This window comes from Oncorhynchus clarkii, chromosome 13, assembly GCF_045791955.1.
Source record: "Oncorhynchus clarkii lewisi isolate Uvic-CL-2024 chromosome 13, UVic_Ocla_1.0, whole genome shotgun sequence".
Taxonomy (NCBI): domain Eukaryota; kingdom Metazoa; phylum Chordata; class Actinopteri; order Salmoniformes; family Salmonidae; genus Oncorhynchus; species Oncorhynchus clarkii.
The window spans coordinates 1,493,981-1,566,069 of record NC_092159.1 but is presented as its reverse complement, the minus strand read 5'-3'; the positions used below and the strand labels follow the sequence as shown (position 1 = coordinate 1,566,069).

At 43.8% G+C, this 72,089-nt stretch overlaps 2 protein-coding genes across 2 annotated transcripts in view; one reads left to right on the top strand and one right to left on the bottom strand.

The window, feature by feature from the left end:
* Nucleotides 1-14,034, top strand: part of LOC139423706 (ras-associating and dilute domain-containing protein-like) — a 98,350-nt gene extending 84,316 nt beyond the window's left edge. The window contains exons 19-20 of the mRNA XM_071175316.1: nt 12,804-12,943; nt 13,789-14,034. Coding sequence (XP_071031417.1) covers nt 12,804-12,943; nt 13,789-13,888 — 240 coding nt within the window. The 3' untranslated portion in view covers nt 13,889-14,034. The remainder of the gene's footprint in view (nt 1-12,803; nt 12,944-13,788) is intronic.
* A 7,866-nt stretch (nt 14,035-21,900) lies between these two features.
* Nucleotides 21,901-56,731, bottom strand: LOC139424256 (forkhead box protein K1-like). The gene is made up of 9 exons (XM_071175941.1): nt 56,288-56,731; nt 53,450-53,662; nt 37,608-37,785; nt 37,290-37,436; nt 27,615-27,808; nt 25,950-26,116; nt 24,606-24,890; nt 22,912-23,091; nt 21,901-22,747 (listed from the first exon to the last, which is right to left on the bottom strand). Exons 1-9 carry the CDS (start codon nt 56,716-56,718, stop codon nt 22,527-22,529), a joined length of 2,016 nt encoding a protein of 671 aa, XP_071032042.1. The 5' UTR covers nt 56,719-56,731; the 3' UTR covers nt 21,901-22,526.
* Between the last annotated feature and the right edge of the window lie 15,358 nt (nt 56,732-72,089).

Below are 72,089 nucleotides of genomic sequence, written 5' to 3'. Positions count from 1 at the left end.
ACACATGTAAACAAGGAATAGATACACAGTGAATAACGAACAACAATAACTGTTATATACAGGAAGTACCAGGTAATAACATGGCTATATACAGGAAGTACCAGGTAATAACATGGCTATATACAGGAAGTACCAGGTAATAACATGGCTATATACAGGAAGTACCAGGTAATAACATGGCTATATACAGGAAGTACCAGGTAATAACATGGCTATATACAGGGAGTACCAGGTAATAACATGGCTATATACAGGGAGGTAATAACATGGCTATATACAGGAAGTACCAGGTAATAACATGGCTATATACAGGAAGTACCAGGTAATAACTGCTATATACAGGAAGTACCAGGTAATAACATGGCTATATACAGGAAGTACCAGGTAATAACATGGCTATATACAGATACTAGGCAATAACATGGCTATATACAGGGAGTACCAGGTAATAACATGGCTATATACAGGAAGTACCAGGCAATAACATTAGAGATCACTCACAACGTTTTTTAACATTAGAAATCACTCACAACATGTCTTAACATTAGAGATCACTCACAACGTTTCTTAACATTAGAAATCACTCACAACATTTCTTAACATTAGAGACCACTCACAACGTTTCTTAACATTAGAGATCACTCACAACGTTTCTTAACATTAGAAATCACTCACAACATGTCTTAACATTAGAGATCACTCACAACGTTTCTTAACATTAGAAATCACTCACAACATGTCTTAACATTAGAGATCACTCACAACGTTTCTTAACATTAGAAATCACTCACAACATTTCTTAACATTAGAAACCACTCACAACGTTTCTTAACATTAGAGATCACTCACAACATGTCTTAACATTAGAAATCACTCACAACATGTCTTAACATTAGAAATCACTCACAACATGTCTTAACATTAGAGATCACTCACAACATTTCTTAACATTAGAAATCACTCACAACATTTCTTAACATTAGAGACCACTCACAACGTTTCTTAACATTAGAGATCACTCAAAACGTTTCTTAACATTAGAGACGACTCACAACATTTCTTAACATTATAGACCACTCACAACGTTTCTTAACATTAGAGATCACTCACAGCGTGTCTTAACATTAGAGATCACTCACAACGTTTCTTAACATTAGAGATCACTCACAACGTTTCTTAACATTAGAGATCACTCACAACGTTTCTTAACATTAGAGACCACTCACAACGTTTCTTAACATTAGAGATCACTCACAACGTTTCTTAACATTAGAGATCACTCACAACATTTCTTAACATTAGAGATCACTCACAACATTTCTTAACATTAGAGATCACTCACAACATGTCTTAACATACCTTAAGGGAACATTTCGGCATTTCGTGTATGATCAGTGAGAAAGTCCATATTGCAAATGTACGGTCCCTTACTAGACGTCCGAAATCGTTTGTAAAATTCGCGGTCGGCGTCGGGCCGTGCGGTAGGGCCAGACCTACCGGGAAGTCATCAAATGAACTTTGTCGGACATTCGGTTTCCGTTTTAAAAAATAAACAAGTTTTTGACCGTTTTTCCGCTGTCCCGGAATTTCCCACAAGAGGGCATACGGAATCATATGGCAATTTGGCAAAACATCACGAATCACGACGGGGCCTTATCTCGAAAACGGAAAATATTTCGAAGCCGAAACTCGGTGAGCGTAGGTTTGGCATAATGGGCAGTTGGCCCCGAACAAGATGGCGTCTAGGCCTCGACGGTTTTTGAGTTATGGCCGTTTTTCTGGGATTAAAGGTCCTAAATGGAAATAGAGAAATTATTTTTCCACTTCAGGTCAAAGTCAAGGAGCCTCCGGTGTCAATAAAAAAAAAAACAGCCATTTATCTATCGTCATTTAAGAGAAACGGAACAATGACATCTTGGTGATGGTCACAAATAGGCGTTTTTTTTTTTCAACGGTTACAGATCCAGTTGCAGGGTGTTCATACGAATCTTTTTAAAGTGTGCTGCGGAGCTCTGCGACATTTCTGTGATTTTCTATGATTTTCTGAAATAACACACACATACTAAACCCTCCGTAAATAACTCAGTTCTTAACGTAAAGACTTAAAACTCAGGATTCTGTAAAAGCATACCCCAATGAGGATATGTGGTTAATTATAGCTTCCTGTGCCAACCGGAAGTGCCTTAAATGGTGTCTCAGGGGCTGTTTCGAAGGGTTAAAAAAGTCAGATCTGTCCAAAACTTCATATATGTGATTAGGCAACCCCCATGAACTGTAAATCAGTCATTTTTCCCCAAAAAAATCAAAGGAAAAAAAAATCACACTAAAACACAACTTGAATGGAGGGACGTATTGGGGTGCGTAGAGACAGACAGTGGCTGCAATAGTTAGCTTTGTTGGAGCTAAAAAAGAACCGTCAGACCTAGAGTTCCGAAACTTTAGAAACCTGTTCTAGACCTCCGGTCGATGGTGCGTGGTGAGTTACGTGGCTCTAGACGGTTCTCGGACCGAGAAACAGCTTCGTACATTTGCAATACCTTCAATTCATTTTGACCATTACGAAAATGACGACGTTTAGAAAAGTCTCAGAGACGCAAGGCTAGGTGCATTGAAACCGGCTCGGCCCATAGAGACGGACCCCAACGTTTCTGTCCGATAGCTCGTTCAAGGACCCCGTAGGAAGGCATGGAAAATAGTGGATTTTCAGCACCAATTAGGGTTTTTCTCGGACGCCAAATGACCTATCGAGCCGAAACTCGGGATTCGGGGTCGCCTCACATAGGACTTCACATAATGTCCGAACTGGACCCGCAGCTAGAACGTAACTATGTGTTTTACCTTTTTATTATGTTTTAAACTAAAGGCGCTGTGAATTATGGGACTGCTCTGACATATGTGATAGTTGGCTTCTAAATGAGTAGGAAAAAGTGGGTTTGGTGTCATAATGACATCTAATTGACTGATGGACACTGACTTGCTAGTTGACTTTTGTGCATTTGCAATATGTTTAAACAGAGAGGGACCATCACCAAAATGGCATTCTGAAATCAACACAAAAAATGGCATCACCATAGTCTCCAGACTGTGCTAAGTTCAACGAGCTATCCGCCTTGACCGTAGCTCGCTCGGTGTAAGTGCAACGACCATTAGAAAAGTAGGCCCAAAATGAAGCCTGCCCCACAATGTCATTTGCTTTTGGGTGACAGTGAGAGAACCGTTTAGGTGAGAAGAAAAATTACACCACATGAATGTTCCTAAGGTCCTCCCGATCCGTGCAAGCCTAACCTTGACCGTGTGGCATTAACCCTTAACAGTAAAACAGTGTTTTTTGATCTCACAGAATGCAGTGTCATCTCTCCCCATAGGAATACATTGCCTGCACCCCTAATTTCAACCTGAAGTCTATATGGGTTATGAATGCCGTATGAACCTGTCTTCGGTACCAGTCCATCAGGCCACTATGAGGTCTACCTGTGTTGATTCTGAGCTTCCTGGACCAACCGGAAGTGGTTAAAATGCCCCTAAAAGTGTTTACCCATACCCTGCCTGCAGTTTGACAGACATAGTGCATTCAACCCTGTGTAAATCAGTCAGTTCTTAACGTAAGGACTTAAAACTCAGGATTCTGTAACAACATACCCCAATGAGGATATGTGTTGATTTATAGCTTCCTGTGCCAACCGGAAGTGCCATAATTGGTGTCTCAGGTGCTGTTTCGAAGGGTTAAAAAAGTCTGATCTCTCCAAAATTTCATATGTGTGATTAGGGAACCCCCATGAACTGTAAATCAGTCATTTTTCCCCAAAAAAATCAAAGGAAAAAAAAATCACACTAAACACAACTTGGATGGAGGGACGTATTGGGGTGCGTAGAGACAGACAGTGGCTGCAATAGTTAGCTTTGTTGGAGCTAAAAAAGAACGGTCGGACCTAGAGTTCCGAAACTTTACAATCCTGTTCTAGGCCTCATGTCGATAGTGCGTGGTGAGTTAGGTGGTTCTAGAAGGTTCTCGGACCGAGAAACAGCCTCGTACATTTGCAATACCTTCAATTCATTTTGACCATTACAAAAATGACGACGTTTAGAAAAGTCTCAGAGACGCAAGGCTAGGTGCATTGAAACCGGCTCGGCCCATAGAGACGGACTCCGACGTGTCTGTCCGATAGCTCGTTCAAGGACCCCGTAGCAAGGCATGGAAAAAAGTGGATTTTCAGCACCAATTAGGGTTTTTCTCGGACACCAAATGACCTATCGAGCCGAAACTCGGGATTCGGGGTCGCCTCACATAGGCCTTCACATAATGTCCGAACTGGACCCGCAGCTAGAACGTAACTATGTGTTTTACCTTTTTATTATGTTTTAAACCGAAGGCGCTGTGAATTATGGGACTGCTCTGACATATGTGATAGTTGGCTACTAAATGAGTAGGAAAAAGTGGGTTTGGTGTCAATTGATATCCATTTGGTGTCATAATGACATCTAATTGACTGATGGACACTGACTTGCTAGTTGACTTTTGTACATTTGCAATATGTTTAAACGGAGAGGGACCATCACCAAAATGGCATTCTGAAATCAACACAAAAAATGGCATCACCATAGTCTCCAGACTGTGCCGAGTTCAAGGAGACGCCCCGCTTGACCGTAGCTCGTTCTGAGTGCAGCAAACTTGAAAAAAAGAAGGCCCAAAATGAAGCCTGCACCACAATGTCATTTGATTTTGGGTGGCAGTGAGAGAACCGTTAGGGTGAGAAGCACAATTCCACCACATGAATGTTCCTAAGGTCCTCCCGATCTGAACAAGCCTAACCTTGACCGTGTGGCATTAACCCTTCACAGTAAAACAGGGTTTTTTGATCTCACAGATTACAGTGACATCTCTCCCCATAGGAATACATAGCCTGCACCACAAAATTCAACCTGAAGCCTATATGGGTTATGAATGCCGTATGAACCTGTCTTCGGTACCAGTCCATCAGGCCACTATGAGATCTACCTGTGTCGAATCTAAGCTTCCTGGAGCAACCGGAAGTGGTTAAAATGCCCCTAAAAGTGTTTACCCATACACTGCCTGCAGTTTGATAGACAGTGCATTCAACCCTGTGTAGATCAGTCAATTCTTAACGTAAAGACTTAAAACTCGGGATTCTGTAAGTGGCTATGTAAATCAAGACATGTGTTTACTTATAGCTTCCTGTGCCAACCGGAAGTGCCTTTAATTGGGTCACACTCTCTGTTTCGAAGGGTTAAAAAAGTCACATCTCTCCAAAACTTCATATGTGTGACTAGGTAACCCTTCTGAACTGTAAATCAGTCATTAATCCCAACAGATGTCAAAGAAAAGCTCCCTCACACACACACAGGAAGGATGGAGTGATAAAGTGCGGTGCTTAAAGACACAGAGAGCAGGAAATGGCATTACCATAATCCCTAGGCCGTACCGAGTTCAGCGAGATATCCCGCTTGACCGTAGCTCGCTCGGTCTAGGCGCAGCGAGCATTAGAATAGTAGGCCCAAAATGAAGCCTGCACCACAATGTCATTTGCTTTTGGGTGACAGTGAGAGAACCGTTAGAGTGAGAAGAAAAATTGCACCACATGAATGTTCCTAAGGTCCTCCCGATCTGAACAAGCCTAACCTTGACCGTGTGGCATTAACCCTTAACAGTAAAACAGTGTTTTTTGATCTCACAGATTACAGTGTCATCTCTCCCCATAGGAATACATTGCCTGCACCCCTAATTTCAACCTGAGGCCTATGTGGGTTATGAATGCCGTATGAACCTGTCTTCGGTACCAGTCCATCAGGCCACTATGAGGTCTACCTGTGTTGATTCTAAGCTTCCTGGACCAACCGGAAGTGGTTAAAATGCCCCTAAAAGTGTTTACCCATACACTGCATGCAGTTTGATAGACATAGTGCATTCAACCCTGTGTAGATCAGTCAATTCTTAACGTAAGGACTTAAAACTCAGGATTCTGTAACAGCATACCCCAATGAGGATATGTGTTGATTTATAACTTCCTGTGCCAACCGGAAGTGCCATAATTGGTGTCTTAGGGGCTGTTTCGAAGGGTTAAAAAAGTCTGATCTTTCCAAAACTTCATATGTGTGATTAGGCAACCCCCATGAACTGTAAATCAGTCATTTTTCCCAAAAAAATTCAAAGGAAAAAAAAATCACACTAAAACACAACTTGGAAGGAGGGACGTATTGGGGTGCGTAGAGACAGACACTGGCTCCAATAGTTAGCTTTGTTGGAGCTAAAAAAGAACCGTCGGACCTAGAGTTCCGAAACTTTAGAAACCTGTTCTAGACCTCCCGTAGATGGTGCGTGGTGAGTTACGTGGCTCTAGAAGGTTCTCGGACCGAGAAACAGCCTCGTACATTTGAAATAACTTCAATTCATTTTTGCATCACGAAAATGACGACATTTAGAAATGTCCCAGAGTCGCAAGACTAGGTGCATTGCAAACGTCTCGGCCCATATAGACAGACCCCAACGTTTCTGTCCAATAGCTCATTCAAGGACCCCGTAGCAAGTCATGGAAAATAGTGGATTTTCAGCACCAATTAGGGTTTTTCTCTGACACCAAATGACCTATCGAGCCGAAACTTGGGATTCGGGGTCGCCTCAGCTAGGCCAACACATAACATAAGAAATGGACCCGCAGCTAGAACGTAACTACGTGTTTTATGGTTTTTTTATGGTTTGAACCGAAGGGGTTGTGAATTTTGGGCCAGCTCTGAAGTATGTAATAGTTGGCTACTAAACGAGTTGGAAAAAGTGGGTTTGGTGTCAGTTTGTATCAGTTTGGTGGTCAGAATGATATCTAATTGACTGATGGACTCTTGTCCACTTGACTCTTGTACATTTGCAATATGATCCTATAGTGAAAAAACATCACCAAAAGCGACATTCTGAAATCAACCCAAACGAGCGATTGAGATGACCCAGAATCACTGCAAAGCCATCCCGAGTTCATCGGGCCAGTCAATTTCACATTCCTGCAAGATTTTTATAGCATGACAAATTCGTGATGGTACCTGCCCTTTAAAACATATTGCAAATGCACAGTGACTTTGAAAAAGTAAGAAACAAAAAAAAATACATCTAAAAAATTTTGAGCATGACAAATTCGTGATGGTACCTGCCCATTGAAACATATTGCAAATGCACAGTGACTTTGAAAAAGTAAGGAAACATAAACAAAAAAAATCCAAAATTTTTATTTTTGGGTGACCAGTTGCACGTGCATTTGCAATATGATTCTATAGTGAAAAAACATATTGCAAATGCACAGTGACTTTGAAAAAGTAAGGAAACATAAACAAAAAAAATCTAAAATTTTTGGGGGGGGATGACCAGTTGCATGTGCATTTGCAATATGATTCTATAGTGAAAAAACATATTGCAAATGCACAGTGACTTTGAAAAAGTAAGGAAAAATAAACAAAAAAAATCTAATTTTTTTTTGGGGGGATGACCAGTTGCACGTGCATTTGCAATATGATTCTATAGTGAAAAAACATATTGCAAATGCACAGTGACTTTGAAAAAGTAAGGAAACATAAACAAAAAAAATCTAAAATTTTTTGGGGGGGATGACCAGTTGCATGTGCATTTGCAATATGATTCTATAGTGAAAAAACATATTGCAAATGCACAGTGACTTTGAAAAAGTAAGGAAACATAAAAAAAATCTAAATTTTTTTGGGGGGGATGACCAGTTGCATGTGCATTTGCAATATGATTCTATAGTGAAAAAACATATTGCAAATGCACAGTGACTTTGAAAAAGTAAGGAAACATAAAAAAAATCTAAATTTTTTTGGGGGGGATGACCAGTTGCATGTGCATTTGCAATATGATTCTATAGTGAAAAAACATATTGCAAATGCACAGTGACTTTGAAAAAGTAAGGAAAAATAAACAAAAAAAATCTAAAATTTTTTTTGGGGGATGACCAGTTGCACGTGCATTTGCAATATGATTCTATAGTGAAAAAACATATTGCAAATGCACAGTGACTTTGAAAAAGTAAGGAAACATAAACAAAAAAAATCTAAATTTTTTTTGGGGGGATGACCAGTTGCATGTGCATTTGCAATATGATTCTATAGTGAAAAAACATATTGCAAATGCACAGTGACTTTGAAAAAGTAAGAAACAAAAAAAAATACATCTAAAAATTTTTGAGCATGACAAGTTCGTGATGGTACCTGCCCATTGAAACATATTGCAAATGCACAGTGACTTTGAAAAAGTAAGGAAACATAAACAAAAAAAATCCAAAATTTTTATTTTTGGGTGACCAGTTGCACGTGCATTTGCAATATGATTCTATAGTGAAAAAACATATTGCAAATGCACAGTGACTTTGAAAAAGTAAGGAAACATAAAAAAAATCTAAAATTTTTTTGGGGGGATGACCAGTTGCATGTGCATTTGCAATATGATTCTATAGTGAAAAAACATATTGCAAATGCACAGTGACTTTGAAAAAGTAAGGAAACATAAAAAAAATCTAATTTTTTTTGGGGGGGATGACCAGTTGCATGTGCATTTGCAATATGATTCTATAGTGAAAAAACATATTGCAAATGCACAGTGACTTTGAAAAAGTAAGGAAAAATAAACAAAAAAAATCTAAATTTTTTTTGGGGGGATGACCAGTTGCACGTGCATTTGCAATATGATTCTATAGTGAAAAAACATATTGCAAATGCACAGTGACTTTGAAAAAGTAAGGAAACATAAAAAAAAAAATCTAAATTTTTTTGGGGGGGATGACCAGTTGCATGTGCATTTGCAATATGATTCTATAGTGAAAAAACATATTGCAAATGCACAGTGACTTTGAAAAAGTAAGAAACAAAAAAAAATACATCTAAAAAATTTTGAGCATGACAAATTCGTGATGGTACCTGCCCATTGAAACATATTGCAAATGCACAGTGACTTTGAAAAAGTAAGGAAACATAAACAAAAAAACATCAACACATTTTTTGGGTAACCAGTTGCATATTTTAGATCACAAGATGACAAAGGTATAGTTTGAGCAAAGTAAAGCTTGAATTTTGAGCATGACAAATTCGTGATGGTACCTGCCCATTAAAACATATTGCAAATGCACAGTGACTTTGAAAAAGTAAGAAACAAAAAAAAATACATCTAAAATTTTTTGAGCATGACAAATTCGTGACGGTACCTGCCCATTGAAACATATTGCAAATGCACAGTGACTTTGAAAAAGTAAGGAAACATAAACAAAAAAACATCAACACATTTTTTGGGTAACCAGTTGCATATTTTAGATCACAAGATGACAAAGGTATAGTTTGAGCAAAGTAAAGCTTGAATTTTGAGCATGACAAATTCGTGATGGTACCTGCCCATTAAAACATATTGCAAATGCACAGTGACTTTGAAAAAGTAAGAAACAAAAAAAAATACATCTAAAAATTTTTGAGCATGACAAATTCGTGACGGTACCTGCCCATTGAAACATATTGCAAATGCACAGTGACTTTGAAAAAGTAAGGAAACATAAACAAAAAAACATCCAAAACATTTTTGGGTAACTTTGACTTTTGACTTCCTATGAAATCATATTGCAAATAGACAAATCATATTCCTTATGCACAAGTAAAAAAAAAAAATTATGATAATAACATTTTACAAAAGTATATTCATACACTTCTTACACATGATTAATTGTCTTAAAATCGAAACAATTTCGAAAAACGGTCCAGAAAGCACTTTTTTTAGTTTTTAAAGTTTAAAAAAAAAATCAAATTTTCGACTTTTGACTTCCTATGAAATCATATTCCAAATGGAGAAAACATATGCCTTATGCACAAGTAAAAAAAAATAAAAAATAGGATAATAAAGTATGACTAAAGTATGTTGATAAAGTTCTTATACATGTGTAATTGACATAAAAATTGAAAGAATTTTGAAAAACGGTCCAGAAAGCACTTTTTTAAGGATGTGTGAAGTTTTTTACCAAATTTTGACATTTTTGACTTTTGACTTTTGACTTCCTATGAAATCATATTGCAAATGTACAAAACATATGCCTTATGCGCATGTAATTAAAAAAATAAAAAAATATGATAAAAAAATTGGACAAAAGTATATTCATACAGCTCTTACACATGTGTAATTGACAAAAAAGTCGAAAGAATTTCGAAAAAAGGCCCAGAAAGCACTTTTTTAAGGGGTGAAAAGTTTTTGAAAAAAATATCCTTTTTTCAAAAATTTTCTTTTGGATGTTGACTTGGGTTACATTTCCAATATGAAAAACCCCGGTGGAGCGCACTCGCCCCCTGTTGGATTTTTGAGGTGTTACAATTGGCAATTGCCATATGGCATTTGCCATATACTTTACACGAATCAACGCCGCTTTGGGTGGTATTGGACATCGTGTATATGGTTTGTCCAATGCCAATATCTTGCCATTCATTTTTGTACAATTCAGGGGGGTATTCCCTTACATTAGAGATCACTCACAACATTTCTTAACATTAGAGATCACTCACCACATTGCTTAACATTAGAGACCACTCACAACGTTTCTTAACATTAGAGATCACTCACAACGTTTCTTAACATTAGAGATCACTCACAACGTTTCTTAACATTAGAGACCACTCACAACGTTTCTTAACATTAGAGACCACTCACAACGTTTCTTAACATTTGAGATCACTCACAACGTTTCTTAACATTAGAGATCACTCACAACGTTTCTTAACATTAGAAATCACTCACAACATGTCTTAACATTAGAGATCACTCACAACGTTTCTTAACATTAGAAATCACTCACAACATGTCTTAACATTAGAGATCACTCACAACGTTTCTTAACATTAGAAATCACTCACAACATTTCTTAACATTAGAGATCACTCACAACGTTTCTTAACATTAGAGATCACTCACAACGTTTCTTAACATTAGAGACCACTCACAACGTTTCTTAACATTAGAGATCACTCACAACGTTTCTTAACATTAGAGATCACTCACAACGTGTCTTAACATTAGAGATCACTCACAACGTTTCTTAACATTAGAGACCACTCACAACGTTTCTTAACATTAGAGATCACTCACAACGTTTCTTAACATTAGAGATCACTCACAACGTTTCTTAACATTAGAGATCACTCACAACATTTCTTAACATTAGAGATCACTCACAACATGTCTTAACATTAGAGATCACTCACAACATTTCTTAACATTAGAGATCAATCACAACATTTCTTAATATTAGAGACCACTCACAACTTTTCTTAACATTAGAGACCACTCACAACGTTTATTAACATTAGAGACCACTCACAACGTTTCTTAACATTAGAGATCACTCACAACGTTTCTTAACATTAGAGATCACTCACAACATGTCTTAACATTAGAGACCACTCACAACGTTTCTTAACATTAGAGATCACTCACAACGTTTCTTAACATTAGAGATCACTCACAACGTTTCTTAACATTAGAGATCACTCACAACATGTCTTAACATTAGAGACCACTCACAACGTTTCTTAACATTAGAGATCACTCACAACATGTCTTAACATTAGAGACAACTCACAACGTTTCTTAACATTAGAGATCACTCACAACATGTCTTAACATTAGAGACCACTCACAACGTTTCTTAACATTAGAGCCACTCACAACATGTCTTAACATTAGAGACCACTCACAACGTTTCTTAACATTAGAGATCACTCACAACGTTTCTTAACATTAGAGATCACTCACAACATGTCTTAACATTAGAGACCACTCACAACGTTTCTTAACATTAGAGATCACTCACAACGTTTCTTAACATTAGAGATCACTCACAACGTTTCTTAACATTAGAGATCACTCACAACATGTCTTAACATTAGAGACCACTCACAACGTTTCTTAACATTAGAGATCACTCACAACATGTCTTAACATTAGAGACCACTCACAACGTTTCTTAACATTAGAGATCACTCACAACATGTCTTAACATTAGAGACCACTCACAACGTTTCTTAACATTAGAGATCACTCACAACATGTCTTAACATTAGAGCCACTCACAACATGTCTTAACATTAGAGACCACTCACAACGTTTCTTAACATTAGAGCCACTCACATCATGTCTTAACATTAGAGATCACTCACAACGTGTCTTAACATTAGAGATCACTCACAACGTGTTTTAACATTAGAGCCACTCACAACATGTCTTAACATTAGAGATCACTCACAACATGTCTTAACATTAGAGATCACTCACAACATGTCTTAACATTAGAGACCACTCACAACATTTCTTAACATTAGAGATCACTCACAACATGTCTTAACATTAGAGCCACTCACAACATGTCTTAACATTAGAGATCACTCACAACATGTCTTAATATTAGAGATCACTCACAACGGAGGTGTATATACATTGAGGCCAGGATTCAATCTGATCTCACTCTGTAAATGAAGGTTAAATCAAATGTAAAAGTCTGCCACGCACTTTTTAAAGGTAATGTTCGGAGTTAAATCAGACCATATTCAAAGTAAATGCTGCGTATGTTGACACAGTGGGGAATTACCTTTAAATGCTGCGTATGTCTAAATCCACCATCCCATTGAATCCCGGCCTTATACACTCATTTACACACACACACACACAAACACACTTATTCAAAGACCAAATGTACACCCGGCGATAGTGTTTGGCTGAACATAGCTGGTGGTAACATTTAAACGGCTAAACTTCTCTCCTCCTCCAGCACACGCCTCTGAATGCTCCAGGGATCTATATCAGAACTCTGATACCAGACGGTCCGGCGGAGTCTGACGGGAGGCTGAGGATTGGAGACCGGATACTAGCGGTTAACGGGACCAGCCTGATAGGAGCAGACTACCAGAGGTGAGGATACTAGCGGTTAACGGGACCAGCCTGATAGGAGCAGACTACCAGAGGTGAGGATACTAGCGGTTAACGGGACCAGCCTGATAGGAGCAGACTACCAGAGGTGAGGATACTAGAGGGACGAGCCTGATGGGAGCAGACTACCAGAGGTGAGGATACTAGGGGGACCAGCCTGATAGGAGCAGACTACCAGAGGTGAGGATACTAGGGGGACCAGCCTGATAGGAGCAGACTACCAGAGGTGAGGATACTAGGGGAACCAGCCTGATAGGAGCAGACTACCAGAGGTGAGGATACTAGGGGGACCAGCCTGATAGGAGCAGACTACCAGAGGTGAGGATACTAGCGGTTAACGGGACCAGCCTGATAGGAGCAGACTACCAGAGGTAGTGACCAGCCTGATAGGAGCAGACTACCAGAGGTGAGGATACTAGGGGGACCAGCCTGATAGGAGCAGACTACCAGAGGTGAGGATACTAGCGGTTAACGGGACCAGCCTGATAGGAGCAGACTACCAGAGGTGAGGATACTAGCGGTTAACGGGACCAGCCTGATAGGAGCAGACTCCCATAGGTGAAGATACTAGCGGTTAACGGGACCAGCCTGATAGGAGCAGACTACTAGAGGTGAGGATACTAGATACTAGGGGTACCAGCCTGATAGGAGAGGACTACCAGAGGTGAGGATACTAGCGGTTAACGGGACCAGCCTGATAGGAGCAGACTACCTCTCTCCTGTCTATCGTTAATATTGAATCTGTGGTGATCACTATGTAATACAACTCTACCTCTCTCCTTCCACCTTTCCTGTCTCTCTTTCCTCCGCTCCTCCCCCTTCTCCAGTGCTGTGGATCTGATTCGTCTAGGCGGAGGACGTCTGCGTTTCCTGGTGGCCAAGTCAGACCTGGAGGTCTCAGAGAAGATCAGCGCTTCGTCCTGCTGACTGGAGGGAACGGCGGGAATCTCCACGGGAACCGCTGCCCCCACAGCTCCACCAGGAGAGACGAGGAAGAGAGGAGATGGATTCCAGAAAGATGGACAGATCCTGGAACGAGGAGATGGGATTCCAGGAAGATGGACAGATCCTGGAACGAGGAGACACTCTCCTGGGAGAGAGACGGAGCTTTCCTTCAGTCCCTAGTATCACATGCACAGACACACACACACATCGGCCTCCTCCTCAGAACTCAGACGGTGATGGTTGGAGGAAAAAAACAAACTGAAAATCCACAAATGAATCGATCAAAAGCACCAAAACACTCTGGGAAGACTCAGGAATTGATCAGGAGTTTCGCGACACGAGGAGTCAACAGACACCTTAAAAAAAACAGACAGACATTCTAACGTTCTTTACTGCGCTGTTACCACGGTAACACACGCCCTGCCTGGATTGGCGGAGGTACCGAGTCAACACCCCCCCCCCCCCCCCACACACACAACCCCCCTGACTCCCATTGTCTCTGAGTATGACTGCCAAGGCATTCCGACCAATCACCTGCGAATAGTCAGTGATTTGAAGCTAAGTCTAACCAATCAGTCTCGAGCGTTAACCCCTTCCAGCCGGGGTTCTTTTAAAGCACAGTGGAGTTAGTTAGGGGTCCGATGCTCCTCCCCTGAAGTCAACAATACAATGCATTCAATCCAACATGTTGTGGGGAATAGACTCAGGAGTTAGTTAGGGGTCCGATGCTCCTCCCCTGAAGTCAACAATACAATGCATTCAATCCAACATGTTGTGGGGAATAGACTCAGGAGTTAGTTTGGGGTCCGATGCTCCTCCCCTCCTCCCCTGAAGTCAACAATACAATGCATTCAATCAAACATGTTGTGGGGAATAGACTCAGAAGCAGGTTCACGTGTGTGTGAACACGTCTTTACTCATATTATAACCAAGAGATTGTATCTTTCTGATCTGTCCTTAAACCTGGGGCCACCGTTAAACAATCTGCTGACCGAACCATTGAGATTCAATGGGGAAATTGTCCCAAAATGATGATGTTGGCCTCTCATTGACAGTATATACATGGTATGTACTAACTGCTTGGTTATATGTACATATCAATGTGCCCTTCCACACTCTGTGTGGAGGACTGTTGGAGTGACATGCTCTATTGAAGAATGTTCTGGTGTTCTATTGAAGAATGTTGTGGTGTTCTATTGAAGAATGTTGTGATGTTCTATTGAAGAATGTTGTGATGTTCTGATGAAGAATGTTCTGGTGTTCTATTGAAGAATGTTCTGGTGTTCTATTGAAGAATGTTCTGGTGTTCTATTGAAGAATGTTCTGGTGTTCTATTGAAGAATGTTCTGATGCTCTATTGAAGAATATTGTGACGTTCTATTGTTCTGAAAGAATGTCATCATGAACCCTGTTTATAGCTGATGCTAACCTGTGTCCTGGTCTCGTCCACATTTCTAGACCATTAGAAGATTACTGATCAGCACTTTCTGACCGCTTCCGCAGGTTGTTCTGAGGGCAGCTCCGACCTCTAGGGAACTGGCAGAACAAAGCCATTGGTTGGATGAAAACTCAGTGACATGTCAGTGGGCGGGGTTTACAGGCGAGAGTCAAATAAGAAAAGGCCTTGGGTGGTAGGTTGCCACAAGTTCTCATTTACAACTGTGACCTGGCCAAGATAAAGCAAAGCAGTGCAACACAAACAACAACACAGAGTTACACATGGAATAAACAAACATACAGTCAATAACACAATAGAAAAAGTCTATGTAAATGAGGTAGGATAAGGGAGGTAAGGCAATAAATTCAGTTCGTTCCAGTCATTGGCACCAGAGAACTGTAAGGAAAGGCGGCCAAAGGAGGAATTGGCTTTGGGGGTGACCAGTGAGATATACCTGCTGGGACGCGTGCTACTATGGTGACCAGCGAGCTGAGATACGGCGGGGCTTTACCTAGCAAAGACTTAGATGACCTGGAGCCAGTGGGTTTGGCGTTGAATATGAAGCGAGGGCCAGCCAACGAGAGAATACAGGTCGCAGTGCTGGGTGGTATATGGGGCTTTGGTGACAAAACGGATGGCACTGTGATAGACTGCATCCAGTTTGCTGAGTAGAGAGTTGGAGGCTATTTTGTAAATTACATCACCGAAGTCAAGGATCGGTAGGATGGTCAGTTTTACGAGGGTATGTTTGGCAGCATGAGTGAAGGAGGCTTTGTTGCGAAATAGGAATGCCGATTCTAGATTTAATTTTGGATTGGAGATGCTTAATGTGAGTCTGGAAGGGGAGTTTACAGTCTAACCAGACACCCAGGTATTTGTAGTTGTCCACGTATTCTAAGTCAGAACCGTCCAGAGTAGTGATGCTGGAGCGGCGGGCAGGTATGGGCAATGCTGTCCACTGATGGCCTCTGATGGCCCAGTGGACAAGGCCTCTGATGGCCCAGTGGACAAGGCCTCTGATGGCCCAGTGGACAAGGCCTCTGATAGACCAGTGGACAAGGCCTCTGATAGACCAGTAGAATAGGGACTAGAAGGTCCCAGGTTCTAATCTTACCGATGGCCTTTGTTTATTTCAGCGTAAAGCTGATACCTAGAGTCAATAGTGCCCCCCCCCGGCAATGACTTTAAAGTTTAATAATCCAGATCTGTTTACACTCTTAACATAAAGATACGTCTCCATGACGACCTCGGCAGCTGGTCGGAAAGATCGGATCACAATCGCCCACACCTGGGGGGAAATAAATAACGTAGGTACAATCTCCCTGACTACCTCGGCAGCTGGTCGGAAAGATCAGATCACAATCGCCCACACCTGGGTTGGAAAATAAATAACGTAGGTACAAATCAGAATGTGGAGAAGATCAGGACACATGTGAGCGCCAGGTATAAAACAGGCCCTGGAGGAGTTAAAGCCAATATCCTCGTGTGCGTCGGTCGACACATAACAATGACATTATTATTTATTTCACCTTGTAATTTGTACTTCATAGTGTTAATGGTTTGTACCAGTCCTCGTTTCATACAAGCAGCATGTCTCCGATCTGATGACTTTTCAATATTTATACTCTTATTAAAGCACCACAGGGTCATTGACTATTTAATAAACTGTTGACAGGAAGTGACAACGTCTCTTTGTCCTCGTTCTTTGAGAGAGAAAAAAAAAAAAAGAAGAAGAAGTAAACTAGAAGGGTCGGGATTGAATGTAAGATGTGTTCTAGCCGCACGGCTCACGACGATGCAGTTTGAAGGGTCACTTGTACAGCTAGCTGCCTTGTACAGCGGCCTTGTACAGCTAGCTGCCTTGTACAGCTAGCTGCCTTGTACAGCTAGCTGCCTTGTACAGCTAGCTGCCTTGTACAGCTAGCTGCCTTGTACAGCTAGCTGCCTTGTACAGCTGCCTTGTACAGCGTTTAATGTGAATGTCGTCTCCCTGCAGACATCTTGGAACGCCTTTAAAAATGCCATGTTTTCAGCTGTGTAGTGATGTGCGCTATAGTTCATGTAAATAAAACACTTTTTTTTTTAAAAGACTGCTGGACACAGCAGATCAACGAGATAATTTTTATTTTATTTTACATTTATTTGTGCTACAAATTTTTAAAAACAGATCAAACATTTTAAAATACATTTTTACTTTTTCTTCTTTCTCAAAAAAAAAAAAGATTTTAATAGAATAGCAAAAAATAATTTCAGCCGAACACATAAGATCAGATGGTCTCCACCTTGAAACAGCTTTCCTTTAGCAGTGTTTTATTTATTTATTTGATGTTGGTTTTTTGTGCAACAATCATAGATTTTATATAAAGACTTGTGATCAGCAGATGAGAAAAACACCAAACGAGGGGTGGAAAAAAAACAAACATTGTGAAGTGTTACATATTGAAGTGTTACAAAATAAAAATGATGTCCTGATTTAGTTCTAAAAACAGACAGGCTAAAATCTGAGGAATAGAACCTACAGAACCTAGTACATTCCATCAGTAGAACCACCTCTGGACCAGCACTCTACTGCCGAGACGAGAACACTAGGGGCGGGACAACTACTAGGCTACAGCACAGACACTACAGACTAAAGAGTCAGAGAGAAACAGGAGGGGGAGGAGTCCAACAGGACAGAGTCAGAGAGAAAACAGGTAGAAACGGGAGGGGGAGGAGTCAAACAGGACAGAGTCAGAGAGAAAACAGGTAGAAACAGGAGGGTGAGGAGTCAAACAGGACAGAGTCAGAGAGAAACAGGAGGGTGAGGAGTCACAGGACAGAGTCAGAGAGAAAACAGGTAGAAACAGGAGGGTGAGGAGTCAAACAGGACAGAGTCAGAGAGAAACAGGAGGGTGAGGAGTCACAGGACAGAGTCAGAGAGAAACAGGAGGGTGAGGAGTCACAGGACAGAGTCAGAGAGAAACAGGAGGTTGAGGAGTCAAACAGGCCAGAGTCAGAGAGAAACAGGTAGAAACAGGAGGGTGAGGAGTCACAGGACAGAGTCAGAGAGAAACAGGAGGGTGAGGAGTCACAGGACAGAGTCAGAGAGAAACAGGAGGGGGAGGAGTCCAACAGGACAGAGTCAGAGAGAAACAGGAGGGGGAGGAGTCCAACAGGACAGAGTCAGAGAGAAACAGGAGGGTGAGGAGTCAAACAGGACAGAGTCAGAGAGAAACAGGAGGGTGAGGAGTCAAACAGGAGGGTGAGGAGTCAAACAGGAGGGTGAGGAGTCAAACAGGACAGAGTCAGAGAGAAACAGGAGGGTGAGGAGTCAAACAGGACAGAGTCAGAGAGAAACAGGAGGGTGAGGAGTCAAACAGGACAGAGTCAGAGAGAAACCGGAGGGTGAGGAGTCACAGGACAGAGTCAGAGAGAAACAGGAGGGTGAGGAGTCACAGGACAGAGTCAGAGAGAAACAGGAGGGGGAGGAGTCAAACAGGACAGAGTCAGAGAGAAACAGGAGGGTGAGGAGTCACAGGACAGAGTCAGAGAGAAACAGGAGGGGGAGGAGTCAAACAGGACAGAGTCAGAGAGAAACAGGAGGGTGAGGAGTCAAACAGGAGGGTGAGGAGTCAAACAGGACAGAGTCAGAGAGAAACAGGAGGGTGAGGAGTCACAGGACAGAGTCAGAGCGAAAGAAAAAGGGAGAGTTAGATTATTATGATTTATTTTTTGTAAGTTATAAATTGTAGCTGTGTAGTTAAGTCGAGTTGGTCCCACCTTTCAATTCCCCCCGACAGAAAGGTTCTTCCCTGCTTACAGAGTATCACAGTCTTGTTTATTCTGTAACGTTGCAGAGAGAGAAGCAGGTTTCAGATCAGGACATGGGGTTTGTTGACTTGTAGGGAAGGGAGATGGAAGTTAGAACCTTCTGGCGGTCTGCAGTAGTGCACTATGTAGGGTACAGGATGCCATTAGGGAAGCAGGCTTCCAGAAGGTTCTACCTCCCATCCCTGCAAGTCACAAACACCATGTACCCGATCTGAAACGCGCTTCTCTCTCTGCAACGTTACAGAATAAAAGTCCTGTTCTGAAGCAGTCTGCAACATTACAAAATAAAAGTCTTCCTCCTTAACATTAAAAAACATTCTTTAATGTTAAAAGTAAAGGTTCCCTAGATAAAACAACAACAACAACAACAAAATTAGAAATATTTAAGGCTTTTTAAAGGGATAAAATGATCAAGATAATGCTAAAATATTAAACTGTACACACAGCTGAGATCCACACCTGGGGTCACACAGCTGAGATCCACACCTGGGGTCACACAGCTGAGATCCACACCTGGGGTCACACAGCTGAGATCCACACAGCTGAGATCCACACCTGGGGTCACACAGCTGAGATCCACACAGCTGAGATCCACACCTGGGGTCACACAGCTGAGATCCACGCCTGGGGTCACACAGCTGAGATCCACACAGCTGAGATCCACACCTGGGGTCACACAGCTGAGATCCACACCTGGGGTCACACAGCTGAGATCCACACCTGGGGTCACACAGCTGAGATCCACACAGCTGAGATCCACACCTGGGGTCACACAGCTGAGATCCACACCTGGGGTCACACAGCTGAGATCCACACAGCTGAGATCCACACCTGGGGTCACACAGCTGAGATCCACACAGCTGAGATCCACACCTGGGGTCACACAGCTGAGATCCACGCCTGGGGTCACACAGCTGAGATCCACACAGCTGAGATCCACACCTGGGGTCACACAGCTGAGATCCACACCTGGGGTCACACAGCTGAGATCCACACCTGGGGTCACACAGCTGAGATCCACACCTGGGGTCACACAGGTGAGATCCACACCCGGGGTCACACAGGTGAGATCCACACCTGGGGTCACACAGGTGAGATCCACACCCGGGGTCACACAGGTGAGATCCACACCCGGGGTCACACAGCTGAGATCCACACAGCTGAGATCCACACCTGGGGTCACACAGCTGAGATCCACACAGCTGAGATCCACACCTGGGGTCACACACCTGGGGTCACACAGCTGAGATCCACACCCGGGGTCCCACAGGTGAGATCCACACCCGGGGTCCCACAGGTGAGATCCACACCCGGGGTCCCACAGGTGAGATCCACACCCGGGGTCCCACAGGTGAGATCCACACCCGGGGTCCCACAGGTGAGATCCACACCCGGGGTCCCACAGGTGAGATCCACACCCGGGGTCCCACAGGTGAGATCCACACCCGGGGTCCCACAGGTGAGATCCACACCCGGGGTCCCACAGGTGAGATCCACACCCGGGGTCACACAGCTGAGATCCACAGAGTAGTACAGAGTATTATAGTATCATATCAGTATCATATCACCTGTGTGACCCAGGTGTGGTATACAGTATTATAGTATAGTACATAGTATTATAGTACAGCGTATTATAGTATAGTACAGAGTATTATATTATAGTACAGAGTATTATATTATAGTACAGAGTATTATAGTACAGAGTATTATTGTATAGTACAGAGTATTATAGTACAGAGTATTATAGTATAGTACAGAGTATTGTAGTACAGTACCGAATATTATAGTATAGTACAGAGTATTATAGTACAGAGTATTATAGTAGAGTATTATAGTATAGTACAGAGTATTATAGTATAGTACAGAGTATTATAGTACAGAGTATTATAGTACAGAGTATTATAGTATAGTACAGAGTATTATAGTATAGTACAGAGTATTATAGTATAGTACAGAGTATTATAGTATAGTACAGAGTATTATAGTATAGTACAGAGTATTATAGTACAGAGTATTATAGTACAGAGTATTATAGTACAGAGTATTATAGTATAGTACAGAGTATTATAGTATAGTACAGAGTATTATAGTATAGTACAGAGTATTATAGTATAGTACAGAGTATTTGCAGTGTGTGTCGTTGACCCAGGTTAGAAATCAGCACCTTCTAATGATGAAATTAAACACAATCAGATCGTCTAAATTAGATTAGCCTCCTCCCTCCTCTCCTCTTTCCTCTCTTCCTCCCTCCTCTCCTCTCAACACACACTGGGTCCTGCAGGGCCCCTCTCCTGAGCCACAGCGTCTGCTGGTCCTTACCTCAAACCTAAAGCAGTACACGATGTTGGGAGTAGGGCTCTGGTCTGAAACAGTACACTACGTTGGGAATAGGGCTCTGGTCTGAGACAGTACACTACGTTGGGAGTAGGGCTCTGGTCTGAGGCAGTACACTACGTTGGGAGTAGGGCTCTGGTCTGAAGCAGTACACTACGTTGGGAGTAGGGCTCTGGTCTGAGGCAGTACACTACGTTGGGAGTAGGGCTCTGGTCTGAGGCAGTACACTACGTTGGGAGTAGGGCTCTGGTCTGAGGCAGTACTCTAAGTTGGGAGATATGGTGCTAGGGGTTAAAGGTCAGGGACAGGCTTATTGATCACTGGCAGTTACGGATGACTGATCAGTGAGAGTTCAGTGACAGCTATCAGTAGGAGGTTTGAGGTCAGGGGTCAGAGGGTGAGCCAGCAGACACTGGGACCCAGGGGTCAGACTGGTGAGATGGTTCACCCAGAGAGGCTCCTCCTCCTCTAGACACCAGGTCAGGGGGTGAACCAGCAGACACTGGGACCCAGGGGTCAGACTGGTGAGATGGTTCACCCAGAGAGGCTCCTCCTCCTCTAGACACCAGGTCAGGGGGTGAACCAGCAGACACTGGGACCCAGGGGTCAGACTGGTGAGATGGTTCACCCAGAGAGGCTCCTCCTCCTCTAGACACCAGGTCAGGGGGTGAACCAGCAGACACTGGGACCCAGGGGTCAGACTGGTGAGATGGTTCACCCAGAGAGGCTCCTCCTCTAGACACCAGGTCAGGGGGTGAACCAGCAGACACTGGGACCCAGGGGTCAGACTGGTGAGATGGTTCACCCAGAGAGGCTCCTCCTCCTCTAGACACCAGGTCAGGGGGTGAACCAGCAGACACTGGGACCCAGGGGTCAGACTGGTGAGATGGTTCACCCAGAGAGGCTCCTCCTCCTCTAGACACCAGGTCAGGGGGTGAACCAGCAGACACTGGGACCCAGGGGTCAGACTGGTGAGATGGTTCACCCAGAGATGCTCCTCCTCTAGACACCAGGTCAGGGGGTGAGAGTTCAGCAGTTCTACTTTCTGTTGTCGTGTGGCTGAGAACTCATGGCCACGATGACTGGCTGCTGAATGGGGGGAGGAGCCGCCTCGTCCTCCTCCATCTTAGGCCTCTTAGCCTGGGGGTCGCCTGGCACCTCCGGCCCAACATCAGGCCCCGCGCTGGGCTGTCTGCTCACCAGGACTGGGGGGGAGCTGGAGGCCTGGGCTGCCAGGATCTGGAGAGGACTGGTCAGAGCTGGGAGTGGGGATGGGAGGCAGGGGAGGTGAGGAAGAGGAGAGAGGAAGGACAGAGTCAGTACAACACCATAATGAGACATAACTCACCATGCATCAAATGAAATTAACATAACAACCATGTCAAAAAAAAAAAAACAACACCGGTTGCTAAGGTAGCCGTACCGTAAGCGTTGGCGACGCCGGTAGCCGTGGCGACGGCGGTGTGTTTGCCGTTCTGAGTGACAGGGCGGACAGGAAGTTGGTGCAGCCCCAGAGATAGGCCACGCCCCTCTGACCCCTGACCCCCCTGTTGAGCTCCCTCCAACGACTGGATCACTCGCTCCCTGTTCTGCTGCTGCGAGTCTGGGGGGGAGAAACGTATTAATATACTGAACACCGATATAAAACAACAATATAAAACAACATATAAAGTGTTTTGTTACACGAAGCTGAAATAAAATATCCCAGAAATGTTCCATACGTACAAAAATGCTAATTTCTATAAAATGTTGTGCACAAATTTGTTTACGTCGCTGTTAGTGAGCATTTCTCCTTTGTCAAGATAATCCATCCACCCGACAGGTGTGGCATGTCAAGATTGCCGATTAAACGGCATGATTATTACACAGGTGCACCTTGTGCTGGGGGACAATAACGCAACAGGCGTCTCAAGTTGAGGGAGCGTGGAATCGGCATGCTGACTGCATGGAATGTCCGCCAGAGAATTGAATGTTAATTTCTCTACCATGAGCCACCTCCAACGTGAGGAAGCCAAAATGGCCACTGGCCTCGCTGGAGAAGCCGTCACCTCATGCTTCAGCATGATAATGTACCAGAGCCCCATGTTGGATCTGGACACAGTTCCTGGAAGATGAAGAGGTCCCAGTTCTTCCACAGCCTGCAGACTCACCTTCATGTTTTATTTTAAAGTGACATATAAAATATATATATATATATATATATATTATATCTGTGACCAACACATGCCTTTGTTCCCAGTCATGTGAAATCCATAGATTAGATGAATTTATTTCAGATGGACTCATTTCCTGAACTGTAACTGAGTAAAATCTTTTAAATTGTTGCATTTATAATTATTTATTTTGGTAGGAAAAATTCAATTCTGGACATTTTCCTTGCCACCAAAATAAAAGTTGACATAAGTAGGTGTATAAAATAATCCCGTACCTCCTTTTCCCTGTTTATTTATGTATACACCTATTTTATGTCCACTTTTATTTTGGGGAAAAAAAAGTCAGATTTTGAATAAAAATCGACCAGATTCATAAAAACAAACAGCAGCTGGAAGACAAACTGTGGAAAAAATACCGTGAGGTCTATTACACCTGTTGTGTTCGGTGAATGTGACAAATACAATTTGATTTGACATGTCTGGGTGAGAGATATGTAGAACATACAGTATTCAGACCAGATTCACTCACATTTTGCACGCCCAATTTTTCAGTTTTTGATTTGTTAAAAAAGTTTGAAATATCCAATAAATGTTGTTCCACTTCATGATTGTGTCCCACTTGTTGTTGATTCTTCACAAAAAAATACAGTTTTATATCTTTATGTTTGAAGCCTGAAATGTGGCAAAAGGTCGCAAAGTTCAAGGGGGCCCGAATACTTTACCAGAAGGCACCGTTTATACACAGTATGCATCAGATCCATAAGGAACCCTATAAACCTTCAGCACAATACACTCGTGGAGATTTCAAAGGATTTGATTGGTGTAAGCAATATGGTTCCATTTCTACCTAGCCTATCAGAGGGCGAGGTAGAACTATTGTCATTTTACTATCACTGGTCAAATCCTCTCAGAGTGTAGGGTCTAGGAGGGTTCATTTGGGATTGGGGTCACAATCTAGCCGTACCTCTCTGCTCGCCGGTGCCCTCTGCTCCCTGCTGGCCAGCGCCGGTATTACCACGACTCTGGCCCCCGCCGGGGGTGAGGATGTACCCGTTCGGGGGGTGGGAGGCCGTAGCCGTGGTGACCAGACGGAGCATGGTGAGGGTGTTGGGGGGGCTCTGCAGCATGTGGAGGGTCTGTCCCCCGGCGACTCCGGGGCCCGAGAACAAGGCCAGGGGTTTACCCATCCCCGAGGGCAGGGGGTGGGGCGGGGCGGCCATGATCACAGGCTGGCCATGTACTGGAGAACCTGGGACACACACACACACACAAACACTGTTTTTAGTTGTCTGAGCATCTGTAGATGTGTCCCTACCTGGGAAGCTCTGTATCTAGTGAGGAGGACAGGTTATGGTGTAGATGTGTCCCTACCTGGGGAGCTCTGTATCTAGTGAGGACAGGTTATGGTGTAGATGTGTCCCTACCTGGGGAGCTCTGTATCTAGTGAGGACAGGTTATGGTGTAGATGTGTCCCTACCTGGGGAGCTCTGTATCTAGTGAGGAGGACAGGTTATGGTGTAGATGTGTCCCTACCTGGGGAGCTCTGTATCTAGTGAGGACAGGTTATGGTGTAGATGTGTCCCTACCTGGGTAGCTCTGTATCTAGTGAGGAGGACAGGTTATGGTGTAGATGTGTCCCTACCTGGGGAGCTCTGTATCTAGTGAGGAGGACAGGTTATGGTGTAGATGTGTCCCTACCTGGGGAGCTCTGTATCTAGTGAGGAGGACAGGTTATGGTGTAGATGTGTCCCTACCTGGGGAGCTCTGTATCTAGTGAGGACAGGTTATGGTGTAGATGTGTCCCTACCTGGGGAGCTCTGTATCTAGTGAGGAGGACAGTTTGTGGTGTAGATGTGTTCCTACCTGGGGCGCTCTGTATCTAGTGAGGAGGACAGGTTATGGTGTAGATGTGTCCCTACCTGGGGAGCTCTGTATCTAGTGAGGAGGACATGTTATGGTGTAGATGTGTCCCTACCTGGGGAGCTCTGTATCTAGTGAGGAGGACATGTTATGGTGTAGATGTGTCCCTACCTGGGGAGCTCTGTATCTAGTGAGGAGGACAGGTTATGGTGTAGATGTGTCCCTACCTGGGGAGCTCTGTATCTAGTGAGGAGGACAGGTTATGGTGTAGATGTGTCCCTACCTGGGGAGCTCTGTATCTAGTGAGGACAGGTTATGGTGTAGATGTGTCCCTACCTGGGGAGCTCTGTATCTAGTGAGGAGGACAGGTTATGGTGTAGATGTGTCCCTACCTGGGTAGCTCTGTATCTAGTGAGGAGGACAGTTTGTGGTGTAGATGTGTTCCTACCTGGGGCGCTCTGTGTATATCTGTACTCTGGTACGGAGGCCAGTTTGTGAGCGAGGTCGTGGTGGTGAGACAGAGGAGATCCCTCTCTAGAGAGACACTCTGGGGTCTGAAGACCACTGGAGGGAGGGGAGAGGAGACCCTGGTGGGTGGGGGAGGCTGGGGCACTCCTAGAGAGGGGGAATGGTTAGGGCATTAACACACTGCAAACACAACCCCCTCCAGAGAAACACACCGCCCTGCAGCACCGCCCCTCCAGAGAAACACACCGCCCCTCCAGAGAAACACGCCCCCCCCCTCCAGAGAAACACGCCCCCCCCTCCTCTCAGACTGAGAATGGGACTTTTCATAAGGTGAGAGCGAACACACACTCCAGGATTGTTTCAGACACACACCTTCCTGAGAGAGAGAGACTTACTTTGTTCTATCCAATCACACCTTCCTGAGAGAGAGACTTACATTGTTCTATCCAATCACACCTTACTGAGAGAGAGACTTACTTTGTTCTATCCAATCACACCTTCCTGAGAGAGAGACTTACATTGTTCTATCCAATCACACCTTCCTGAGAGAGAGACTTACTTTGTTCTATCCAATCACACCTTCCTGAGAGAGAGACTTACTTTGTTCTATCCAATCACACCTTCCTGAGAGAGACTTACTTTGTTCTATCCAATCACACCTTCCTGAGAGAGACTTACTTTGTTCTATCCAATCACACCTTCCTGAGAGAGACTTACTTTGTTCTATCCAATCACACCTTCCTGAGAGAGAGACTTACTTTGTTCTATCCAATCACACCTTCCTGAGAGAGAGAGACTTACTTTGTTCTATCCAATCACACCTTCCTGAGAGAGAGACTTACTTTGTTCTATCCAATCACACCTTCCTGAGAGAGAGACTTACATTGTTCTATCCAATCACACCTTCCTGAGAGAGACTTACTTTGTTCTATCCAATCACACCTTCCTGAGAGAGACTTACTTTGTTCTATCCAATCACACCTTCCTGAGAGAGACTTACTTTGTTCTATCCAATCACACCTTCCTGAGAGAGAGACTTACATTGTTCTATCCAATCACACCTTACTGAGAGAGAGAGAGAGAGAGAGAGAGACTTACTTTGTTCTATCCAATCACACCTTACTGAGAGAGAGAGACTTACTTTGTTCTATCCAATCAAACGAGAGCAGAAGCAGAGAGGGGAGATAACTGTTATTATAACTGTTGAACTGACAGAGGAGAGAGGAATGAGGACAGAGAGGACAGAGAGGAGAGAGTTAAACAGAAAGACAGATTATAACTGTTTAACTGACAGAGGACAGAGGACAGAGAGGACAGAGGAAGTTAAACAGAGGCAGAAACAAACAGATTCTAACTGTTTAACTGACAGAGGACAGAGAGGACAGAGAGGACAGAGAGGACAGAGAGGACAGAGAGGGAGTTAAACAGAGGCAGAAACAGACAGATTATAACTGTTTAACTGAGGGTTTACAGGTCAATACATTAAGGAGGGTCTGAAGAGAAGCTACTGTGTGTGCAGGCTTTTACTACAACCCTGCACTATAACACACCTGGTTCTACTAACAGTTGCTCTTCACGAACTTGATTAGCTAGAGGTCAGCTAGAGATCAGGGATTAGCTAGAGGTCAGGGTTCAGGGGTCGTACCTGGACGAGAGCGGTCCGAACGGCGTGCGGAAGCAGGCCACGCCCCTCTGCCGTCTCTTCCTGAAGGCTTGTTCCACCAGCTTGCCCTCGGAGGCCGAGTCCACGCGCCAGAAACTACCTTTCCCAGGCTCCTCCTGGCTACGAGCCACCTTCAGGAAGTAACGGTTCAGAGACAGGTTGTGGCGGATCGAGTTCTGGGAACAGAGGAAGGGGAGGAGAGTTGGTGATACTTCGGAGAGAGAACACAACATTACAACAAAAACCTAGTTACCTGGTAGTAGGGGTAGGTGATGTGTCTAGTTACCTGGTAGTAGGGGTAGGGGTAGGTGATGTGTCTAGTTACCTGGTAGTAGGGGTAGGGGTAGGTGACGTGTCTAGTTACCTGGTAGTAGGGGTAGGTGACGTGTCTAGTTACCTGGTAGTAGGGGTAGGTGATGTGTCTAGTTACCTGGTAGTAGGGGTAGGTGATGTGTCTAGTTACCTGGTAGTAGGGGTAGGTGATGTGTCTAGTTACCTGGTAGTAGGGGTAGGTGATGTGTCTAGTTACCTGGTAGTAGGGGTAGGTGATGTGTCTAGTTACCTGGTAGTAGGGGTAGGTGATGTGTCTAGTTACCTGGTAGTAGGGGTAGGTGATGTGTCTAGTTACCTGGTAGTAGGGGTAGGTGATGTGTCTAGTTACCTGGTAGTAGGGGTAGGTGATGTGTCTAGTTACCTGGTAGTAGGGGTAGGTGACGTGTCTAGTTACCTGGTAGTAGGGGTAGGTGACGTGTCTAGTTACCTGGTAGTAGGGGTAGGTGATGTGTCTAGTTACCTGGTAGTAGGGGTAGGTGATGTGTCTAGTTACCTGGTAGTAGGGGTAGGTAATGTGTCTAGTTACCTGGTAGTAGGGGTAGGTGATGTGTCTAGTTACCTGGTAGTAGGGGTAGGTGATGTGTCTAGTTACCTGGTAGTAGGGGTAGGTGATGTGTCTAGTTACCTGGTAGTAGGGGTAGGGGTAGGTGACGTGTCTAGTTACCTGGTAGTAGGGGTAGGTGATGTGTCTAGTTACCTGGTAGTAGGGGTAGGTGATGTGTCTAGTTACCTGGTAGTAGGGGTAGGTGATGTGTCTAGTTACCTGGTAGTAGGGGTAGGTGATGTGTCTAGTTACCTGGTAGTAGTGGTAGGTGATGTGTCTAGTTACCTGGTAGTAGGGGTAGGTGATGTGTCTAGTTACCTGGTAGTAGGGGTAGGTGATGTGTCTAGTTACCTGGTAGTAGGGGTAGGTGATGTGTCTAGTTACCTGGTAGTAGGGGTAGGTGATGTGTCTAGTTACCTGGTAGTAGGGGTAGGTGATGTGTCTAGTTACCTGGTAGTAGGGGTAGGTGATGTGTCTAGTTACCTGGTAGTAGGGGTAGGTGATGTGTCTAGTTACCTGGTAGTAGGGGTAGGTGATGTGTCTAGTTACCTGGTAGTAGGGGTAGGTGATGTGTCTAGTTACCTGGTAGTAGGGGTAGGTGATGTGTCTAGTTACCTGGTAGTAGGGGTAGGTGATGTGTCTAGTTACCTGGTAGTAGGGGTAGGTGATGTGTCTAGTTACCTGGTAGTAGGGGTAGGTGATGTGTCTAGTTACCTGGTAGTAGGGGTAGGTGATGTGTCTAGTTACCTGGTAGTAGTGGTAGGTGATGTGTCTAGTTACCTGGTAGTAGTGGTAGGTGATGTGTCTAGTTACCTGGTAGTAGGGGTAGGTGATGTGTCTAGTTACCTGGTAGTAGGGGTAGGTGATGTGTCTAGTTACCTGGTAGTAGGGGTAGGTGACGTGTCTAGTTACCTGGTAGTAGGGGTAGGTGACGTGTCTAGTTACCTGGTAGTAGGGTTAGGTGATGTGTCTAGTTACCTGGTAGTAGGGTTAGGTGATGTGTCTAGTTACCTGGTAGTAGGGTTAGGTGATGTGTCTAGTTACCTGGTAGTAGGGGTAGGTGATGTGTCTAGTTACCTGGTAGTAGGGGTAGGTGATGTGTCTAGTTACCTGGTAGTAGGGGTAGGTGATGTGTCTAGTTACCTGGTAGGTGATGTGTCTAGTTACCTGGTAGGTGATGTGTCTAGTTACCTGGTAGTAGGGGTAGGTGATGTGTCTAGTTACCTGGTAGAAGTGGTAGGTGACGTGTCTAGTTACCTGGTAGTAGGGGTAGGTGATGTGTCTAGTTACCTGGTAGTAGGGTTAGGTGATGTGTCTAGTTACCTGGTAGTAGGGGTAGGTGATGTGTCTAGTTACCTGGTAGTAGGGGTAGGTGATGTGTCTAGTTACCTGGTAGTAGGGGTAGGTGATGTGTCTAGTTACCTGGTAGGTGATGTGTCTAGTTACCTGGTAGGTGATGTGTCTAGTTACCTGGTAGTAGGGGTAGGTGATGTGTCTAGTTACCTGGTAGTAGTGGTAGGTGACGTGTCTAGTTACCTGGTAGTAGGGGTAGGTGATGTGTCTAGTTACCTGGTAGTAGGGGTAGGTGATGTGTCTAGTTACGTGGTAGTAGGGGTAGGTGATGTGTCTAGTTACCTGGTAGTAGGGGTAGGTGATGTGTCTAGTTACCTGGTAGTAGGGGTAGGTGATGTGTCTAGTTACCTGGTGGAAGGGGTAGGTGATGTGTCTAGTTACCTGGTAGTAGGGGTAGGTGATGTGTCTAGTTACCTGGTAGTAGGGGTAGGTGATGTGTCTAGTTACCTGGTAGTAGGGGTAGGTGATGTGTCTAGTTACCTGGTAGTAGGGGTAGGTGATGTGTCTAGTTACCTGGTAGTAGGGGTAGGTAATGTGTCTAGTTACCTGGTAGTAGGGGTAGGTGATGTGTCTAGTTACCTGGTAGTAGGGGTAGGTGACGTGTCTAGTTACCTGGTAGTAGGGGTAGGTGATGTGTCTAGTTACCTGGTAGTAGGGGTAGGTGACGTGTCTAGTTACCTGGTAGTAGGGGTAGGTGATGTGTCTAGTTACCTGGTAGTAGGGGTAGGTGATGTGTCTAGTTACCTGGTAGTAGGGGTAGGTGATGTGTCTAGTTACCTGGTAGTAGGGGTAGGTGATGTGTCTAGTTACCTGGTAGTAGTGGTAGGTGATGTGTCTAGTTACCTGGTAGTAGGGGTAGGTGATGTGTCTAGTTACCTGGTAGTAGGGGTAGGTGATGTGTCTAGTTACCTGGTAGTAGGGGTAGGTGATGTGTCTAGTTACCTGGTAGTAGGGGTAGGTGATGTGTCTAGTTACCTGGTAGTAGGGGTAGGTGATGTGTCTAGTTACCTGGTAGTAGGGGTAGGTGATGTGTCTAGTTACCTGGTAGTAGGGGTAGGTGATGTGTCTAGTTACCTGGTAGTAGGGGTAGGTGATGTGTCTAGTTACCTGGTAGTAGGGGTAGGTGATGTGTCTAGTTACCTGGTAGTAGTGGTAGGTGATGTGTCTAGTTACCTGGTAGTAGTGGTAGGTGATGTGTCTAGTTACCTGGTAGTAGTGGTAGGTGATGTGTCTAGTTACCTGGTAGTAGGGGTAGGTGATGTGTCTAGTTACCTGGTAGTAGGGGTAGGTGATGTGTCTAGTTACCTGGTAGTAGGGGTAGGTGACGTGTCTAGTTACCTGGTAGTAGGGGTAGGTGATGTGTCTAGTTACCTGGTAGTAGGGGTAGGTGATGTGTCTAGTTACCTGGTAGTAGGGGTAGGTGATGTGTCTAGTTACCTGGTAGGTGATGTGTCTAGTTACCTGGTAGGTGATGTGTCTAGTTACCTGGTAGTAGGGGTAGGTGATGTGTCTAGTTACCTGGTAGTAGGGGTAGGTGATGTGTCTAGTTACCTGGTAGTAGGGTTAGGTGATGTGTCTAGTTACCTGGTAGTAGGGGTAGGTGATGTGTCTAGTTACCTGGTAGTAGGGGTAGGTGATGTGTCTAGTTACCTGGTAGTAGGGGTAGGTGATGTGTCTAGTTACCTGGTAGGTGATGTGTCTAGTTACCTGGTAGGTGATGTGTCTAGTTACCTGGTAGTAGGGGTAGGTGATGTGTCTAGTTACCTGGTAGAAGTGGTAGGTGACGTGTCTAGTTACCTGGTAGTAGGGGTAGGTGATGTGTCTAGTTACCTGGTAGTAGGGTTAGGTGATGTGTCTAGTTACCTGGTAGTAGGGGTAGGTGATGTGTCTAGTTACCTGGTAGTAGGGGTAGGTGATGTGTCTAGTTACCTGGTAGTAGGGGTAGGTGATGTGTCTAGTTACCTGGTAGGTGATGTGTCTAGTTACCTGGTAGGTGATGTGTCTAGTTACCTGGTAGTAGGGGTAGGTGATGTGTCTAGTTACCTGGTAGTAGGGGTAGGTGATGTGTCTAGTTACCTGGTAGTAGGGGTAGGTGATGTGTCTAGTTACCTGGTAGTAGGGGTAGGTGATGTGTCTAGTTACGTGGTAGTAGGGGTAGGTGATGTGTCTAGTTACCTGGTAGTAGGGGTAGGTGATGTGTCTAGTTACCTGGTAGTAGGGGTAGGTGATGTGTCTAGTTACCTGGTGGAAGGGGTAGGTGATGTGTCTAGTTACCTGGTAGTAGGGGTAGGTGATGTGTCTAGTTACCTGGTAGTAGGGGTAGGTGATGTGTCTAGTTACCTGGTAGTAGGGGTAGGTGATGTGTCTAGTTACCTGGTAGTAGGGGTAGGTAATGTGTCTAGTTACCTGGTAGTAGGGGTAGGTGATGTGTCTAGTTACCTGGTAGTAGGGGTAGGTGATGTGTCTAGTTACCTGGTAGTAGGGGTAGGGGTAGGTGACGTGTCTAGTTACCTGGTAGTAGGGGTAGGTGATGTGTCTAGTTACCTGGTAGTAGGGGTAGGTGATGTGTCTAGTTACCTGGTAGTAGGGGTAGGTGATGTGTCTAGTTACCTGGTAGTAGGGGTAGGTGATGTGTCTAGTTACCTGGTAGTAGGGGTAGGTGATGTGTCTAGTTACCTGGTAGTAGTGGTAGGTGATGTGTCTAGTTACCTGGTAGTAGGGGTAGGTGATGTGTCTAGTTACCTGGTAGTAGGGGTAGGTGATGTGTCTAGTTACCTGGTAGTAGGGGTAGGTGATGTGTCTAGTTACCTGGTAGTAGGGGTAGGTGATGTGTCTAGTTACCTGGTAGTAGGGGTAGGTGATGTGTCTAGTTACCTGGTAGTAGGGGTAGGTGATGTGTCTAGTTACCTGGTAGTAGGGGTAGGTGATGTGTCTAGTTACCTGGTAGTAGGGGTAGGTGATGTGTCTAGTTACCTGGTAGTAGGGGTAGGTGATGTGTCTAGTTACCTGGTAGTAGTGGTAGGTGATGTGTCTAGTTACCTGGTAGTAGTGGTAGGTGATGTGTCTAGTTACCTGGTAGTAGGGGTAGGTGATGTGTCTAGTTACCTGGTAGTAGGGGTAGGTGATGTGTCTAGTTACCTGGTAGTAGGGGTAGGTGACGTGTCTAGTTACCTGGTAGTAGGGGTAGGTGACGTGTCTAGTTACCTGGTAGTAGGGGTAGGTGACGTGTCTAGTTACCTGGTAGTAGGGTTAGGTGATGTGTCTAGTTACCTGGTAGTAGGGTTAGGTGATGTGTCTAGTTACCTGGTAGTAGGGGTAGGTGATGTGTCTAGTTACCTGGTAGTAGGGGTAGGTGATGTGTCTAGTTACCTGGTAGTAGGGGTAGGTGATGTGTCTAGTTACCTGGTAGGTGATGTGTCTAGTTACCTGGTAGGTGATGTGTCTAGTTACCTGGTAGTAGGGGTAGGTGATGTGTCTAGTTACCTGGTAGAAGTGGTAGGTGACGTGTCTAGTTACCTGGTAGTAGGGGTAGGTGATGTGTCTAGTTACCTGGTAGTAGGGTTAGGTGATGTGTCTAGTTACCTGGTAGTAGGGGTAGGTGATGTGTCTAGTTACCTGGTAGTAGGGGTAGGTGATGTGTCTAGTTACCTGGTAGTAGGGGTAGGTGATGTGTCTAGTTACCTGGTAGGTGATGTGTCTAGTTACCTGGTAGGTGATGTGTCTAGTTACCTGGTAGTAGGGGTAGGTGATGTGTCTAGTTACCTGGTAGTAGTGGTAGGTGACGTGTCTAGTTACCTGGTAGTAGGGGTAGGTGATGTGTCTAGTTACCTGGTAGTAGGGGTAGGTGATGTGTCTAGTTCCTGGTAGTAGGGGTAGGTGATGTGTCTAGTTACCTGGTAGTAGGGGTAGGTGATGTGTCTAGTTACCTGGTAGTAGGGTTAGGTGATGTGTCTAGTTACCTGGTAGTAGGGGTAGGTGATGTGTCTAGTTACCTGGTAGTAGTGGTAGGTGATGTGTCTAGTTACCTGGTAGTAGTAGTAGGTGATGTGTCTAGTTACCTGGTAGTAGGGGTAGGTGATGTGTCTAGTTACCTGGTAGTAGGGGGTAGGTGATGTGTCTAGTTACCTGGTAGTAGGGGGTAGGTGATGTGTCTAGTTACCTGGTAGTAGGGGTAGGTGATGTGTCTAGTTACCTGGTAGTAGTGGTAGGTGATGTGTCTAGTTACCTGGTAGTAGGGGTAGGTGATGTGTCTAGTTACCTGGTAGTAGGGGGTAGGTGATGTGTCTAGTTACCTGGTAGTAGGGGTAGGTGATGTGTCTAGTTACCTGGTAGTAGGGGTAGGTGATGTGTCTAGTTACCTGGTAGTAGGGGGTAGGTGATGTGTCTAGTTACCTGGTAGTAGTGGTAGGTGATGTGTCTAGTTACCTGGTAGTAGGGGTAGGTGATGTGTCTAGTTACCTGGTAGTAGGGGGTAGGTGATGTGTCTAGTTACCTGGTAGTAGGGGGTAGGTGACGTGTCTAGTTACCTGGTAGTAGGGGTAGGTGAAGTGTCTAGTTACCTGGTAGTAGGGGTAGGTGACGTGTCTAGTTACCTGGTAGTAGGGGTAGGTGACGTGTCTAGTTACCTGGTAGTAGGGGTAGGTGATGTGTCTAGTTACCTGGTAGTAGGGGTAGGTGATGTGTCTAGTTACCTGGTAGTAGGGGTAGGTGATGTGTCTAGTTACCTGGTAGTAGGGGTAGGTGATGTGTCTAGTTACCTGGTAGTAGGGGTAGGTGATGTGTCTAGTTACCTGGTAGTAGGGGTAGGTGATGTGTCTAGTTACCTGGTAGTAGGGGTAGGTGATGTGTCTAGTTACCTGGTAGTAGGGGTAGGTGACGTGTCTAGTTACCTGGTAGTAGGGGTAGGTGACGTGTCTAGTTACCTGGTAGTAGGGGTAGGTGACGTGTCTAGTTACCTGGTAGTAGGGGTAGGTGACGTGTCTAGTTACCTGGTAGTAGGGGTAGGTGACGTGTCTAGTTACCTGGTAGTAGGGGTAGGTGACGTGTCTAGTTACCTGGTAGTAGGGGTAGGTGATGTGTCTAGTTACCTGGTAGTAGGGGTAGGTGATGTGTCTAGTTACCTGGTAGTAGGGGTAGGGGTAGGTGATGTGTCTAGTTACCTGGTAGTAGGGGTAGGTGAAGTGTCTAGTTACCTGGTAGTAGGGGTAGGTGACGTGTCTAGTTACCTGGTAGTAGGGGTAGGTGACGTGTCTAGTTACCTGGTAGTAGGGGTAGGTGATGTGTCTAGTTACCTGGTAGTAGGGGTAGGTGATGTGTCTAGTTACCTGGTAGTAGGGGTAGGGGTAGGTGATGTGTCTAGTTACCTGGTAGTAGGGGTAGGTGACGTGTCTAGTTACCTGGTAGTAGGGGTAGGTGATGTGTCTAGTTACCTGGTAGTAGGGGTAGGTGATGTGTCTAGTTACCTGGTAGTAGGGGTAGGTGATGTGTCTAGTTACCTGGTAGTAGGGGGTAGGTGATGTGTCTAGTTACCTGGTAGTAGGGGTAGGTGATGTGTCTAGTTACCTGGTAGTAGGGGTAGGTGATGTGTCTAGTTACCTGGTAGTAGGGGTAGGTGATGTGTCTAGTTACCTGGTAGTAGGGGTAGGTGATGTGTCTAGTTACCTGGTAGTAGGGGTAGGTGATGTGTCTAGTTACCTGGTAGTAGGGGTAGGTGATGTGTCTAGTTACCTGGTAGTAGGGGTAGGTGATGTGTCTAGTTACCTGGTAGTAGGGGTAGGTGATGTGTCTAGTTACCTGGTAGTAGGGGTAGGTGATGTGTCTAGTTACCTGGTAGTAGGGGTAGGTGATGTGTCTAGTTACCTGGTAGTAGGGGTAGGTGATGTGTCTAGTTACCTGGTAGTAGGGGTAGGTGATGTGTCTAGTTACCTGGTAGTAGGGGTAGGTGATGTGTCTAGTTACCTGGTAGTAGGGGTAGGTGATGTATCTAGTTACCTGGTAGTAGGGGTAGGTGATGTGTCTAGTTACCTGGTAGTAGGGGTAGGTGATGTGTCTAGTTACCTGGTAGTAGGGGTAGGTGATGTGTCTAGTTACCTGGTAGTAGGGGTAGGTGATGTGTCTAGTTACCTGGTAGTAGGGGTAGGTGATGTGTCTAGTTACCTGGTAGTAGGGGTAGGTGATGTGTCTAGTTACTTGGTAGTAGGGGTAGGTGATGTGTCTAGTTACCTGGTAGTAGGGGTAGGGGTAGGTGATGTGTCTAGTTACCTGGTAGTAGGGGTAGGTGATGTGTCTAGTTACCTGGTAGTAGGGGTAGGTGATGTGTCTAGTTACCTGGTAGTAGGGGTAGGTGATGTGTCTAGTTACCTGGTAGTAGTGGTAGGTGATGTGTCTAGTTACCTGGTAGTAGGGGTAGGTGATGTGTCTAGTTACCTGGTAGTAGGGGTAGGTGATGTGTCTAGTTACCTGGTAGTAGGGGTAGGTGACGTGTCTAGTTACCTGGTAGTAGGGGTAGGTGACGTGTCTAGTTACCTGGTAGTAGGGGTAGGTGACGTGTCTAGTTACCTGGTAGTAGGGGTAGGTGACGTGTCTAGTTACCTGGTAGTAGGGGTAGGTGATGTGTCTAGTTACCTGGTAGTAGGGTTAGGTGATGTGTCTAGTTACCTGGTAGTAGGGGTAGGTGATGTGTCTAGTTACCTGGTAGTAGGGGTAGGTGATGTGTCTAGTTACCTGGTAGGTGATGTGTCTAGTTACCTGGTAGGTGATGTATCTAGTTACCTGGTAGGTGATGTGTCTAGTTACCTGGTAGTAGGGGTAGGTGATGTGTCTAGTTACCTGGTAGTAGGGGTAGGTGATGTGTCTAGTTACCTGGTAGTAGGGGTAGGTGATGTGTCTAGTTACCTGGTAGTAGGGGTAGGTGACGTGTCTAGTTACCTGGTAGTAGGGGTAGGTGACGTGTCTAGTTACCTGGTAGTAGGGGTAGGTGACGTGTCTAGTTACCTGGTAGTAGGGGTAGGTGACGTGTCTAGTTACCTGGTAGTAGGGGTAGGTGATGTGTCTAGTTACCTGGTAGTAGGGTTAGGTGATGTGTCTAGTTACCTGGTAGTAGGGGTAGGTGATGTGTCTAGTTACCTGGTAGTAGGGGTAGGTGATGTGTCTAGTTACCTGGTAGGTGATGTGTCTAGTTACCTGGTAGGTGATGTATCTAGTTACCTGGTAGGTGATGTGTCTAGTTACCTGGTAGTAGGGGTAGGTGATGTGTCTAGTTACCTGGTAGTAGGGGTAGGTGATGTGTCTAGTTACCTGGTAGTAGGGGTAGGTGATGTGTCTAGTTACCTGGTAGTAGGGGTAGGTGATGTGTCTAGTTACCTGGTAGTATGGGTAGGTGATGTGTCAAGTTACCTGGTAGTAGTGGTAGGTGTGTGTCTAGTTACCTGCCAGCCCTTGTCTGCAGTGCGATAGTAGGGGTAGTGTTTGGTGATGTGTGTGTAGATTCCAGACAGGGTCAGCTGTCTGTCTGGTGCTGAAGAGATGGCCTGGACTATCAACTGGGCGTACGAGTAGGGAGGCTTAGATTCATCCTGGATAAGACAGGAGAGAGGGGTTAATATATATATATATATATATATATATATATATATATATATATATATATATATATATATATATATATATATATATATATATATATATATATATATATATATATATATATATATATCTCACACACACACACACAGAGTGAAGTATACCTTGGGGCTGTCTCCACCGCCGGACTCTCCGTGTTGCTCGGCAATGCCCCGCTGTTGCTCGGAGACAGCCTTGGCAGCGAACTCCGCAGCCAGCTGGAGGTCAGATGTCACGTTGCGTCCGTAGCGATAACCCGATGACCCCGCACCCCTCGGACTGGCCGGGCACGAGTTAGGAACACTGGAGGGGAGGATGAGAGGAGAGAAGGAGAGAAGGATGAGAAGGAGAGGAGAGAAGAAGGAGAGGAGAAGGAAAGGAGAGAAGGATGAGAGGGGAGAAGGAAAGGAGAGAAGGATGAGAGGGGAGAAGGAGAGGAGAATGAGAGGAGAGAAGGATGAGAGAAGGATGAGAGAAGGAGGAGGAGAATGAGAAGGAAAAGAGAGAAGGATTAGAGGGGAGGAGGAGAATGAGAAGGAAAGGAGAGAAGGAAAGGAGAGAAGGATGAGAGAAGGATGAGAGAAGGAAAGGAGAGAAGGAAAGGAGAGAAGGAAAGGAGAGAAGGATGAGAGGGGAGAAGGAAAGGAGAGAAGGATGACAGGGGAGAAGGAGAGGAGAATGAGAAGGAGAGGAGAGAAGGATGACAGGGGAGAAGGAGAGGAGAATGAGAAGGAGAGGAGAGAAGGATGAGAGAAGGATGAGAGAAGGAGGAGGAGAATGAGAAGGAAAAGAGAGAAGGATTAGAGGGGAGGAGGAGAATGAGAAGGAAAGGAGAGAAGGAAAGGAGAGAAGGATGAGAGAAGGATGAGAGAAGGAAAGGAGAGAAGGAAAGGAGAGAAGGAAAGGAGAGAAGGAAAGGAGAGAAGGATTAGAGGGGAGGAGGAGAATGAGAAGGAAAGGAGAGAAGGAAAGGAGAGAAGGAAAGGAGAGAAGGAAAGGAGAGAAGGAAAGGAGAGAAGGATGATGAGAGAGACAGTAAGATCTAGAATAGAATAGGGTAACTCCACCTAAGGGAATTGCAAATGCACTCATTTTTTTTTTATCTTAAAAATGTATCAAGGAGAAACCATCGAGTTCAAAGTTGAACAAACCATACAATCCTAGGACTACTTTAAACCATTTACACTGACCATACAATCCTAGGACTACTTTAAACCATTTACACTGACCATACAATCCTAGGACTACTTTAAACCATTTACACTGACCATACAATCCTAGGACTACTTTAAACCATTTACACTGACCATACAATCCTAGGACTACTTTAAACCATTTACACTGACCATACAATCCTAGGACTACTTTAAACCATTTACACGGACCATACAATCCTAGGACTACTTTAAACCATTTACACTGACCATACAATCCTAGGACTACTTTAAACCATTTACACTGACCATACAATCCTAGGACTACTTTAAAACATTTACACGGACCATACAATCCTAGGACTACTTTAAACCATTTACACTGACCATACAATCCTAGGACTACTTTAAACCATTTTACACTGACCATACAATCCTAGGACTACTTTAAACCATTTTACACTGACCATACAATCCTAGGACTACTTTAAACCATTTACACTGACCATACAATCCTAGGACTACTTTAAACCATGTACACTGACCATACAATCCTAGGACTACTTTAAACCATTTACACTGACCATACAATCCTAGGACTACTTTAAACCATTTACACTGACCATACAATCCTAGGACTACTTTAAACCATTTACACTGACCATACAATCCTAGGACTACTTTAAACCATTTACACGGAACATTTGACAAGAACCCATTACCTGGAACAACTGTGCAGATTTACTGAGCGCCGCCAGCCCCTACGCTGTGTTCCAGATTAATTTATTTGGACCGTGGTGATTTGTAACACTGAAAGAGGCCCCTGGGTGTCACCATAACCCACCATATGACAACACCACCATACTATCACCACATGGTGACGCCATCACTACTATAACAGAGCTATACTATCACCACTAAAATAACCTCCCACTGTGCCAATAACACCACCATACCATCACCACTAATATAACCTCCCACTGTGCCAATAACACCACCATACTATCACCACTAATATAACCTCCCACTGTGCCAATAACACCACCATACTATCACCACTAAAATAGGGGTAGGTGATGTGTCTAGACGAACGCCACACACCTCTGATCCCATGTATTAGATACCATCTCCTGCTGTCTGATCCCATGTATTAGATACCATCTCCTGCTGTCTGATCCCATGTATTAGATACCATCTCCTGCTGTCTGATCCCATGTATTAGATACCATCTCCTCCTGCTGCTGTCTGATCCCATGTATTAGATACCATCTCCTCCTGCTGCTGTCTGATCCCATGTATTAGATACCATCTCCTCCTGCTGTCTGATCCCATGTATTAGATACCATCTCCTGCTGTCTGATCCCATGTATTAGATACCATCTCCTGCTGTCTGATCCCATGTATTAGATACCATCTCCTGCTGTCTGATCCAATGTATTAGATACCATCTCCTCCTGCTGTCTGATCCCATGTATTAGATACCATCTCCTGCTGTTGTCTGATCCCATGTATTAGATACCATCTCCTGCTGTCTGATCCCATGTATTAGATACCATCTCCTCCTGCTGTCTGATCCCATGTATTAGATACCATCTCCTGCTGTCTGATCCCATGTATTAGATACCATCTCCTCCTGCTGTCTGATCCCATGTATTAGATACCATCTCCTGCTGTCTGATCCCATGTATTAGATACCATCTCCTGCTGTCTGATCCCATGTATTAGATACCATCTCCTGCTGCTGTCTGATCCCATGTATTAGATACCATCTCCTGCTGTCTGATCCCATGTATTAGATACCATCTCCTGCTGTCTGATCCCATGTATTAGATACCATCTCCTCCTGCTGTCTGATCCCATGTATTAGATACCATCTCCTCCTGCTGTCTGATCCCATGTATTAGATACCATCTCCTCCTGCTGTCTGATCCCATGTATTAGATACCATCTCCTCCTGCTGTCTGATCCCATGTATTAGATACCATCTCCTCCTGCTGCTGTCTGATCCCATGTATTAGATACCATCTCCTGCTGTCTGATCCCATGTATTAGATACCATCTCCTGCTGCTGTCTGATCCCATGTATTAGATACCATCTCCTGCTGTTGTCTGATCCCATGTATTAGATACCATCTCCTGATGTCTGATCCCATGTATTAGATACCATCTCCTCCTGCGGTCTGATCCCATGTATTAGATACCATCTCCTGCTGTCTGATCCCATGTATTAGATACCATCTCCTGCTGTCTGATCCCATGTATTAGATACCATCTCCTGCTGCTGTCTGATCCCATGTATTAGATACCATCTCCTGCTGTCTGATCCCATGTATTAGATACCATCTCCTCCTGCTGCTGTCTGATCCCATGTATTAGATACCATCTCCTCCTGCTGTCTGATCCCATGTATTAGATACCATCTCCTGCTGTCTGATCCCATGTATTAGATACCATCTCCTGCTGTCTGATCCCATGTATTAGATACCATCTCCTCCTGCTGTCTGATCCCATGTATTAGATACCATCTCCTCCTGCTGTCTGATCCCATGTATTAGATACCATCTCCTGCTGTCTGATCCCATGTATTAGATACCATCTCCTCCTGCTGTCTGATCCCATGTATTAGATACCATCTCCTGCTGTCTGATCCCATGTATTAGATACCATTTCCTCCTGCTGTCTGATCCCATGTATTAGATACCATCTCCTGCTGTCTGATCCCATGTATTAGATACCATCTCCTGCTGTCTGATCCCATGTATTAGATACCATCTCCTGCTGCTGTCTGATCCCATGTATTAGATACCATCTCCTGCTGTCTGATCCCATGTATTAGATACCATCTCCTGCTGCTGTCTGATCCCATGTATTAGATACCATCTCCTGCTGCTGCTGTCTGATCCCATGTATTAGATACCATCTCCTCCTCCTGTCTGATCCCATGTATTAGATACCATCTCCTCCTGCTGTCTGATCCCATGTATTAGATACCATCTCCTCCTGCTGTCTGATCCCATGTATTAGATACCATCTCCTGTATTAGATACCATCTCCTGCTGTCTGATCCCATGTATTAGATACCATCTCCTGCTGTCTGATCCCATGTATTAGATACCATCTCCTCCTGCTGTCTGATCCCATGTATTAGATACCATCTCCTCCTGCTGTCTGATCCCATGTATTAGATACCATCTCCTCCTGCTGTCTGATCCCATGTATTAGATACCATCTCCTGCTGCTGTCTGATCCCATGTATTAGATACCATCTCCTCCTGCTGTCTGATCCCATGTATTAGATACCATCTCCTCCTGCTGTCTGATCCCATGTATTAGATACCATCTCCTGCTGCTGTCTGATCCCATGTATTAGATACCATCTCCTCCTGCTGTCTGATCCCATGTATTAGATACCATCTCCTGCTGTCTGATCCCATGTATTAGATACCATCTCCTGCTGTCTGATCCCATGTATTAGATACCATCTCCTCCTGCTGTCTGATCCCATGTATTAGATACCATCTCCTGCTGTCTGATCCCATGTATTAGATACCATCTCCTCCTGCTGTCTGATCCCATGTATTAGATACCATCTCCTGCTGTCTGATCCCATGTATTAGATACCATCTCCTGCTGTCTGATCCCATGTATTAGATACCATCTCCTCCTGCTGTCTGATCCCATGTATTAGATACCATCTCCTGCTGCTGTCTGATCCCATGTATTAGACACCATCTCCTCCTGCTGTCTGATCCCATGTATTAGATACCATCTCCTCCTGCTGTCTGATCCCATGTATTAGACACCATCTCCTGCTGTCTGATCCCATGTATTAGATACCATCTCCTCCTGCTGCTGTCTGATCCCATGTATTAGATACCATCTCCTCCTGCTGTCTGATCCCATGTATTAGATACCATCTCCTCCTGCTGTCTGATCCCATGTATTAGACACCATCTCCTGCTGTCTGATCCCATGTATTAGATACCATCTCCTCCTGCTGCTGTCTGATCCCATGTATTAGATACCATCTCCTGCTGTCTGATCCCATGTATTAGATACCATCTCCTCCTGCTGTCTGATCCCATGTATTAGATACCATCTCCTGCTGTCTGATCCCATGTATTAGATACCATCTCCTCCTGCTGCTGTCTGATCCCATGTATTAGATACCATCTCCTGCTGTCTGATCCCATGTATTAGATACCATCTCCTGCTGTCTGATCCCATGTATTAGATACCATCTCCTGCTGTCTGATCCCATGTATTAGATACCATCTCCTGCTGCTGCTGTCTGATCCCATGTATTAGATACCATCTCCTCCTCCTGTCTGATCCCATGTATTAGATACCATCTCCTCCTGCTGTCTGATCCCATGTATTAGATACCATCTCCTCCTGCTGTCTGATCCCATGTATTAGATACCATCTCCTGTATTAGATACCATCTCCTGCTGTCTGATCCCATGTATTAGATACCATCTCCTGCTGTCTGATCCCATGTATTAGATACCATCTCCTCCTGCTGTCTGATCCCATGTATTAGATACCATCTCCTCCTGCTGTCTGATCCCATGTATTTGATACCATCTCCTCCTGCTGTCTGATCCCATGTATTAGATACCATCTCCTGCTGCTGTCTGATCCCATGTATTAGATACCATCTCCTCCTGCTGTCTGATCCCATGTATTAGATACCATCTCCTCCTGCTGTCTGATCCCATGTATTAGATACCATCTCCTGCTGCTGTCTGATCCCATGTATTAGATACCATCTCCTGCTGTCTGATCCCATGTATTAGATACCATCTCCTCCTGCTGTCTGATCCCATGTATTAGATACCATCTCCTGCTGTCTGATCCCATGTATTAGATACCATCTCCTCCTGCTGTCTGATCCCATGTATTAGATACCATCTCCTCCTGCTGTCTGATCCCATGTATTAGATACCATCTCCTCCTGCTGTCTGATCCCATGTATTAGATACCATCTCCTGCTGTCTGATCCCATGTATTAGATACCATCTCCTCCTGCTGCTGTCTGATCCCATGTATTAGATACCATCTCCTGCTGTCTGATCCCATGTATTAGATACCATCTCCTCCTGCTGTCTGATCCCATGTATTAGATACCATCTCCTGCTGTCTGATCCCATGTATTAGATACCATCTCCTCCTGCTGCTGTCTGATCCCATGTATTAGATACCATCTCCTGCTGTCTGATCCCATGTATTAGATACCATCTCCTGCTGTCTGATCCCATGTATTAGATACCATCTCCTGCTGTCTGATCCCATGTATTAGATACCATCTCCTCCTGCTGTCTGATCCCATGTATTAGATACCATCTCCTGCTGTCTGATCCCATGTATTAGATACCATCTCCTCCTGCTGTCTGATCCCATGTATTAGATACCATCTCCTGCTGTCTGATCCCATGTATTAGATACCATCTCCCTGCTGTCTGATCCCATGTATTAGATACCATCTCCTGCTGTCTGATCCCATGTATTAGATACCATCTCCTCCTGCTGTCTGATCCCATGTATTAGATACCATCTCCTGCTGCTGTCTGATCCCATGTATTAGATACCATCTCCTGCTGCTGTCTGATCCCATGTATTAGATACCATCTCCTCCTGCTGTCTGATCCCATGTATTAGATACCATCTCCTGCTGTCTGATCCCATGTATTAGATACCATCTCCTCCTGCTGTCTGATCCCATGTATTAGATACCATCTCCTGCTGTCTGATCCCATGTATTAGATACCATCTCCTCCTGCTGTCTGATCCCATGTATTAGATACCATCTCCTCCTGCTGTCTGATCCCATGTATTAGATACCATCTCCTCCTGCTGTCTGATCCCATGTATTAGATCTCCTCCTGCTGTCTGATCCCATGTATTAGATACCATCTCCTCCTGCTGTCTGATCCCCTGTATTAGATACCATCTCCTCCTGCTGTCTGATCCCATGTATTAGATACCATCTCCTCCTGCTGTCTGATCCCATGTATTAGATACCATCTCCTCCTGCTGTCTGATCCCATCTCCTCCTGCTGTCTGATCCCATGTATTAGATACCATCTCCTGCTGTCTGATCCCATGTATTAGATACCATCTCCTCCTGCTGTCTGATCCCATGTATTAGATACCATCTCCTGCTGTCTGATCCCATGTATTAGATACCATCTCCTCCTGCTGTCTGATCCCATGTATTAGATACCATCTCCTCCTGCTGTCTGATCCCATGTATTAGATACCATCTCCTGCTGTCTGATCCCATGTATTAGATACCATCTCCTGCTGTCTGATCCCATGTATTAGATACCATCTCCTCCTGCTGTCTGATCCCATGTATTAGATACCATCTCCTGCTGTCTGATCCCATGTATTAGATACCATCTCCTCCTGCTGTCTGATCCCATGTATTAGATACCATCTCCTGCTGTCTGATCCCATGTATTAGATACCATCTCCTGCTGCTGTCTGATCCCATGTATTAGATACCATCTCCTGCTGTCTGATCCCATGTATTAGATACCATCTCCTCCTGCTGTCTGATCCCATGTATTAGATACCATCTCCTGCTGCTGTCTGATCCCATGTATTAGATACCATCTCCTGCTGCTGTCTGATCCCATGTATTAGATACCATCTCCTCCTGCTGTCTGATCCCATGTATTAGATACCATCTCCTGCTGTCTGATCCCATGTATTAGATACCATCTCCTCCTGCTGTCTGATCCCATGTATTAGATACCATCTCCTGCTGTCTGATCCCATGTATTAGATACCATCTCCTCCTGCTGTCTGATCCCATGTATTAGATACCATCTCCTGCTGTCTGATCCCATGTATTAGATACCATCTCCTCCTGCTGTCTGATCCCATGTATTAGATACCATCTCCTGCTGTCTGATCCCATGTATTAGATACCATCTCCTGCTGTCTGATCCCATGTATTAGATACCATCTCCTCCTGCTGTCTGATCCCATGTATTAGATACCATCTCCTGCTGTCTGATCCCATGTATTAGATACCATCTCCTCCTGCTGTCTGATCCCATGTATTAGATACCATCTCCTGCTGTCTGATCCCATGTATTAGATACCATCTCCTACTGCTGTCTGATCCCATCTCCTCCTGCTGTCTGATCCCATGTATTAGATACCATCTCCTCCTGCTGTCTGATCCCATGTATTAGATACCATCTCCTGCTGTCTGATCCCATGTATTAGATACCATCTCCTGCTGTCTGATCCCATGTATTAGATACCATCTCCTGCTGTCTGATCCCATGTATTAGATACCATCTCCTGCTGTCTGATCCCATGTATTAGATACCATCTCCTGCTGTCTGATCCCATGTATTAGATACCATCTCCTCCTGCTGTCTGATCCCATGTATTAGATACCATCTCCTTCTGCTGCTGTCTGATCCCATGTATTAGATACCATCTCCTCCTGCTGTCTGATCCCATGTATTAGATACCATCTCCTCCTGCTGTCTGATCCCATGTATTAGATACCATCTCCTGCTGCTGTCTGATACCATCTCCTGCTGCTGTCTGATCCCATGTATTAGATACCATCTCCTGCTGTCTGATCCCATGTATTAGATACCATCTCCTACTGCTGTCTGATCCCATCTCCTCCTGCTGTCTGATCCCATGTATTAGATACCATCTCCTCCTGCTGTCTGATCCCATGTATTAGATACCATCTCCTGCTGTCTGATCCCATGTATTAGATACCATCTCCTCCTGCTGTCTGATCCCATGTATTAGATACCATCTCCTCCTGCTGCTGTCTGATCCCATGTATTAGATACCATCTCCTGCTGTCTGATCCCATGTATTAGATACCATCTCCTCCTGCTGCTGTCTGATCCCATGTATTAGATACCATCTCCTGCTGTCTGATCCCATGTATTAGATACCATCTCCTCCTGCTGTCTGATCCCATGTATTAGATACCATCTCCTGCTGTCTGATCCCATGTATTAGATACCATCTCCTCCTGCTGTCTGATCCCATGTATTAGATACCATCTCCTCCTGCTGTCTGATCCCATGTATTAGATACCATCTCCTCCTGCTGTCTGATCCCATGTATTAGATACCATCTCCTCCTGCTGTCTGATCCCATGTATTAGATACCATCTCCTGCTGTCTGATCCCATGTATTAGATACCATCTCCTGCTGTCTGATCCCATGTATTAGATACCATCTCCTGCTGCTGTCTGATCCCATGTATTAGATACCATCTCCTGCTGTCTGATCCCATGTATTAGATACCATCTCCTCCTGCTGCTGTCTGATCCCATGTATTAGATACCATCTCCTCCTGCTGCTGTCTGATCCCATGTATTAGATACCATCTCCTCCTGCTGTCTGATCCCATGTATTAGATACCATCTCCTGCTGTCTGATCCCATGTATTAGACACCATCTCCTGCTGTCTGATCCCATGTATTAGATACCATCTCCTGCTGTCTGATCCCATGTATTAGATACCATCTCCTCCTGCTGTCTGATCCCATGTATTAGATACCATCTCCTGCTGTCTGATCCCATGTATTAGATACCATCTCCTGCTGCTGTCTGATCCCATGTATTAGATACCATCTCCTGATGTCTGATCCCATGTATTAGATACCATCTCCTGCTGCTGTCTGATCCCATGTATTAGATACCATCTCCTCCTCCTGCTGTCTGATCCCATGTATTAGACACCATCTCCTGCTGTCTGATCCCATGTATTAGATACCATCTCCTGCTGTCTGATCCCATGTATTAGATACCATCTCCTCCTGTCTGATCCCATGTATTAGATACCATCTCCTCCTGCTGTCTGATCCCATGTATTAGATACCATCTCCTGCTGTCTGATCCCATGTATTAGATACCATCTCCTCCTGCTGTCTGATCCCATGTATTAGATACCATCTCCTGCTGCTGTCTGATCCCATGTATTAGATACCATCTCCTCCTCCTGCTGTCTGATCCCATGTATTAGATACCATCTCCTGTATTAGATACCATCTCCTGCTGTCTGATCCCATGTATTAGATACCATCTCCTGCTGTCTGATCCCATGTATTAGATACCATCTCCTGCTGTCTGATCCCATGTATTAGATACCATGATACCATCTCCTCCTCCTGCTGTCTGATCCCATGTATTAGATACCATCTCCTGTATTAGATACCATCTCCTGCTGTCTGATCCCATGTATTAGATACCATCTCCTGCTGTCTGATCCCATGTATTAGATACCATCTCCTGCTGTCTGATCCCATGTATTAGATACCATGATACCATCTCCTCCTCCTGCTGTCTGATCCCATGTATTAGATACCATCTCCTGTATTAGATACCATCTCCTGCTGTCTGATCCCATGTATTAGATACCATCTCCTCCTGCTGTCTGATCCCATGTATTAGATACCATCTCCTGCTGTCTGATCCCATGTATTAGATACCATCTCCTCCTGCTGTCTGATCCCATGTATTAGATACCATCTCCTCCTGCTGTCTGATCCCATGTATTAGATACCATCTCCTGCTGCTGTCTGATCCCATGTATTAGATACCATCTCCTGCTGTCTGATCCCATGTATTAGATACCATCTCCTGCTGTCTGATCCCATGTATTAGATACCATCTCCTCCTGCTGTCTGATCCCATGTATTAGATACCATCTCCTCCTGCTGTCTGATCCCATGTATTAGATACCATCTACTGCTATTGGAGCCTGCTCTGCTCTGATTGGCTGCTGTATAAAACACATGTGGTCCGTCACCCCTCCATCTGGAGAGCTACTGGGTGTGCAGGTTCTTGGTCCAACCCTGCTCAAACACACCAGTCAGCTTATCAAGGTTGAGCAGCTGATATTTTACAACGTGGTTGTGTTAGAGCAGGGTTGGAGTAAAAGCCTGCACCCCAAGCAGCTGGAATCTCCTGGAGGATGGTTGACCACCCTGCAACATTACATTTATAACCAAATACTGTGAGCGTCCCAGCCAGAGCCCGGACTTGAACCCGATCAAACATCTCTGAAGAGACCTGAAAATAACGGTGCAGCGACGCTCCCCATCCAACCTGACAGAACTTGAGAGGATCTGCAGAGAAAAATGGGAGAAATTTCCCCAAATACAGATGTGCCATGCTTGTAGCGTCAAACCCAAGAAGACTCGATGCTGTAATCGCTGCCGAAGGTGCTTCAACAAAGTACTGAGGAAAGGGTCTGAATACTTACGTAAAATGTGATATATATTAATTTTTTTTGCAAACATTTCTAAAAACCTATTTTCCCTTTGTCATTATGGGGTATTGTGATGTCATTATGGGGTATTGTGATGTCATTATGGGGTATTGTGATGTCATTATGGGGTATTGTGTGTAGATTGATGAGGTGGGGGGGGGGGGGGGACGATATAATCCAATTTAGAATAAGGCTTTAACGTTAACAAAAGGTGTAAAAAGTCAAGTGGTTTGAATACTTTCTGAAGGCACTGTATATCCCTACGTTACAGTGGGAAGATCCCAAGACCACACACACACACAGGCCCCTCCTCTGGGCAGCAAAGTAAACACTGGTTTCCAGGGGAGAGTGTGTGTGTTTGTTTTGGCTCAGATGCTGTAGTGCGTCTGCAGGTGGTTCAAACAAAAGAAGAGGAAGGAGAGATGAGGAAGAAGAAGAGTGAAAGACGTATGAAAGGAGAGAGAAAGAAAATAGACAGGAAAAGTTAGATTTAAAAAACGTTCAAACTCAAATTAAACTGTACAACTATAAAACTATAATCAAAACAACCGTAGAACTATAATCAAACAACCGTAGAACTAGCTGGAGCTATAATCAAACAACCGTAGAACTAGCTGGAGCTATAATCAAACAACCGTAGAACTATAATCAAACAACCGTAGAACTAGCTGGAGCTATAATCAAACAACCGTAGAACTAGCTGGAACTATAATCAAACAACCGTAGAACTATAAATCAAACAACCGTAGAACTATAAATCAAACAGCCGTAGAGCTATAATCAAACAACCGTAGAACTATAATCAAACAACCGTAGAACTATAATCAAACAACCGTAGAACTATAATCAAACAACCGTAGAACTATAATCAAAACAACCGTAGAACTATAATCAAACAACCGTAGAACTAGCTGGAGCTATAATCAAACAACCGTAGAACTAGCTGGAACTATAATCAAACAACCGTAGAACTAACTGGAGCTATAATCAAACAACCGTAGAATTAGCTGGAACTATAATCAAACAACCGTAGAACTATAATCAAACAACCGTAGAACTATAATCAAACAACCGTAGAACTAGCTGGAGCTATAATCAAACAACCGTAGAACTAGCTGGAACTATAATCAAACAACTGTAGAACTAACTGGAGCTATAATCAAACAACCGTAGAACTAGCTGGAGCTATAATCAAACAACCGTAGAACTAGCTGGAGCTATAATCAAACAACCGTAGAACTATAAATCAAACAACCGTAGAACTAACTGGAGCTATAATCAATACAACCGTAGAACTAGATGGAGCTATAATCAAACAACCGTAGAACTATAAATCAAACAACCGTAGAACTAACTGGAACTATAATCAATACAACCGTAGAACTATAATCAAACAACCGTAGAACTAGCTGGAGCTATAATCAAACAACCGTAGAACTATAAATCAAACAACCGTAGAACTAACTGGAGCTATAATCAAACAACCGTAGAACTATAATCAAACAACCGTAGAACTAGCTGGAGCTATAATCAAACAACCGTAGAACTAGCTGGAGCTATAATCAAACAACCGTAGAACTAGCTGGAGCTATAATCAAACAACCGTAGAACTATAATCAAACAACCGTAGAACTAGCTGGAGCTATAATCAAACAACCGTAGAACTAGCTGGAGCTATAATCAAACAACCGTAGAACTAGCTGGAGCTATAATCAAACAACCGTAGAACTATAATCAAACAACCGTAGAACTAGCTGGAGCTATAATCAAACAACCGTAGAACTAGCTGGAGCTATAATCAAACAACCGTAGAACTAGCTGGAACTATAATCAAACAACCGTAGAACTATAAATCAAACAGCCGTAGAGCTATAATCAAACAACCGTAGAGCTATAATCAAACAACCGTAGAACTATAATCAAACAACCGTAGAACTATAATCAAACAACCGTAGAACTATAATCAAACAACCGTAGAACTATAATCAAAACAACCGTAGAACTATAATCAAACAACCGTAGAACTAGCTGGAGCTATAATCAAACAACCGTAGAACTAGCTGGAACTATAATCAAACAACCGTAGAACTAACTGGAGCTATAATCAAACAACCGTAGAATTAGCTGGAACTATAATCAAACAACCGTAGAACTATAATCAAACAACCGTAGAACTATAATCAAACAACCGTAGAACTAGCTGGAGCTATAATCAAACAACCGTAGAACTATAAATCAAACAACTGTAGAACTAACTGGAGCTATAATCAATACAACCGTAGAACTAGATGGAGCTATAATCAAACAACCGTAGAACTATAAATCAAACAACCGTAGAACTAACTGGAACTATAATCAATACAACCGTAGAACTATAATCAAACAACCGTAGAACTAGCTGGAGCTATAATCAAACAACCGTAGAACTATAAATCAAACAACCGTAGAACTAACTGGAGCTATAATCAAACAACCGTAGAACTAGCTGGAGCTATAATCAAACAACCGTAGAACTATAATCAAACAACCGTAGAACTAACTGGAACTATAATCAATACAACCGTAGAACTATAATCAAACAACCGTAGAACTAGCTGGAGCTATAATCAAACAACCGTAGAACTAGCTGGAGCTATAATCAAACAACCGTAGAACTATAAATCAAACAACCGTAGAACTAACTGGAGCTATAATCAAACAACCGTAGAACTATAATCAAACAACCGTAGAGCTAGCTGGAGCTATAATCAAACAACCGTAGAACTAACTGGAGCTATAATCAATACAACCGTAGAACTATAAATCAAACAACCGTAGAACTAACTGGAGCTATAATCAAACAACCGTAGAACTATAATCAAACAACCGTAGAGCTAGCTGGAGCTATAATCAAACAACCGTAGAACTAACTGGAGCTATAATCAAACAACCGTAGAACTATAATCAAACAACCGTAGAACTAGATGGAGCTATAATCAAACAACCGTAGAACTATAAATCAAACAACCGTAGAACTAACTGGAAAAGTACAATGGTACAACTCTAGAACTATGCAAATAGGCGTACAACTCTAGAACTATGCAAATAGGCGTACAACTCTAGAACTATGCAAATAGGCGTACAACTCTAGAACTATGCAAATAGGCGTACAACTATAGAACCTCCAAACGACACAACTGTAGAACTAGAGAAATAGATAGTTGTAATTAACAGGGAGGTAACCCCTGTCATTAACCTCTCAACCTTTTCTTCACTCATGTATTTTTTAATAAATCAGTCTTTTTTCAGCACCTTACTTGTGCTACAAACGACAACACTCCACCCCCTCCTCTCCCTACACATCCCTCCTCTTCTCCGTCTTTCTCCCCCCCCCCCCCCCCAACAGTGTCAGCACGAGAACTGCCAAGGAGAGGGGGAGGTTTGGGTAGAATATAAACACACACAGTATAAACTTGTCCAACTAGATCAGTGGCTCGTATTACCATGTGAAGGCCCAATGTTTTTGTTTTGGAAGTGTGTGTGTGTGTGTGTGTGTGTGTGTGTGTGTGTGTGTGTGTGTGTGTGTGTGTGTGTGTGTGTGTGTGTGTGTGTGTGTGTGTGTGTGTGTGTGTGTGTGTTAGTGTACGTGTACGTGTATGTACATGTGTTAGTGTGTTAATTGTTGTGGGGGGGGGTAGCAAGCCTGAAAAAGGTCACAGTGTGATAGGAGCGAGGGAAGGGGTGTGTGTGTGTATGGGGTAGAGTGTGTGAGTGAGTGTGTGTGTGTGCGGGAGTGTGTGTGTGTGTGTATGGGGGAGAGTGTGTGAGTGTGTATGGGGGAGTGAGTGTGTGTGAGTGAGTGGGGCCTAAGGGGGAGCTCTGAAAAGGAAACCAGTGAGTGGAGAGCAGGAGAAAAAAACACAAGCCTAGGCAAAAAAAAAAAAAAAAAAAACCTGGGGTTGGACCAATCAGGAGCCTGCTAGCGGCTGCCGTGCCATATATGGCTTGTGTACACATACTATGACACCGGATGGCCCACGTGGTGCAGGACAACACACACACCACCAGGGGGAGACAGACACACAGGGAATGTGCTAGAATACTTCCTCTTTCCAGGTTTTTTAAAATTCTGACTCAAAGTATTGGGCGAGTGTTTTCAGGCGCCTATGTCCAAACAGTAAAGAAGATAATAATAATAATAATAATAATAATAATAATAATAATAAAAGGATAGAATTTTTCAAAACGGATAAATGTTTTTATTGTAAAATTAAAATGACTAAAACCCAGATATAAAAGTACGTAGAAAAGATAAGAGCTATATCTTGAAATAAAAGACAGAGCTATATCTTGAAATAAAAGATAGAGCTATATCTTGAAATAAAAGATAGAGCTATATCTTGAAATAAGATCATGTTGTTAGACACTAGACAAATAAGGGACAATCTGAAATTCCCCTGAATGATGATGTCATGGCACGAGCCTCCACTAAAGCCAATTCAGAGATTCTGAACGTGTGTGTGTGTGTGTGTGTGAGCAGGCATGTGTTGGTGTGTCTCCTCACCTGAGGGTCCCTGTCGGAGAGGGCAGCGGGCTGACCAGGTGTCGCAGGTCCTCGTGGTGCATTGTGGGAATGCTGATCTTGAGGGGGGAGATGTGTGGGAGGAGGGTGAGGCGGGGCGGGGGAGACCGCTGCTCCTCCTCTCTCGACTCCTCCCCAGACAACAGAGAGGAGAACTGGATTTTGATCACTGTACTGGGGAACCTGAACACACATCTAGGAGGAGGAGAGGGAAGAGGAGGAGAGGGAAGAGGAGGAGAGGGAAGAGGAGGAGAGGGGGAAAGGGAAGAGGAGAGGAGGAAAGGGAAGAGGAGATCGGGAGGAAGACGGACGGAGGTGTTTACTTCAGTATATCTTAGAGTTACTAGACATCTCTTCAGTAGAACACTTCCTACTTCCTGGTAGTGCAGGCTTTAGTTCCAACCCAGCAATAAGTTTAAAACCTCAACAGAATCGGTGGGTCCCTCCGCGGGACGGTTGATTTAACGTAGGCTAATGTGATTAGCATGAGGTTGTAAGTAACAAGAACATTTCCCAGGACATAGACATACCTGATATTGGCAGAAAGCTTAAATTCTTGTTAATCTAACTGCACTGTCCAATTTACAGTAGCTATTACAGTGAACTAATACCATGCTATTGTTTGAGGAGAGTGCACAGTTATGAACTTGAAAATATATTAATAAACCAATTAGGCACATTTGGGCAGTCTTGATACAATATTTTGAACAGAAATGCAATGGTTCATTGGATCAGGCTAAAACTTTGCACATACACTGCTGCCATCTAGTGACCAAAATCTAAATTGCACCTAAAGTCCTAAGTTAGATAAGGAAATGTATTATCATTTACCAGATCTAATGTGTTACATTCTCCTACATTAATTTAACATTTCCACAAACTTCAGTGTTTCCTTTCAAATAGCATCAAGAATATGCATATCCTTGCTTTTGGTATCAAGAATATGCATATCCTTGCTTTTGGTATCATGAATATGCATATCCTTGCTTTTGGTATCATGAATATGCATATTCTTGCTTCAGGTCCTGGAGCTACAGGCAGTTAGTTTTTGGGTATGTTTTTTATTTTATTTAAGGGGCGGAACCTTTTAACACACCTGTGTGTACAGGCCTCCAGACTAACATTTTCCCCTGGTGGTACTGGTGCCACTAAGTTTTTCAGTTGGTGGCAGCAGGTTAGCATATACACACACACACACACAAACACACAGTTCCGTTGACAGCTGTACCTGCCTCACACTTCATTTTTGAAAACACACACATACCTGGGTAAGAACAGGAGCTATCCCTTGTTCTCCTTTCAAAATGTGTGTGTGACCAGAAAAGGAGGAGATGCATCTCTAATTGATGAGATCCCATTGGATGATTTCAGATGACATCATAGAATTAAGAATCCTATTCCTCATTACAAAAAACAAAGCAACAGTATTGTCATCTGTGTGATCAGCTGACGGCTTGGGCGCTGCAGCACGGTGATCTTAGGCTTGTGCGCGGCTGCTCAGTCACGGAAACCCATTTCATGAAGCTCTCGATCAACAGTTGTTGTGCTGACGTTGCTTCCAGAGGCAGTTTGGAACTCTGTAGTGAGTGTTGCAACGGAGGACAGACAACAACAACAACAACAACAACAAATGGACGCTTCAGCGGCCCCTTCCTGTGAGCTTGGGCTCCCGGGTGGCGCAGCGGTCTAAGGCACTGCATCTCAGCGCTAGAGATGTCACTACAGACCCTGGTTCGATTCCAAGCTGTATCACAACCAGCTGTGATTGGGAGTCCCATAATCAATCCAAAGTTGTCCAGGTTAGGGTTCGGCAGTCATTGTAAATAAGAATTTGTTTTTAATTGACTTGCCTAGTTGAAAGATTAAATAAATAACATTTAAAAATGGCGTGTCCTACCACGTCGAGGCCGAGCCGTTGTTGCTCCTAGACGTTTCCCCTTCACAATAACAGCACTTGACTGAGGGGAAGCTCTAGAAAGGCAGACATTTTACAACCTCTTGTTGGAAAAGGTGGCATCCTATGACGGTGCCACGTTGAAAGTCACTGAGCTCTTCACTAAAGGCCATTCTACTGCCAATGTTTGTCTATGGAGATTGCATGGCCGTGTGTTCGATTATATACAGCTGTCAGGAACAGGTGCGGCTGAAATAAACGAATCCACTCATTTGAAGGAGTGTCCACGTACTTTTGGCCATGTATTATTCATGTATATATTAAACCCCTTCAAATTAGTGGATTAGTGTGTGATGTCTGTCTATAGATATTTTTTTTGGGGGGGGGGAATAATGTGTGTATTTTATTGTATTTCTTGCTAGGTATTAGTGCCCTGTTGGGAGCTAGAAACACACGTATATTACTGAGCCTGCAAATCTGTGTTACGCGACCAATAAACTTTGATTTGATAGTAAATAGCCGTCATGCTGACTTGAGAGTGACTGTTTACATTCTGGTGTTTACGGGACGCAATGTCGCCACCGCCGTCCGTCAAAAAAAACCACAGTGAGTAGCTAGTTAACACAAATTAACTCGTCCGTCAAAACCCCACAGTGAGTAGCTAGTTAACACAAATTAACTCTAAAATGTTTCCGTTTAGCTACACTGTCTCCTAAAGACCATACGACTTTACTCACGTCTGCAATGGATTCACTTTAGCTAAACAGCTCAAGTTAGCTCGTATCTTCCCAATGTAGTTTTAAACCAAGTTAGGAGACTGTCCCCCACAAAGTCCCCCACAAAAAGTTTGCTTAACATAACTAGCATGCTAATGTTGCTAACTTTACAGTAGGCAGCTAAAACTGTGACTTGTGGCAGGTACTTACTCCCGGGGCAGCTGCAGGGGAGGCGCGCCTCTCCTCTGAAACACGCCGTCCACGAACACGCCGTTCTTCCCGAGGCAGCGCAGCGAAAACCCGCACGGCTCCTCGAAGGTGATCTGGAGGTGCCGCCGAGAGATGAAGCTCGAGTGACCCATGTTTATATCCACGGAGCCGTGCGACGAGTTACGGCCTACGGTCACCGTCCGCTGCCTCATGACGAAATCAAAGTCCCGGCCTTCGAGCCTGGCCAGGGCCCGAGGAGGAGACTCGAGGCGAGGAGGCATCGCGCAGCCCCGACTCAGCACCGAAGAGCCCGAGAAGGTGAAATTGGGAGGGTATGCGGGTGAGGTCACCCCGACTCGAACAGGGCTGCACGGGGCAGATTGCAAGGCCAGTAGGGCTCGAGCTCCCGTGTCGTCCCGAAAGTCTGCCATCTTCTTTTTTGGGGGGGTGGGGTGGAGGGGGGGGGTTGAATACAAACACACTCTCGACTCTCAGACACACAGGTCCCAGTAACGTGAAGGGTTATTGGACGGGCCGCTCACGAGCTCCGTCGCTGTGGGAGAGAGACAGAAACAACATGGATTCTGGCCGCGGCGAAAACCCGGGGTGAATGAGGGAGTGTGAATCCGGAAATGGCGTTAGTTTCGAAAAAGTTGTCTCGACCCTCAGTCCAATAACACCGATAAGAGAAGTGGTAAACATCACACTGTTGCTGCTCAATATATACACCCCCAGCCTATAACCCACGAGGCCTATTTATTTGTAGCATTGTTCAAGATTAGAATGACTTATTATTGAAGATGTTAGGCATATTGGAATCTTATTTAACAATATTATCTTAAGATGAATTGTTTTTGTCTTATTTGTTTCTAAACGGGAAAAGGAGGCTTTGGACGGGAGAGGGTTAATGCTCGTTTCCAGGAACCGGACGACACGTGCGTGACACATGGCATTGGTTCCGGGCCAGAATGAGAAATGTTTTTTAATTTGAGCAGATTACTTGTTTGGTCACTGCTATCCCCGACTGTTTGTTCGTAACATGAAGGTGAACTTTTCACTTTGTGAAGGAGATGAACTTGGTGACCAGAGATTCTCTACACTGTGTTTATAAATGCGGAAAGTACAAGAGAACTGGAAAGTGTGGAGAGTGGATCAACAGTTTGGAATGGGACCAGGCGAGTTCCCACCCTAACGGGAAAAAAGATTGCAGTCAGTGCAATTTAACTGCACTTAAAGTCTAACAGCTGTATGTTACAAATACTGCGTACAAAATAGCACTGTTTTTTTATATATATTTTTAAATAGAGTAATTATACTGCATCCAAAATACCACAGTTGACTGATGTTTCAAAACTAATATTTTTGTTGTTGTTGTTGTAAGGGCAGCGCTGTGTATTTACATCCACACGAGGGCGGTATTGGGATCGGAAACGAAACCTACGTAATGACCCAGTCTTAACACGACAATTAGGCTTAAATGAATAAATTATAAATATGTATTGATCAATCAAAATGTATATATATATATTGTGTGTGTGTGTGTGTGTGTGATTAAAAACAAAACAGAAACTCCGTTTTAAGTGAGAATGGACATTGGTCTGAAGCCAAACAAAAGATAGGAAATGAACAAATACCTCTTCCACCCATGTTCTACCAAGGGTTTTCCCAGCACAACAGCTTTTTGACCTACTACAGTAGCCATGTTGGTCTATTGTACTTTAAAACAATGTGTAAGGCAGGTTGCTTAGGATTCAAAACCTTCTCAAACAGCCTCATTCATACTGCTAGAGGAGGTGCTTCCACAATAGTGTGATTTGTGCCACAGAAGGTAGAAGGTAAAACATATTGGATTCTTCACACACCACAGTAAGATAGTATCCCATTACCTTTTCATGCTTTAAAAAAATAATAATAATAATTCAATGAAAGCAAATGTTGCTTTTAAACTTACACTGAACAAAAATATAAATATGAATGTGTTATGTAACAATAAGATTTTACTGAGTTACAGTTCATATGAGGAAATCAGTCAATTGAAATAAATAAATTAGGCCAGTCAATCTATGGATTTCACATGACTGGGAATACAGGGTTTTTTTGTGTAAAGGTTTTCTTTCAGGGGCTGGTGGATCAGAAAACCAGTCAGTGTCTGGTGTGACCACCGTTTGCCTCATGCAGCGCGACACATCTCCTTCGTATAGAGTTGATCAGGCTGTTGATTGTGGCCTGTGGAATGTTGTTCCACTCCTCTTCAATGGCTGTGGTTGAAGTTGCTGGATATTGGCGGGAACTGGAGCACTGTGTCGTACACGTCGATCCAGAGCATCCCAAACATGCTCAATGGGTGACATGTCTGGTGAGTATGCAGGCCATGGAAGAACTGGGACCTCTTCAGCTTCCAGGAATTGTGTACAGATCCTTGCAACATGGGGCTGTGCATTATCATGCTGAAACATGAGGTGATGGCGGCAGATGAATGGCGTGACAACGGGCCTCAGGATCTCGTCACGGTATCTCTGTGCAATTCAAATTGCCATCGATAAAATGCAATTGTGTAGTGTATGCCTGCCCATTCCATAACCAGACCACCACCGTAGGGCTGTTCACCTGCATAACCTTGTAGATTGTCAAGAGCAAATTTGGATAACTCCTGACACAAACACTGTAACAACATGACAAACTGCTGAGAAACAGCTACAAAATACAAAGTCATTAGACAAGCACAAAACTCACGAGAGAAAATTATAGACGTATTTACCAATCTGAAAGTGGATAGGTGCTCCAAACCCTTGAATAGAAAACTTCAGTTACAAATGTCCAGTTGTTATTATTTCTTTACTTACCTACAAACACACACACACACTTTTTTCTCTCTCGCACTGTTGGTTAGAGCCTGTAAGTAAGCATTTAACTGTAAGGTCTACTACACCTGTTGTATTCAGCATTTCACTGTAAGGTCTACTACACCTGTTGTATTCAGCATTTCACTGTGAGGTCTACTACACCTGTTGTATTCAGCATTTCACTGTAAGGTCTACTACACCTGTTGTATTCAGCATTTCACTGTGAGGTCTACTACACCTGTTGTATTCAGCATTTCACTGTAAGGTCTACTACACCTGTTGTATTCAGCATTTCACTGTAAGGTCTACTACACCTGTTGTATTCAACATTTCACTGTAAGGTCTACTACACCTGTTGTATTCAGCATTTCACTGTGAGGTCTACTACACCTGTTGTATTCAACATTTCACTGTAAGGTCTACTACACCTGTTGTATTCAGCATTTCACTGTAAGGTCTACTACACCTGTTGTATTCAGCATTTCACTGTAAGGTTTACTACACCTGTTGTATTCAGCATTTCACTGTAAGGTCTACTACACCTGTTGTAGTCAGCATTTCACTGTGAGGTCTACTACACCTGTTGTAGTCAGCATTTCACTGTGAGGTCTACTACACCTGTTGTATTCAGCATTTCACTGTAAGGTCTACTACACCTGTTGTAGTCAGCATTTCACTGTGAGGTCTACTACACCTGTTGTATTCAGCATTTCACTGTGAGGTCTACTACACCTGTTGTATTCAGCATTTCACTGTAAGGTCCACTACACCTGTTGTAGTCAGCATTTCACTGTAAGGTCTACTACACCTGTTGTAGTCAGCATTTCACTGTAAGGTCTACTACACCTGTTGTATTCAGCATTTCACTGTAAGGTCTACTACACCTGTTGTATTCAGCATTTCACTGTAAGGTCCACTACACCTGTTGTAGTCAGCATTTCACTGTAAGGTCTACTACACCTGTTGTAGTCAGCATTTCACTGTAAGGTCTACTACACCTGTTGTATTCAGCATTTCACTGTAAGGTCTACTACACCTGTTGTATTCAACATTTCACTGTAAGGTCTACTACACCTGTTGTATTCAGCATTTCACTGTGAGGTCTACTACACCTGTTGTATTCAGCATTTCACTGTAAGGTCTACTACACCTGTTGTATTCAGCATTTCACTGTAAGGTCTACTACACCTGTTGTAGTCAGCATTTCACTGTAAGGTCTACTACACCTGTTGTATTCAACATTTCACTGTAAGGTCTACTACACCTGTTGTATTCAACATTTCACTGTAAGGTCTACTACACCTGTTGTATTCAGCATTTCACTGTAAGGTCTACTACACCTGTTGTATTCAGCATTTCACTGTAAGGTCTACTACACCTGTTGTATTCAGCATTTCACTGTAAGGTCTACTACACCTGTTGTATTCAGCATTTCACTGTAAGGTCTACTACACCTGTTGTATTCAGCATTTCACTGTAAGGTCTACTACACCTGTTGTATTCAGCATTTCACTGTAAGGTCTACTACACCTGTTGTATTCAGCATTTCACTGTAAGGTCTACTACACCTGTTGTATTCAGCATTTCACTGTGAGGTCTACTACACCTGTTGTATTCAGCATTTCACTGTAAGGTCTACTACACCTGTTGTATTCAACATTTCACTGTCAGGTCTACTACACCTGTTGTATTCAGCATTTCACTGTGAGGTCTACTACACCTGTTGTATTCAGCATTTCACTGTAAGGTCTACTACACCTGTTGTAGTCAGCATTTCACTGTGAGGTCTACTACACCTGTTGTATTCAGCATTTCACTGTGAGGTCTACTACACCTGTTGTATTCAGCATTTCACTGTAAGGTCCACTACACCTGTTGTAGTCAGCATTTCACTGTAAGGTCCACTACACCTGTTGTAGTCAGCATTTCACTGTAAGGTCTACTACACCTGTTGTATTCAGCATTTCACTGTAAGGTCTACTACACCTGTTGTATTCAGCATTTCACTGTAAGGTCCACTACACCTGTTGTAGTCAGCATTTCACTGTAAGGTCTACTACACCTGTTGTAGTCAGCATTTCACTGTGAGGTCTACTACACCTGTTGTATTCAGCATTTCACTGTAAGGTCGACTACACCTGTTGTATTCAGCATTTCACTGTAAGGTTTACTACACCTGTTGTATTCAGCATTTCACTGTAAGGTCTACTACACCTGTTGTATTCAGCATTTCACTGTAAGGTCTACTACACCTGTTGTATTCAGCATTTCACTGTAAGGTCTACTACACCTGTTGTATTCAACATTTCACTGTAAGGTCTACTACACCTGTTGTATTCAACATTTCACTGTAAGGTCTACTACACCTGTTGTATTCAACATTTCACTGTGAGGTCTACTACACCTGTTGTATTCAACATTTCACTGTGAGGTCTACTACACCTGTTGTATTCAACATTTCACTGTAAGGTCTACTACACCTGTTGTATTCAGCATTTCACTGTAAGGTCTACTACACCTGTTGTATTCAGCATTTCACTGTGAGGTCTACTACACCTGTTGTATTCAGCATTTCACTGTGAGGTCTACTACACCTGTTGTAATTCGACGCACGTGACAAATAAAGTTTGATTTTGATTTGAAGTAATGCAGTACTCCGCTGTCCAACTCCAGTAAAACATCACACACGTCCTCATTTATAAATGGCAGAATAAATAGGAAAACAGGTGGGAGATCTCACAGCTTTGGAGACAGATAAAATGGCAGTATAAATAGAAAACAGAGAACTCACAGCTTTGGAGACAGAACATACATATTAAGTATCGTGTGCGACGCAGTGCGTTTACTGCTGTTTACGTTTTGAATTGGCATAAGTAGTCGGACATTCTCCGTGACAAAGGGGCGCATTCCCACAATCCCCCTCTACTCTGCCATAAAGCACTGTGTCCCCAGGCAGTACCGTAGTGATGGCTTCTGCATCGCACAGATGAGAATCGATGAGAGCTGGTCTCTCTGTTCTAGTACCACCCACTGTGTCCCTAGGCAGTACCGTAGTGATGGCTTCTGCATCTCACAGATAACAATCGATGAGAGCTGGTCTCTCTGTTCTAGTACCACCCACTGTGTCCCTAGGCAGTACCGTAGTGATGGCTTCTGCATCTCACAGATGAGAATCGATGAGAGCTGGTCTCTCCTCTGTTCTAGTAAGACACACACAGTACCACCCACTACACTCACTGACACTAGTAAGACACACACAGTAGTACCACTCACTGACACTAGTAAGACACACACGGTAGTACCCACCACTACACTCACTGACACCAGTAAGACACACACAGTAGTACCACTCACTGACACTTGTAAGACACACACAGTAGTACCAACCACCACACTCACTGACACCAGTAAGACACACACAGTAGTACAACCACACTCACTGACACCAGTAAGACACTCACAGTAGTACCAACCACCACACTCACTGACACTAGTAAGACACACACGGTAGTACCACCACACTCACTGACACTAGTAAGACACACACGGTAGTACCACACTTAATAAATGGAAATAAGTGTATGTGTGTGTGTGTGTGTGTCTGTCTGTGTGTGTGCGTGCGTGCGTGTGTGTGTGTGTGTGTCGGAGAAGGGGGATGTCAACACTGTAAATTAAGAATTGTCTAAATGTATACTCCAGGAAGTGAACCCACAATCTTCAGATACACAGGTGGTACCTTCAGCCCTACAACACAATACAATACATCTAGCCCTACAATACAATACCTCTAGCCCTACAATACAATACATTACCTCTAGCCCTACAATACAATACCTTCAGCCCTACAATACAATACATTACCTCTAGCCCTACAATACAATACCTCTAGCCCTACAATACAATACCTTCAGCCCTACAATACAATACCTCTAGCCCTACAATACAATACCTCTAGCCCTACAATACAATACAATACCTCTAGCCCTACAATACAATACCTCTAGCCCTACAATACAATACCTCTAGCCCTACAATACAATACAATACCTCTAGCCCTACAATACAATACCTCTAGCCCTACAATACAATACCTCTAGCCCTACAATACAATACAATACCTCTAGCCCTACAATACAATACAATACCTCTAGCCCTACAATACAATACCTCTAGCCCTACAATACAATACATCTAGCCCTATAATACAATACCTCTAGCCCTACAATACAATACCTCTAGCCCTATAATACAATACCTCTAGCCCTACAATACAATACCTCTAGCCCTACAATACAATACCTCTAGCCATACAATACAATACCTCTATCCCTACAATACAATACAATACCTCTAGCCCTACAATACAATACCTCTAGCCCTACAATACAATACCTCTAGCCCTACAATACAATACCTTTAGCCCTACAATACAATACCTCTAGCCCTACAATACAATACCTCTAGCCCTACTATACAACACCTCTAGCCCTACAATACAATACCTCTAGCCCTACAATACAATACCTCTATATAATACAATACCTCTAGCCCTACAATACAATACCTCTAGCCCTACAATACAATACCTCTAGCCCTACAATACAATACCTTCAGCCCTACAATACAATACCTCTAGCACTACAATACAATACCTCTAGCCCCACAATATAATACAATACCTCTAGCCCTACAATACAATACCTTTAGCCCTACAATACAATACCTTTAGCCCTACAATACAATACCTCTAGCCCCACAATACAATACCGCTAGCCCTACAATACAATACCTCTAGCCCTACAATACAATACCTCTAGCCCTACAATACAATACCTCTATATAATACAATACCTCTAGCCCTACAATACAATACCTCTAGCCCTACAATACAATACCTTAAGCCCTACAATACAATACCTTCAGCCCTACAATACAATACCTCTAGCCCTACAATACAATACAATACCTTTAGCCCTACAATACAATACAATACCTCTAGCCCTACAATACAATACCTCTAGCCCTACAACACAATACAATACCTTTAGCCCTACAATACAATACCTCTAGCCCTACAATACAATACCTCTAGCCCTACAATACAATACCTCTAGCCCTACAATACAATACCTCTAGCCATACAATACAATACAATACCTCTAGCCCTACAATACAATACCTCTAGCCCTACAATACAATACCTCTAGCCCTACTATACAATACAATACCTCTAGCCCTACAATACAATACAATACCTCTAGCCCTACAATACAATACCTCTAGCCCTACAATACAATACAATACCTCTAGCCCTACAATACAATACAATACCTCTAGCCCTACAATACAATACAATACCTCTAGCACTACAATACAATACCTCTAGCACTACAATACAATACCTCTAGCCCTACAATACAATACCTCTAGCACTACAATACAATACCTCTAGCCCTACAATACAATACCTCTAGCCCTACAATACAATACCTCTAGCCCTACAATACAATACAATACCTCTAGCCCTACAATACAATACAATACCTCTAGCCCTACAATACAATACCTTCAGCCCTACAATACAATACCTCTAGCACTACAATACAATACCTCTAGCCCCACAATATAATACAATACCTCTAGCCCTACAATACAATACCTTTAGCCCTACAATACAATACCTTTAGCCCTACAATACAATACCTCTAGCCCCACAATACAATACCGCTAGCCCTACAATACAATACCTCTAGCCCTACAATACAATACCTCTAGCCCTACAATACAATACAATACCTCTAGCCCTACAATACAATACCTCTAGCCCCACAATACAATACCTCTAGCCCTACAATACAATACAATACCTTTAGCCCTACAATACAATACAATACCTCTAGCCCTACAATACAATACCTCTAGCCCTACAACACAATACAATACCTCTAGCCCTACAATACAATACCTCTAGCCCTACAATACAATACCTCTAGCCCTACAATACAATACCTCTAGCCCTACAATACAATACTTCTAGCCCTACAATACAATACCTCTAGCCCTACAATACAATACAATACCTCTAGCCCTACAATACTAAACCTCTAGCCCTACAATACAATACCTCTAGCCCTACAACACAATACCTCTAGCCCTACAATACAATACCTTCAGCCCTACAATACAATACCTCTAGCCCTACAATACAATACCTCTAGCCCTACAATACAATACCTCTAGCCCTACAATACAATACCTCTAGCCCTACAATACAATACAATACCTCTAGCAATACAATACAATACCTCTAGCACTACAATACAATACCTTCAGCCCTACAATACAATACATTACCTCTAGCCCTACAATACAATACCTCTAGCCCTACAATACAATACCTCTAGCCCTACAATACAATACCTCTAGCCCTACAATACAATACCTCTAGCCCTACAATACAATACCTCTAGCCCTACAATACAATACAATACCTCTAGCCCTACAATACAATACCTCTAGCCCTACAATACAATACCTTCAGCCCTACAATACAATACCTCTAGCCCTACAATACAATACCTCTAGCCCTACAATACAATACCTTCAGCCCTACAATACAATACCTCTAGCCCCACAATACAATACCTTTAGCCCTACAATACAATACCTCTAGCCCTACAATACAATACCTTCAGCCCTACAATACAATACAATACCTCTAGCCCTACAATATAATACCTCTAGCCCTACAATACAATACCTCTAGCCCTACAATACAGTACTTTTAGCCCTACAATACAATACCTCTATATAATACAATATAATACCTTTAGCCCTACAATACAATACCTTTAGCCCTACAATACAATACCTCTAGCCCTACAATACAATACCTTAAGCCCTACAATACAATACCTCTAGCCCTACAATACAATACCTTTAACCCTACAATACAATACATAGACATGTCTATGACCAGGGTGGAAAATTAGGTAAACATGAAATGACCACAACAAATTAGATAAACATGAAATGAACACAACAAATTAGATAAACATGAAATGAACACAACAAATTAGATAAACATGAAATGAACACAACAAATTAGACTACTTTTTTTGCTTTGAGATTTATGGGGAATGAAATGGAAAGTGTGATAATATATATTTTTTGGGGGGGGAGGAGGGGGGGGGAATTATTGGTTTATTCAGACAGTAAGGAAATGAGATCGGGAGACTGGCAAATGCTAGAAACGGTGAGAAGGTTGGGATGCAGGGATTGATCCATGTTCTCAGGTGGAAAGTTGTATGTGACAACGTGCCAGGGAGTTTTACCACCACACCAAGGCTCTGCACAGGAAGGATGTTCTATTAATTGTTAATGGCAGAAGGGAACCAAATCATAGATTGCAGTCTGCTTGTCCGAAGACTACTTTCAAGGTAAGGACGCAAAACATTTAGTAATTTTTGGTGAACTATCTCTTTAACAATATGTCTGGAAGAAACTCTCCAGGAGAGTTGGACATCCCTTGATCTGTGTCTGTTCTGGGTGTTTGGAAAAATGTTCTTGTCATAACGATTCATTTCTCAAAATCACCCAACTTTCTAGAACAATCTAAATTAATGTCAATATTCAGGTGGTTTTATGCCGACCGGTTGAAGATCCACGACGTCATCTTACCTTTACAGAGGGAAAAGATGATGTGTTTATGAGTTGAGAGTCCCCCCCCCTACCATCTCTTCCTAATATGTATATATATATATGCACAATAATAACATGTCAATAAATTATATTTGTTTCTCGTATTTGTTTCATATCCAATGCTTATTTGTATGACTTTATTCAAAACAGTCCATGAATGGCTGCAAAAAAAAAAAAATACATAACCTCATATCTTTCGTTGTCAAAACACACTAGTATGGATATCAGATTATTACCATGTGATTTACACTGGCATAGCTGTGAAGAAGTGGAATAGTAAAACACATGTGAGGGAATAACAGTAGTGTTCTGTGGGGAATAACAGTAGTGTTCTGTGGGGAATAACAGTAGTGTTCTGTGGGGAATAACAGTAGTGTTCTGTGGGGAATAACAGTGTTGTTCTGTGGGGAATGACAGTGTTGTTCTGTGGGGAATAACAGTAGTGTTCTGTGGGGAATAACAGTAGTGTTCTGTGGGGAATAACAGTAGTGTTCTGTGGGGAATAACAGTAGGGTTCTGTGGGGAATAACAGTAGAGTTCTGTGGGGAATAACAGTAGAGTTCTGTGGGGAATAACAGTAGTGTTCTGTGAGGGAATAAGTATGAGTAAATAGCTAATGAAATCTCCTGATGACAAGATTACATAAATTTGCCCCTAAACTATATTTATTGCCCTATGGGCCCTGGTCTAAAACAGGTGCAGTAGGACTACTGTACCTGTTGTACCTGGCTGTGATACTGTAGGACTACTGCACCTGTTTGGACCTGGCTGTGATACTGTAGGACTACTGCACCTGTTTGGACCTGGCTGTGATACTGTAGAACTACTGCACCTGTTTGGACCTGGCTGTGATACTGTAGGACTACTGCACCTGTTTGGACCTGGCTGTGATACTGTAGAACTACTTATGTTACTTTACTGGGTGAATTCAGAAAGCATTCCAAGTTCCTCCTGTGTTTGTGTTTACCATGGCAACCAGAAATGTAAATAACGACATGATTGCCCGAACGATAATCAGCCTCTGTGTCTGAGGATCTTTTCCCCTAAATGTAATGTTCATGTCAACCCAGGTCCATCTTTTCAAAGAAACACAATTTATTTAAATCTAGTTCCGTTTTCACCTTTTATTGCCTGGTAAATAACCAACAACCATAGATAACGAAAAGGAGAATAAGGTGAGGAATCATTCCATGTCAACTAGGCGCATCTTTTTTTTTTTTAAAGAAACACCATTTATTTCAATCTCTAGTTGAGTAAAATAAGTCGTTTTGTTCCCGGTCACAAGATAATCCAGAAAAAAATGCAATAGACAGCGCCACACTCAGGCAGAAAACGGAATGTTCTATTCTAAACCAGGCTCGTCTCTTTAAAAATAAAACACCATTTATTTAACTCGTTTTCCTGGGATTCACAAGAAAATCCTAACAATTCGGGTAAAGATCGCCCCAGTCAAGGCAGAACATTGTGAAGTATCATAAAGTGAGAACAATTGGTTTCCCCTGGCTGTTATATGGCTGCTAGTAAATTAATAGAAGACATTCACTGCTTTAAACCTGTATTACCATAACTAGGCAACACAGAACCACGGCGGACCCATTGGTAAAATGAGAGGCTCTTCACCATATTAAAAGGTGTCCCACTGCAACGTGCCTAGCTCCGCCCACTTGGGCGTGGCTTATGGAGCGCTCTTTGAAATAAACGCTCGTATTGTTATATATATATGGAGAGTGCTTGACTTGGCCCGGAGCTGTCCAGAGCGCCTTACCGAGACTTCTAATTTTTGGGGTTCCTCTATTAAACAAAGTAGCCTATAACCGGTCCAGATTGACACCCAGAAAATGTTAGAATTCATTACCGCAATGACCCTTCAGTGCGAGTCGTGTGTGCGGTGTGTGTGTCCGTTATCCGAAGAGAGAACCGCGACATTTCAGCAGCATATAATGATGACTGGATAGCCAATTCAAAACATAACGTGTAGCAGTTCTCTAACTGAGCATTAATGTCCCTTTAGCCGTTTGACCGGAACTGTATAGCCGAAATAAATCTGCACGGTTGGGAAAACTAGGATTAAACAGTAAAGCCATGTAAACTGGAAACCATTTATCCGGAGGCTGCATTCATTGTAGCTGGGGATTTTAACAAGGCTAATCTGAAAACAAGACTCCCCAAATTTTATCAGCATATCGATTGCGCAACCAGGGGTGGAAAGACCTTGGATCATTGTTACTCTAACTTCCGCGACGCATATAAGGCCCTGCCCCGCCCCCCTTTCGGAAAAGCTGACCACGACTCCATTCTGTTGATCCCTGCCTACAGACAGAAACTAAAACAAGAGGCTCCCACGCTGAGGTCTGTCCAACGCTGGTCCGACCAAGCTGACTCCACACTCCAAGACTGCTTCCATCACGTGGACTGGGACATGTTTCGTATTGCGTCAGACAACAACATTGACGAATACGCTGATTCGGTGTGCGAGTTCATCAGAACGTGCGTTGAAGATGTCGTTCCCATAGCAACGATTAAAACATTCCCTAACCAGAAACCGTGGATTGATGGCAGCATTCGTGTGAAACTGAAAGCGCGAACCACTGCTTTTAATCAGGGCAAGGTGTCTGGTAACATGACCGAATACAAACAGTGCAGCTATTCCCTCCGCAAGGCTATCAAACAAGCTAAGCGTCAGTACAGAGACAAAGTAGAATCTCAATTCAACGGCTCAGACACAAGAGGCATGTGGCAGGGTCTACAGTCAGTCACGGACTACAGGAAGAAATCCAGCCCAGTCACGGACCAGGATGTCCTGCTCCCAGGCAGACTAAATAACTTTTTTGCCCGCTTTGAGGACAATACAGTGCCACTGACACGGCCTGCAACGGAAACTTGCGGTCTCTCCTTCACTGCAGCCGAGGTGAGTAAGACATTTAAACGTGTTAACCCTCGCAAGGCTGCAGGCCCAGACGGCATCCCCAGCCGCGCCCTCAGAGCATGCGCAGACCAGCTGGCCGGTGTGTTTACGGACATATTCAATCAATCCCTATACCAGTCTGCTGTTCCCACATGCTTCAAGAGGGCCACCATTGTTCCTGTTCCCAAGAAAGCTAAGGTAACTGAGCTAAACGACTACCGCCCCGTAGCACTCACTTCCGTCATCATGAAGTGCTTTGAGAGACTAGTCAAGGACCATATCACCTCCACCCTACCTGACACCCTAGACCCACTCCAATTTGCTTACCGCCCAAATAGGTCCACAGACGATGCAATCTCAACCACACTGCACACTGCCCTAACCCATCTGGACAAGAGGAATACCTATGTGAGAATGCTGTTCATTGACTACAGCTCGGCATTCAACACCATAGTACCCTCCAAGCTCGTCATCAAGCTCGAGACCCTGGGTCTCGACCCCGCCCTGTGCAACTGGGTACTGGACTTCCTGACGGGCCGCCCCCAGGTGGTGAGGGTAGGCAACAACATCTCCTCCCCGCTGATCCTCAACACTGGGGCCCCACAAGGGTGCGTTCTGAGCCCTCTCCTGTACTCCCTGTTCACCCACGACTGCGTGGCCACGCACGCCTCCAACTCAATCATCAAGTTTGCGGACGACACAACAGTGGTAGGCTTGATTACCAACAACGACGAGACGGCCTACAGGGAGGAGGTGAGGGCCCTCGGAGTGTGGTGTCAGGAAAATAACCTCACACTCAACGTCAACAAAACTAAGGAGATGATTGTGGACTTCAGGAAACAGCAGAGGGAACACCCCCCTATCCACATCGATGGAACAGTAGTGGAGAGGGTAGCAAGTTTTAAGTTCCTCGGCATACACATCACAGACAAACTGAATTGGTCCACTCACACAGACAGCATTGTGAAGAAGGCGCAGCAGCGCCTCTTCAACCTCAGGAGGCTGAAGAAATTGGGCTTGTCACCAAAAGCACTCACAAACTTCTACAGATGCACAATCGAGAGCATCCTGGCGGGCTGTATCACCGCCTGGTACGGCAACTGCTCCGCCCTCAACCGTAAGGCTCTCCAGAGGGTAGTGAGGTCTGCACAACGCATCACCGGGGGCAAACTACCTGCCCTCCAGGACACCTACACCACCCGATGTCACAGGAAGGCCATAAAGATCATCAAGGACATCAACCACCCGAGCCACTGCCTGTTCACCCCGCTATCATCCAGAAGGCGAGGTCAGTACAGGTGCATCAAAGCTGGGACCGAGAGACTGAAAAACAGCTTCTATCTCAAGGCTATCAGACTGTTAAACAGCAACCACTAACATTGAGTGGCTGCTGCCAACACACTGACACTGACTCAACTCCAGCCACTTTAATAATGGGAATTGATGGGAAATGATGTAAATATATCACTAGCCACTTTAAACAATGCTACCTAATATAATGTTACTTACCCTACATTATTCATCTCATATGCATACGTATATACTGTACTCTATATCATCGACTGTATCCTTATGTAATACATGTATCACTAGCCACTTTAACTATGCCACTTTGTTTACATACTCATCTCATATGTATATACTGTACTCGATACCATCTACTGTATCTGCCTATGCTGCTCTGTACCATCACTCATTCATATATCCTTATGTACATATTCTTTATCCCCTCACACTGTGTACAAGACAGTCGTTTTGGAATTGTTAGTTAGATTACTTGTTGGTTATTACTGCATTGTCGGAACTAGAAGCACAAGCATTTCGCTACACTCGCATTAACATCTGCTAACCATGTGTATGTGACAAATAAAATTTGATTTGATTTGATTTGATTTAATTGGGACACCGTTAAAAAATATATATGACATTTTTTTTTTGCTGTGCTGATCTGAAACATTAATATTTGAGACTTATATACAGTTGAAGTCGGAAGGATACATACACCTTAGCCAAATACATTTAAACTCAGTTTTTCATAATTCTTGACAATTAATCTGTATCAATGTTTTATGTCTGTTAGGATCGTTTATTTTAATGTGAAATGTCAGAATATAATAGTAGAGGGAATTATTTAGTTCAGCTCCTAGTAAAAATTCCCTGTCTTAGGTCAGTTAGGATGACCACTTTATTTTAAGATTGTGAAAGGTCAGAATAATAGTTGAGAGAATTATTTATTTCAGCTTTTATTTATTTCATCACATTCCCAGTAGGTCAGAAGTTTACATACACTCAATTAGTATTTGGAAACATTGCCATTAAATTGTTTAACTTGCGTCAAACGTTTCGGGTAGCG

Coding starts and splice junctions, on each gene's coding strand:
- LOC139424256 (XM_071175941.1), bottom strand. CDS start 56,718: ATGGCAGACTTTCGGGACGACACGGGAGCTCGAGCCCTACTGGCCTTG. Junction 37,786..53,449: donor TCTCCGACAGGGACCCTCAG/GTGAGGAGACAC, acceptor CCTCCCCTCCAG/TGTTCCTAACTCGTGCCCGG. Junction 27,809..37,289: donor CTGCAGACAAGGGCTGGCAG/GTAACTAGACAC, acceptor CTCTGTTCCCAG/AACTCGATCCGCCACAACCT.